Here is a 72,089-nt window from a genome sequence, read left to right as displayed (position 1 = left end):
ACGGGTATTTCGTTGTCTTCTTCAAGCGCTTCTAAGGCAACGATCGCTCCCGACTGAATTTGAATCAACCATTCGTCTTGTAATAAGTCTAAACGTTTAATCATGTTTGACGCGTTTTCCGCGCATACGCACATTATCTGTAAAAAACCTCGTTAAATCTCACGCGCGTGATATATTTCATAATAAATATACCTGTCCTATTTGAACATTTGTTCGTTTTAAGACCTCTTTCACTTTCGATAGAATACGTTCTCCAGTATGCCGTCCTGAAAATCATTCGAAGACCAGTAAAATATTCCTGTATGCCCAATCTCTGTTTATAAAGCGGCCACGAATGCACAAAACAGCTTCACGATTACGGCTACTCCACAAATCTAAAGTTATGTGCATGGTTTTAGCGGGAATAGCTTTCATAAGAACGTGAATGCGGCTATTGATTTCACAAACGTCTTTCTTGAGGTCTCTGACCACGGTTCTTCGAGACTGAACATTGATATTGGGTGCGTAGTAATCTAGCAGCCTACGCATAGCCCACCCTCAGTAACGCTAAAAGGAAGCCCATCGACCGTGACCAGATCTAGTAACAACTCCTTATAGCGGAGCTGTTCGATGGATGTAGTACCTTCTTTTGCCACTTTCTTCTTTTTAGCCAAGCTTACAGGCTCGTTCAAAAACTCGTCTACTGGTCGTTTTAGAAATTTAGTTTTCAAGGTTGCGGAGGTATGCTTTCTCTACGAACATAATTCAGTTATAAGTATGTATAAATATAGTATTTTAGTGGCGTCGCTGAACTTAATCGGATAAATATTAGTGGGAAATAACGTAAGTTCGAGAGATATACGAGCGGGTAACTCAATCCCGTTTTTTTTTCGGAAATAATATTGGCGGGTAGAAATGGGCTTTATAAAACCAGTTAAGCGACGCCACCGACACTTTTTTCGAAATACTAACGATAATACTAAATTGCTTGAGCTATTCCCAAATAATTTTGCGTCTTCCCAAATATGCATAATGTTCGTGTAAAATATTACTACCAAATGATCCAGTCATGAACTTTGTATAAAACTGTTCATCACGTATGCTATGTGAAAACCTATCGTTTAACGGCACAGTCAAACCATTATTTCCCGTTGTGAACGAGTTATTATGATTGACTATAGATGGTCCTGCACTTTCATCGACGATTTCTTTCGATATCACGGAAGTTTTCGATGAAGCTGCCATTCTGGTAAATCACATAAAAACCAGACCGAGTGAGTAAAAAATTACAAACTATGCTAAGAGCTCTATAGATCGAGGAACTAGTCACTCGTGAAATATGAACGGTGTTGAAAATTGAAAATAAATAAATCAAAGCTAGTGTATCGTATAGAAAATCACTAATTTTGGAATTCGGTAATTAAATTGGAGATATTCCGGAATCCGTATTGACGTCGTGTACATTTTTCATAAGTAGCTAGCCCCGCGTCCTGAGCGGAGAAAATCATGTTGTAACGTGGAATTCGGTAAAAATTAAATCCTAGCTATTGCACAAGGCCTATTTTAATCCTTTCTAGATGCGGGACAGTGGACAGGTTATTTTACTATTTTCGCTTACTACCCCCTCGCAAATTTTAAGATTTTTTTTAAATGAAGGTTATCAAACCGTTTCTGTACTTTTATTGTAGGTATGTATATAGTGTCACGTTACTGTGTGTAAAGAGAAAGTGGTTTTGCCGGAGTTCGAGTACGCGAGAAACACACCTATATGGTGTTGCAATTGACTGAAATCTCATGTCCAACGGGAAAGGCCGTGACGTAGAGCCCCTTCTAGGATGGTTCATACAAAACGGAAATTGGGACAATAAAGTAAACCGAGACTTGATCGGTGGTTTTTATGAGTGCTAAGGGCAGAAGTGTCATGCCCTAGTTCAGATTAAGAGCTCTCCCAGGAAAGGGTAAAAATTCCTGGACCTCGTTTTCCCATTTAATAAAAATAAAATATTTTTGGATTTATTATTTTTCAATTTATTTTGCATTCAGATATCACCTGTGTTTAAATTGGAAATACGTTTTATCATAAGTAACATAATACCGATAAGTATGACACTTCATATCGCTTTAATCTTAATTTTCTAACCACAACGTTTTTAACATTGATTTTCTCTTCAAGCTTCGACTTGCACTAGCAACTAACCGCCCTTGGAAAAAAAAATATTCTTTAAGAATGTAGGCCTAATATCGGAGAGCACGTCTTGGAGTCGCGAGTTACTTGGCTTCGTTTTGAAGCCGGTTTGCGAATAACGCGTGCTTAAAAAAATGAACTAGTAACTTCGAGAACATTTTCTTTTAAATTTTATAATTTAAGCCTATTATTCCGTGGATCTATCGGAAACCAGACTAAGCTAGGTTTCCACTAACGTATTTATCGGCCGTTACCTAACATTGACCGTGCATTTGTTTTTTTCTGTCGTAAAAAAAGTGCATTAAAACCAACGCTAGTGAAAACCGAGCATTAGGCTGCGTTTCCACCAACGCACGTAAGAGCGCTACATAATTTTGTGTCGTGCGTAAAAACTTTTGCATGCTCAAAGTTGGTTGTCGCTTTTCGACACGCGCTGTAGGAAACCTAGCTTTAGGCGGAAATATGGGGTATTTTGGACACCAGGGGCGTCACTGCTGATAAAACAACTTGATGTCGCAATAGCTATGAAAATCAGTTCCGTTGTTAATCTCGTGAAATGTCATACTTATCGTTATTATGTATAAAACCATATGTAACATAATGTCTTTTGCAACCAGAAACGCCCCGGTGTTAAGAGCTTAAACGACAGATAACACGGAGGCGCAACGTTTCTAAATTTCACATTTCTTATGTAGTTATCTACCGACAATTAAAAACGTTTGAACGAAGAAATCGTCAAAGACGATGACATATTTGCGGTCACACATAATCGTAACGGGATAAAGTGACCTCAAATTACCTACAATGCCCCTCAAAACATGACGATATTTTGATTGTCTACGTTCAGCATGCTGATTATGCATTTTCCACAGATGAATTAAAAAGCGTAAGTCTGAGTTTAACCGTTTTACGGAGACACACCGCTTTGGTAAGCATTGCTGCGAACTGCTGTAGTGTTGGAATTCAGCGCTAAATGATAGCAGGTGTGGCAACTTTTCCGGCTCTCCTAGTATGTCTCGGACGGAAAGTTAAAAGTGGCATTACAGGAATTAGCTGGGAAGAAAAATAAAAAAAAATAAACACTTTTAGTTGGAAGCGGTGCGAGCTAATTCTTTCTCCGAAACAGGAAAATCACGTTAAAATAGAAACAATAGTAGAAAACGTTAACGAGAAACAATTACAAAACACACATGCAATTTGATTGTCGGAAATCAAAATTTGAAAAGCTTGAGGGCGGGCCGCAATATGAAATTTTTCATTGGCGTTACTATCTTCAAGCGCCCTGGAACAACTTAACACACAATGCCGAATGTTTTTCAGAACAGGTGCGACGGCGGGTGCTGCTAATAATCGTTAAATTATGTTTTTCAATTGTGGGCTCTCTGTTCCTATGTATTGACTTACAAATTAAATTTTCTTAAATATTACGTATAAACGGAAAATAGTCTTGCATTTATTTTATGCCCTAAAAATTGTCTTAATGAGCCCTCTTCGGGGCCCCTGTCAAGCGCATTTGTGACCCCACAGTGAAAACAAACGTAGGCTATAGGCTAAAACCTGTCTCGCCTATCCTTAACGCCGCCACTGTTTCAGAATTTTTTTTTTAAATTCAGTCTCGAAATGGCACTTCTTCAGTGGGCGCCCTTTTGGGACAACTTGGCCCAATTTTCCGACGTAATTACGCGACTGAATGTTTCGTTATGTTCGGGGGCCACGTGCTGGCCATTCCTTTGTGGTAATATCGAAATTTACCTCTGGTTGTCCAAAATGAGAGCCCAAACAGTATCCTTTGGGAAAATGACCTCATGATATGGGCATATGGCTGTGCGGTCACCCGATTTCGGGTTGTTATTGTTCCACATGAGTTTGGATTAGTTTAATTTATACGGGAACGGGAAGGCACTTTTGTTTACCAATTAATTTCGGAAGTTGTTCGAGTGAAGTGAAAGATTGACTTTATAATTAAAATGTTCCACTTTGAAAATTAGCATTTCGCAAATTTCAACAAGTTTTTCAAAAGGGCATAGCGTCTCAACCATTGGTCGTAAAGTGAAGCTAATTGCACTTTCTAAATATGAATCGACCAGGCTGAATCCAAAAAGGGCACTTTCAGCGTCGTTACCACATTATTTCAATAAGTCCCAAAAGTGGTAGTTTCCGTTTTTAACGAAGGTGCCGCTTTGATCCGAGAACAAGATATGTCACCCGATAGGTCTTTGAAAAATATTCACGAAGCACTTTGATTCATCCATATATCTTGTTCCGTTCAAGAGAAAACATAAATTTAGTGAAAAAACACAACGGCCGAAGACTTATTTAACAGGGTGTACACTCTGTCTAAAGTCTTCGACAGGTAAACTTTTTGCACTCGTCTTAATTTTGCCAAAAAACTGTAAGAGATAAGTCCAAAAACCAATTGCAACTATTATTTATTCACAAATATCGTTCGTAATTCATCGGTGTCGTCAGTCAAAAATTAATAGTTGGGCGGGAAACTAAAAACTCATTTTTGACAACTTTTACAATATCGGCACTGACTCTTGCATTTCTTAATTCGCCAAGGTTGGTTCATATTTAAAAAGTGTCGCTTTTATCTCTCTACGACCAACGGTTGAAAAGTTATTAAGCTTCCAAACTTTCGATGAAATTATGTCACACCCAAAATGCATCAAGCGTTTATTAATAATAATAACGCAACTTCGACAGCAATTCAACAAGATTGTGAATAAATTTATCTAAGGAAAACGGTTACAAATTGTGGTAACAATTATAATAAAAATATATTAAGCATATAGCTTTTTAAATGCTATAGCGTAAAAAAAGTATATTCTTAAAAGCACTTGTAGGAATGGATTGTTTTAAATTAGATCCGTCGATATTGTTGTAGTCTAATTGGGCTAGTGTTTTTGCTCCAAAACCACTTCTAAGCGTTATATTTTTTTAATAATTGTTACCACAATTTGTAACCGTTTTACTTACAAGGAGAGTACCCGAGGTGTTTATTGCCGATTTTGTTCAAAGTCGGGTGTTATGTAGACCTATATGAGGTATGCAATTTCCCAAAAGGAGACGTAGCACTACCCATTCAATTTGCTATGGCAACCGAAAATGTTTTTGATCACTTAAAACAAAAAAATCTCCATTTAAAAAAGCATGGGATTTTCTCTGTTTCGCAGGGTCCCTAGCTACGAAAGTTTTAAAAAAATTGAAAATAACGAAATGGGTAATTTGGACCACATTTAGGTAAATTTCATCAAGTTTGGGTAAATTGGAACATTTTTGGGGTAAAATTGTAACAATGTTTGCGTAAAATAAGGAAAAAGTTATAAGTTGTCGAAAACATTTTCGTATGCCATGGCAAATAGAATGAGTAGTGCATCGTCTCCTTTTGGGAAATTTCATATCTCTTACGGGTCTACATTACGCCCGACTTTGAACAAAATCGGTAATAAACACCTCGAGTGCTATCCTTGTAAGTTAAATTTATTTTTAATGTTGTTGAATAGTTGTCGAAGTTGCGTTATTATTATTGACATAAAAGGCATAATTACCCAAAGTGTGCCAATAAGAGCCTTTCCCATAGAAAATCTTCAATGACAGCTTGTTCTACGCAGATCAAAGAAACGTAGGACTCGCGAATTCCGTTCTAGTACGCTATATGGTCTTTGTAATGTTCCCGCCGCAGATGCCGCTTCGCGAACACAGCCATGACGTAAATTTTGTCGCTGGAAAAAATGATGTCATTTACGTCATTTCCGTTAAACGAGATATCATTGTAAAATTTATCTTATTGACACACTTAGGGTAATTATGCCACTTATGTTATTAATAATCGCTTGATGCATTTTAGGTTTGTCCTAATTTCGACGAAAGTTTGGAAACGCGATAACGTTTCAAGCGTTGGTCGTAGAGATAACTAGTCGACCCAGGCCGTAATATTAGTGTATCGGTGTATTCCTATTGTTTTATGTATAATTTACCATCCTATGTTAAAGAGTGGCCACCGCCCACCCTCAGGATACGCGGGTTGGCAAACATATTCAGAAGTTGTTGAGCCCATGTGATTTTCTATAGTAAGATATACAATTTACCATCCTATGTTAAAGAGTGGCCACCGCCCACCTTCAGGATACCCGGGTGAGGAAACCAATACAAAAGCTGTTGAGGCCATTTGATTTACTATTGTTAGATAGACGGAAAGTATCAAAGGTGAAATAGGTAAGCAAAACACGACAAAGCTAATGTTTTTAAATTATTGAAATTAGTGGAAAAATGATTTAAAGAAATTCTTAAACTGGGATTTAAATGTGTTTATTTTAGGAAATTTATATCAAACATTTGGGTATGGTTCAAACACCAAAATTCCTATTATTGCACAAATTCAAAAAGATACCCTTGAATGTAATTAAGCTTAAGTCCAACTGCTTTGGATTTTTTGGTCTCCCATATTCTTAGTTCATAAATACATTCTTGATTAATGCATATTGGTTTTGACTTTACTTGCAAGGTAATTTGACAAAAAGTTTTATTTTAAATTTCGATCTATTTGTGGCAGAGCTATAAACGGGTAGTTTTTACGTGAACTTGTAAGTTAATATACCTAAGTTTTGCAAATGGTATACGGCAAAGATTATCGTAATAAAAATTTACCTTCATAGATATAAAACTACATATGCCCGAATGCCCCTAGTTTTTGAATGAGTATGGGAGTCCAATAATTAATAATGGCGGTACGTAAGTGTGTGAAGGGAAATAGAGTCTTCAATGCTTTATTTTTTTAAGCGTACGCATGTTCTTAATAATATAATACCTTCTCCCGATAGTGACTTCAATTTATAATTGTTTCTTTATGGTTCTATTGCTTTTATTACCCAAAAGGGAGTTCGTCAGGTGTGGATTGAACTCGTAGTTTGTCTTGAACCTTTTGTTTGGTGTAACGAGTGATGAAGTTTTTTCATGTCTCTTGTTGATTTAATTAAATAAGAAAATAAGCATCTCAGTGTGGGGCTTTTGGAGCATTTATAAGTACATATGGGGAAGAGGGCATTTAAAATTTTCGAGCTCGTTTATTCGAGTACTCACTTTCAAGCGAGGCATCTTAAGCGAGTGTGCCCACCTACCACTGCTCACCACCCAAACATTTAAAATTTTTGAGCTCGTTTATTCGAGTACTCACTTTCGATCGAGGCATCTTAAGCGAGTGTGCCCACCTACCACTGCTCACCACCCAAACATTTAAAATTTTCGAGCTCGTTTATTCGAGTACTCACTTTCGAGCCAGGCATCTTAAGCGAGTAAGCCCACCACCCACCACCCACCACCCGACGCGAAGTTTGAGGTTCACTTGACCTTAAACTCCGAAAATATACGTAAAATAAGGCGGAAAAAGGGACGAGAATTTCGACAACTTAACTAGCCAACTCTCCCCGCGTCGCTAAAACTGACGAGAATAGAGTAGAAGTTTCGAACAAATTATGGTAAGCTTTCAGTGGCCGAGAGCGTAAAGGCATCGTTATTTGGAGTTTTTGACTGGCCGTTTGTGAGTTCGAATCCCGGTTTCGCCAAAACGACAAATTATTTTCGCAGCGCCATCTGCCATGTCGTTGGTTTCCACACCAAACAAACAAACAAACATACAACACTTAACGACAATCCGTCCATAGCAAAAGTCCCACTTCGATATATAAAAACGACACTTTCTAAATGTGAACATAGCATTGCGAATTGAAAAATGGAAGAGTCAGTGCCGTAGCGCCAATATTCCAACAGTTGTAAAAAATGAGTTTTGAGTTTCCCGCCAAAGTATTGAATTACGAAAGATATCGGAATACAAATAAAGTTGCAATTGGTTTCATGGATCTATCCCTTATAGGTTTTTGGCAAAATTAAAAATAGTGAAAAAAATTCAGCTGTCGAAGACTTTTTAGACAGAGTGTCATTCGAGGACTAACTAGGAGACAGCGCTATCAACTTATGTTCTTCATACAACCCAAGTTACAAACAAACATTTTTATAAACTTTGATCATATTAGCGTAATTCTAAACTGCGTACCTCAATTCCACTAATATGATAATACGCAAGAATTAAGAAATCCATTAATTTTAAAATGTTTTTAATATTAGTTAAATTTACTTATTGTCAGTATTGCTATTTCGTTGTCGCGAAATGTTAGTAGTTTGAAGTTAGGTTAATTAGAGAAATGTTTAATTTTTGGGTGCACCATAGAAGTAGGATTTATGTCTATAAATGTTCATTAACATTTTAATTAAAACGTAATTTGGCAGCCTTCATATGAGTGGTATATATTATCTCCTAAACTTACACCTAGACATTATTTTATATTTTGTCGCAAGCCCAAATAGTGAAAGCCTGGCGAATACCCGGATTTCATTACCTTTTGTGGCAGAGATCGACTCACCTAATCTAGATGAAGCGTAAATGCAGTTAGAAGTTAGACCTACATTACGCATATTTTTCGAAAATTTTATTGGTTGTTATCATTACAGGGTAAACGGAATTGCTCTGACATAGCTTTGTATTCGGAAACTACAGTAGGTGAATTAGCGAAATGATTAGAGTATTATTTTTACTATGAGAACGCTTAATTTCCAAATGTCGAAAATGTACCCAAATAGTATTTTCAATGAAGAAGCCTAATGTTTCACTTTAAGGGAGTATTATCCCAAAGCGTTCTTAAGGTAAGATCCCTATAAAAAACGGCGCGCCGGTCAGATCTGTGGCGGCAACGCAAATTATACAAATGCACCAACCAGAAACAAAATTTCGCGCGCCGACGATTCGACTAATCTTTGAGTATCTAACAATATTTGTTCAGGCGAAATGATTTATAAAATATTAATAATATAAAATTCGGACTCCAGCCTTTTCCTCTACAGGGTGCTGCGAGGCTCTTTTGCGCCAGCCTGTGCTTTACCGCAATGCTCTTACTACCCACTCGCGTTGGCATGATGCCAGCTTAGTCGCTCGCTTTACACTCAGTAGACTCGATAGCTGGTCCAAGGGCCGCGCAACATCCGGTATAATTTGAAAGTTTTTAACCTTTTTCTTCGAGGGATACCGGATTAGTAGAAATTTAAATAAGCAAAAAGAGACCTACAAAGAAAACCGTAACGGGTTGTGGAGTTGTAAGTCCTTCCACTAGTTTTTATTTGCTAAAAAAATGGTTGTACTAAAAAAAGCATAGCAAAGGCTAGAAGTGCCATACTTAATATAAATTGAGTCACATTTGGTAACACGTTGTGAAAGGGAATTTAGTTCGTTCATTGCCTGAAAATTGGTTTCAATTCTGCACCGCAGCTATCACTACCGTCTGCATATGAAAATAGAAGTAGCAAAAACAATGTTTTTCCTTTTTTTAAGCAACGCGCCCAAAACACCGATGACGGCCAAAGCTTTGAAGTTCTATTACTACACCAAAGTAAAGCGAAGCAAGGGATACTGAACAGAATGTAATATTCTAACATAAATAAAATTACATACAAATAAAATTATCTGAAAATTTCACAATATAGTTACCTTTAAGCACCTATAAAATAGAAGAACTCCACGTTCGTCGTTCCGAAGTTCTGACACGAATGAATGATATATTAGGTCGGAAAAAGTAAATTTTGTGTTTTTTTATTATTTGTGACAATTGTTCTTTCTTCATAAATATACGTCATTAACGTAGCCTTTTTACCTCTCCCCCTAGGAAGGGTTATACAATCACCGTGTCTGTCCCTCTGTCTGTGTGTCTGTCCGTATGTGTGTAGTCCTGCGAACGCGTTCGTGCAAAGGTTAATCATTGCGTACGCAATTTCTCGAAATTTCTGCGTTCGCAGTTTCTCGAAGGGTTGGCAAAACCACCGTGTGACGGTGAGCGTTAACGGATTGATTTGCGGGCGGGTTTTATTCGGTGGGTTTTTTTCGCCAACGCTCACCGTCGTGACTGTTTTAACTCAGTTTGATTGAATATTTCGTTATTGTAATGTTGAGTTCGTGTTATGACGGTTGTGGGTGTTGAGTTTGTGGTGTTTGTGTTAGATTGGTTGTGGATGTTGAGTATGTTGTGTTTGTATGGGCGTTTTCTCTCCAATTTCTTCTTAAGGACTTTGGGACGAACCGAGTGCTGAGTGTTATGCAACCTCTCAACGTCCAATGGCAGGGTTTCCACCAATTGTACACGGTATTCGTCCTAGTATCGATTTGCGATTTATTAGCGCCGGCCGGGATTCAAACCCGGGTCTGCCTTGTACAAGAGATTCACTCTAACCACTCAGCCACCAACGCTTTTTAATTTACGGTGTTTTTCTAAAAAAACAGCTTTGGCGAATGTTAGGTAATATAATTTATTCTACATCATTTTAAATATTAATAAATTATATTAATCTTATATTTAATGAAATATTTATAAATTATATTAATTTTATATTTAATTAAATATTTATAGATTATATTAATCTTATATTTAATTAAATATTTTAGTATTTTAATGTAAAATTTGGTCGTGATCAGGAATTGAACTCGGGTCGCATTGTAACAATGCGGATAGTTCATCGCCGAGCCATTGACTTCCTTAGGGAAAATAATAAAACCTGTATAATAAGGCGGGTTTTTTTACTAAACGGATTAATGCAATATCTGTTTATATTGTTTATTGAACTTTGTTTGTTTGTTCTTTGGTATGGTTTTTGTTTTGTTAAATTCTTAACAAAATTTCGTTAAAACACAAAAAGTAGTTCATTGTTACCTTTTAATAACGCTTAGAAAAATGATAATTATTCAAAACTCCCGCGGAAATTTAATCAAAGTAATAATATAGTGCCACCGTGTGGAGAACTATCAATCAAACCGGGTAAAAAATATAATATCTTCAATTTTTCGAACTTTAGTCAAATCTCGACCGGTAAAAAACAAACACAAAATAAAAGTATATAAGGCCGTTGCCGTCAATATAGAAGACTTATTTTTTTCTTAGTTCTTGGCTGTCAGACGAACTAATACAGGAGGGGTCCTGGTGTCGGTCAAAAATTATGACGAACTTTGCGGTTGTAATTAGTATGTTCGGTCTTCGGTCAAGAAAAGAGTTAAATTGTGTTTCTCGTTTGGAACGTGAGTAAATGGACTTAAGTGTATGAACAGTGCGTGTTTAAGACTGAAAGTGTTAAAGTAATTGTGAACTAACTCAAGTCAGATGCAAGATAAAATTGATTGTTATTATTTTTTGAATTGGAATAACCTAATTATACCTTTGAAATTATCAACTCAACCTGTGAGGCTTATTAAGTAGGTTGGAAGTAATTAGTAGCACACAGCTGTCAGCTGTAATTAAGACAGAGTTTAAAATTACTCAGCTTAATTTCTGATAATTACTTTTAGTAAGTGTGTTTTGGTTTATGTTTTAATCACGATGAACTAAGACCAATCTAATCTAGTCTTAGACACTTGAGTACCAGTTATGTATAATTACGTAGAAGGGATATATATTGATGGATTATTGATGAAAGTTAAATCAAGAACGTTCCATAGACTGTTCTGAATAAAAATAAACATTTATAATTTTACATAATTCAGGTTGCCATTTTATTTTCTAATCACTCGCCCACGACATAACAGTTCTGGCAATCCCGAACCAAATAAATTTTCGATATAACGGCGACGGGAAATTAATCTCGTAAATTTATCGCGCGGCCCTAGGGAACATTATTTTAACAAATAAGCTATCCTTTAATTAAAATCGACCCAGTTCCGTTAAAATTATAAACCAAAAAGCGAACGGTCGTTATAATACCCTCTGTAGATATTTCTTTCATTAAAATTTGCTTCGAATTATATTCAACTGATAAACTTGTACTGCAAAAAGGGTGTAATTCAATTGTGCATTGTTATAGTACGTCTAACTCACTACTGTAACTACTTAACTTATGATATTCTGAAGAAATTAAAATTGGTCGTTTCGTCTCAATTATTTTAATTATAATTAAAATTTTATACCGGGCGGGATAGAACTGGGATAGCATTTTTAACAAATAACTCTAACTTGCGGAGATATATCTTTAAGGGTTACCTCGAGAAATTAATACCACTAGGGACAATTCTTCCGAGGAGAGGGAGAGGTATATTTTGGCTTGCCAACTTGTTTAAATCTGAATTGTATTTTAACTGTAATTGATATTTTTTCGCCTATTCAAATCCGTATCATTTTATCAAGCGTTACTGAACTAATACGCCTCTATCATGCGCTATAGTGTTGGTAACGATAATAACTTGCTTCACTTTTTTGAATAATATTTGTGAACGTAATTAAATGTGGTTATGAAGTGTTTTAAATGCCGTACATGGTGATCGAGTAGATATCAGACACGGATGGAGGTCCCCTAACGTTTTTTATTTGAGCAACCCAAATTGTTTTAGCGGAAGAACAAATCTTGCCTGTAACCGAGATGTGTTTTATTTAACGAAGCAGTTCTCCATTTCTGAACAGTATCTGGTGACCACCAGAGCACTTTCCGTACTGTTGCTTCGCGAAGTCAAGAACTTAAAATGCTTCGCGTACGCTTCGTTGTGAAGCATTGTGAAAAATGCCCACCACTGACGTCAACGACGACGCCCAAGACCCAAATCCCCTAACTACAGGACATTTCCTAATTGGCGGATGTCTAACATACTTGCCGGATCAAAATTTCCAAAACCTTCCACACGAACCGACTCGAAACGACATCAGAATGAGATGGAGACATTGTCAAAGTCTCATAACACAATTCTGGAGAAGGTGGCGAAAAGAGTACCTTTTGGACCTAAGAACAGCGCACCGAATAAAAAACACAAATGATCCAGAATTTAAACCAGGAGATGTCGTTATTCTATCAGAAGCTAACCAACCGAAACATCTATGGCAGCTGGCCGTAATTCGCGAGACATTTCCAGGACGAGATGGACACGTACGGTCTTGCAATATGCGTGTAGCGGGTGGAGCAGTCGTCAAAAGAGCAATCAATTTGTTATGCCCAATCGAACAAAAGTGAAATGTTACAAGTTCACCGCGGGGGAATGTAAAAATATAAACTTCCAGAATTAAGTAAAATGGAGTTGGCGGTTTGTCGCTTAAGTGGAGAAACTGCTTTGTACGGAATCAAAGGAATTGTCGATAGCGCACAAATAAGGGACCAGGTTCGTTGTTCTCACAAAGCTACTATTTTTATTTGAAACCACTACAGGCTTATTAATTTTTGTTTCCCATATAAGTCAAAAAATGATCCGCAAGTGTTAGATGTTCCACACCCCCCCCCCCCCTTCCATCAGTGTCGCGATAATTATTGCCCCCCAAATTCAGGCCAATTTCATGTCACCGAAATTAATACTCCACCTAGTAATGGTGACTTGGTTTGCTTTTAGGGTACGTTTGGTCCATTTTGGTTACAATAAAAACCATGGTTTAGCACATAATATAACTATGTTTTCACATGGTGCTGCTAGTATCTGACACTTGATTCCGAAAATGATGGATAGTTTAATCACGAAATAAACTGAAGTGTCAATGCTGACTAATGAAACGGTGAAATACATTTTATTTTAATAAATGGATAAAATTTGTCATAAAATTCCCTTTCTAATCTGGGCCGCGGAAGTCTACAGACATCTGGTCAGAGCGCAATATAACCCTTGTCGTTTGCGCAGTTTACTAAAATACGGTGCGACGTTTAAGTCAGATGGGCATTTTTGGTCCTCAATGCCACCACAAATATTGCGTGACCAGTCCTTACAAGCACACGGGAGAAATGGCCACAATATATAAAGAATTTATCTTTTGTGATAGTAGATGGATAGTTTGCGCGTAGCGAATTGTTTGGGAAACAATGCCAGATTTCATTTGGGGTTCTTTTCCAGTTCATAACCTTTGACTCTCAAATCTACCAGTACGCTCTAGCCAAGACTGTTAGTGACGAAATAAAATTCAAAGCACGATATGAAGAATCGCACATAGAGCCACGTAGTGGTAAATGCAAGCAGCTCATTTTCGTCTGCTAAGCAGCTCTTTATTGAAAATCCAGCATTTCATGAGCTTCTCGCATTTGCCACTACGTTGTTCTATATACACTAAAAGGAAAATTACGTTTCTTTCTCCACTACTGAAATAATATCATTTTAGTTAGCTATGGAAATTTTACTTCCTTAATAGACAACATAAGTAAGGACTAGTAGATGTGTAGGGTGAATAAATATACTAGTTATAGTCTTACAAGTTTACTCATTTTCTCCCAAGTTAATTTTTCTACGCTTAACCATAGTGTGCGTATAGATAATGTCAACAGTAGCAGACGAAGTTACACGTAGAAAGGAGTTCTTCATAGTCCTCTACAGAAAACAGCTGTCGGCTGCACACAGCAAAGCTATACGTATACACTCCTAAAAGTTGCCGCTGGTAATTATTGTTATATTATTTTTTGCTTATTATCAAAACTGTAGCTACAGGACAATTATTAAACTACTCCGATAAGAGTCACACTTATTTGTTACTTCGGGTCATACGTTGTAAGCATCGCGTATTACTCCAATAACTGTCACACTTATTTGTTACTTCGGGTCATACGTTGTAAGCATCGCGTATTACTCCAATAACTGTCACACTTATTTGTTACTTCGGGTCATACGTTGTAAGCATCGCGTATTACTCCGATAACTGTCACACTTATTTGTTACTTCGTGTCATACGGTGTAAGCATCGCGTATTACCCCGATAACTGTCACACTTATTTGTTACTTCGGGTCATACGTTGTAAGCATCGCGTATTACTCCGATAAGTGTCACACTTATTTGTTACTTCGGGTCATACATTGTAAGCATCGCGTTTTACTCCGATAAGTGTCACACTTATTTGTTACTTCGGGTCATACGTTGTAAGCATCGCGTATTACTCCGATAAGTGTCACACTTATTTGTTACTTCGGGTCATACGTTGTAAGCATCGCGTATTACTCCAATAACTGTCACACTTAATTGTTACTTCGGGTCATACGTTGTAAGCATCGCGTATTACTCCGATAACTGTCACACTTATTTGTTACTTCGTGTCATACGGTGTAAGCATCGCGTATTACTCCGATAACTGTCACACTTATTTGTTACTTCGGGTCATACGTTGTAAGCATCGCGTATTACTCCGATAAGTGTCACACTTATTTGTTACTTCGGGTCATACATTGTAAGCATCGCGTATTACTCCGATAAGTGTCACACTTATTTGTTACTTCGGGTCATACGTTGTAAGTATCGCGTATTACTCCGATAAGTGTCACACTTATTTGTTACTTCAGGTCATATTAGAACGGCCTCGCGTATTACTCCGATAAGTGTCACACTTATTTGTTACTTCAGGTCATACGTTGTAAGCATCGAGTATTACTCCGATAAGTGTCACACTTATTTGTTACTCTCGGTCTTAAATTTTCGCAGTCAGGATGGTATTTCACAAGACGAAAAATATTACATGGTATTTAAATTTTCGCGTTCAAGATCATATCGGCTGTCCCAAGATAAAACGGACTAAGGGCATTTTTTGCGATTTTCTGAAAATTACAATTTATTAACCTTTATTTGGAGTCTGATATATATGCTTAATTAAAATCGTCTATTCCTTTTAGTTTTTAAGATATTGTAACACATTTTTTATGCAAATTAGCCTATTTCCAATTTTACCAAGGTAAAAAAGGCCATAAAATGTATTTAGATCGTTCTTCCTTGGTAATTTTATATTACGATGGTAAAACGTACTAAATTTAAATAAAGTTCGATTTTCAAAAATAAAGATTTAGTGTTTCACTGAGCAAAACGAACTAAATAAATATTTGGGCCGTTTTACTATAAACAAAGGAAATAAGCTTTGCTGATATCTATAGCCATCAATGGAAAATATTTTATTTATTTTAATAGTTTCAAGTGTTATTAAAATTTTATTTGCTATATTATATTTATGGTATGTACTTGAGCCGATATTGGTATTTAAAATAGCTTAATATAGAAGTAATCACATTACTTTACGCATTGAAAGCGTAATTATTTATATAGTTTATTAATAAGGTTATTTTTGTTTACTTTATAAAAATTAATTATACATTATTTACTGAGAGTTCTTAGTTAAAAAGATACGAATTGGTTTAAAGCATACAAATACTTAATGTAAAATAAATGTTACATTTATATGCATAATATATTTATATATATATTAATTATAAATACACACCCAAATACAAAAACCAATATAACGCTGATTTAAAATTTTGAAAAAATTATTAAACCAGTAATAATTTCAGTTATTAAATTGGTACATTACATTCTTATGCATTAGTTTTTAAATTAGTTTAGAATCATTAATTTTAGTTGGTCTATTATTATTATGTAATGATAAAATATATATATTTATTTTTCAAATAATTAAAGAATAACGAGAAAATGTCTTAAGGTATTATGAGAAATAAAACTAGCAATTAATTAAATAATAGTAATAAATTATTCTCAAGCTCACATAAAATTTAACTTTTTTTTTTCAAATTCATCAAACATTATTATTTCTAGAAGCATACAATTTTTAAATTAATATATATAAGAAAAACCATTAAAAATGTAAAGTATCATAAATTAAAGGTTAATTATGCTTAAAAGGTTGCAGGAATGACACGTAGAAAAATTATTATACTAACATTTGAAGAAACTCGGTACAAAAAAGTATTATTTCAGGGGACATATGGTCCAATCAAGATGGATTTTTCTCAGTGCCATTAGGGTCTTGTAAAGTGCCGGAGAGCACTCAAAGACCCAATTTTTAGTACCATTGCGACCTTGTAGGCAAATTTGACCTCAAGGTCCTCGTCAGCATACGATAAATCGTTTTGGTCGAGGATAAGGGAACTGACGTTCTGCTTTTTAATTATCTCATAAACCCCAAAGATTATTATCTTGGGGCCTGCCAAAGTCGGGTTACTAGTGCTGACCGTTTTGACTTAGAAATGACAGTTTGCAGTTTGGTAGCGTCCTCTGCCGTGGGGCAGCAGACCACCAAACCATTACGTCCAGGACGAATGGACTGGACAGGAATGCGATGTTTCCATGAAAACATTATCGGTACAAAGTGACTGTTTACGGTCAGTAGTCGAAAATTTGGCGTCCGTGGCTTTCACAAAGAGCACATGGCCATTGGGAAGTAAGCGAGTTTCGGACCAGAGATAATAAATTGCTTGAACAGTCTATAACAATTATTTTCGCATTCTATGACGTAAATAACCTAGTAATACACTCGACAGTGTTTATGACGCATATCAAAACCGTTATCAATACTTTTATTTTTCGGTTTTATTATAGTTAAAACCCAAAAGTGCTAACAAAGTTGTTTGTATATAATTAAATGAATTTCTAATATTTTTAAGAAAACTATAAGTTTATCATTACGGACCTTTAAACAACTTTCGGTCATATAGTCAAGGAAATGTTCAAATATATGTGTATTTGGTCATTTTGATGGTCAAATAGCCCATCATGGAGATGCCGGATGATAAAGACACACGTTAAGACGGGAGTGGCGCCCGGGGTGAAGCGATATAAAAAACCCCAAAATAAAAGTATTGATAACGGTTTTGATATGCGTCACAAACACTGTCGAGTGTATTTTTGTTTGCAAGATACAAAAAGTGAACCCAAAAATGGAATCAACTGTAGATAGGGTATAACAGGAAGTGAACTTGGGGGTCTTAAGCTCGTACTGTTTATTAGTCTTTGTCGTGAAAGGTATTTTCTCTCTCTCTCGGTGCTCCCTTCTTGAAGTTTACGTCTGGGTAGAACTCTTCATATTATTCTCAGGTTAGTACCATAATTTTTCTACGTGTCATTACTGCAACCTTATAAGCATAATTAACCTTTCATTTATGATACTTTACATTTTTAATGGTTTTTCTTATATATATTAATTTAAAAATTGTATGCTTCTAGAAATAATAATGTTTGATGAATTTGCAAAAAAAAGTAAAAATTTATGTGAACTTGATAATAATTTATTACTATTATTTAATTAATTGCTAGTTTTATTTCTCATTATACCTTAAGAAATTTTCTCGTTATTCTTTAATAATTTGAAAAATAAATATATATATTTTATCATTACATAATAATAATAGACCAACTAAAATTAATGATTCTAAACTAATTTAAAAACTAATACATAAGAATGTAATGTACCAATTTAATAACTGAAATTATTACTGGTTTAATAATTATTTCATAATTTTAAATCAGCGTTATATTGGTTTTTGTATTTGGGTGTGTATTTATAATTAATATATATATAAATATATTATGCATATAAATGTAACATTTATTTTACATTAAGTATTTGTATGCTTTAAACAAATTCGTATCTTTTTAACTAAGAACTCTCAGTAACTAATTTATAATTAATTTTCATAAAGTAAAAAAATAAACTTATTAATAAACTATATAAATAATTACGCTTTCAATGCGTAAAGTAATGTGATTACTTCTATATTAAGCTATTTTAAATACCAATATCGGCTCAAGTACAAACCATAAATATAATATAGCAAATAAAATTTTATTAACACTTGAAACTATTAAAATAAATAAAATATTTTCCATTGATGGCTATAGATATCAGCAAAGCATCTATTAATATAGATTTATAGCTAGTTAAAAAAATTAAATCGTTGTAGAATTGAGGTTTGCTTTTAAAACATCACTGCAATTAAGTGGAAAATATAAACACAACACATCTAATTTAATTATTTTTAACTAATTTGAAAACCTTGATATAATTTTATTTTTATACATTTGTGTTATGTTATATAAATTCAAATGCGTGTATTCTTTAAAGTACAAAAGCATAATTTAATGTAGCAATTCTAATTTTAATACTTATATTTAATTTAATAGGAAAAATTTATTTATAAAACGAGATTTTGTAACTTAAAAGGAATTTAAAGAAACTGAAAGATTTCACATGGAATTGAGACTAGTGTGTAACAAAAAAATAACTAGTGTTTAACAAAAACATTGCCCATTTTTTGTTGAAAAATAGAATGTTTCTTAAATGTTTTTATTATTAGGAAAACATTTTACGTAAGATTTACAGGTTTAGCATTTAACGATTAGAATTTTATTATCAATTAACGTTATCTAGTTATATTATCTCATTATATGCCATTTCTTATCTTGATAAACTTACGTTTCACTGGTATATACAATATCCACATGTCAAGACCAGTATAATATTTTTGGCACGTAGAATTTCTTAGTGCTAAAAATTCTCGATAGGGGTAGCCATTATCACGTTACAACGTTGTTATGGTTACAATGACAATAAGCTATAAACTTGACTTATCTTTGATAAAAAACGTCTCTTATTCCAAAAGAACTTGTTTATGAATCGAGAATGTACTACCGCTATTAGATATTTTGGAGGAAAGGCGAACTAAAATTTATGCTTTACGAAATTATTTCATTTAACTTCATTTCCGATATGGACACTTTAGTACAAACATCGACCATAATCGATATCCTTAAACAATCATCAAATTGATAATAATTTATTTCTAATGTTTAATTAATTGCTTGTTTTATTTTTCTATTACCTTAAGATATTTTCTCGTTAATTAATAAATTAATTGTGCATAAGTAATCGTTATTTAGTTTCTCATTTAGCAAAGTTGTTAGTCTATGATGAAATATATCCTTAATAATTTGATAGATTTTAGTCCTTTTTAAATTGTGCGATTTTATTTTAAAAGTAATAATTTATGAAAATTTTAATATTGAAATATTTAAAGTAATAAAAGGTATCTAATGTAGAAAATAAAAGGGATTTTAATTAAAACATCTCTTAATTTCTTTATTGTCTTAAAATATTTACAATATTTACAAATTGTTATTTTGTTTAGCGTCTTTATTTGTATATGAGTTAGTGTACAATTTCTCGCCGGTAAAATATACTGACTATAGCCATTTATAGTTAAAGAAAGTTTACGTTTATTTAAAGAAAATAGTTGAAGTTTGAAACTAGTTGCTCTATTTAATATGACGTCGCTCTCCTCCGTGAAGCCTCTATACTAACCGTTTATTTATAATGGGGGAAAATAGCCTACTTAAACTTTGTTTTAAATTTTTTGTTTGAAAAAGTTTACTTATAAGGTTTCAAATTATACGATGATAATATTAGTAGGTTTCTAATAATTCGATAATATGAGTAGGTTTCTAATAATTCGATAATATGTGTAGGTTTGTAATAATTCTATAATATGAGTAGGTTTCTAATAATTTAATAATATTAATAAGTTTATAATTTGTGTGGATTTTTAGATATAATTGGATTACTTGTACGGTAGTCTTTAGAACTGGCAACGTAAACGCACTTTGGGGAATAATATCCACACAATAAAGTTTATTTCCATGATCGTTATCTCCTTGTTGTAGAGTCTTAGTTTCTACCTTCTCTCACTCTCTTATCGAGCATTATAAGCCTACTTTTCACGGTATTTTAAATTTCCATACGCCTTTTTGCCTTAAATATGCAAATACAATTTTTAAAAATTATCAGTTTCGAAATCAGGATTATTCACGGACAACTTTTGAACTACGGATAAATTTTGTATTTTAACTAACCATTTAATTCCGAAAATAATAATTAGCTAAGGTTTAGTTAAAAAACATTTCATCCGTTAGTAATTAAAAAAATGATTTTTAAGATTGTTTATAATAGAAGTTCAAAAATGTAAATCTTAATTAAATGTATATCAAATTGAGATATTGTTTCGATGAAATTTAGAATTCCTTGTCAACATAGTTAACACAAGAGACAAATACTGATGCTATACGAACGATTTGTCCTTGCCTTATTATGATTTACTCATTATTAGAGTTCGAAATTTAGTCTTAGCAATTTACACTTTGCCTGTTTCTTAGGCCTGAGGTTTGCTTTTAAGACATCAATGCAATTAAGTTAAAAATATAAACACAATGCATCTAATTTAATTATTTTTAACTGAATTGAAAACCTTGATATATTTTTATTTTTAAAATGTGTTTTTATGTTATACAATTTCAAATGCATAATTTAATGAAGCAATTCTAATTTTAATACTTATATTTAATGAAATAGGAAAAATGTAATTATAAAACCCTATTTTGTAACTCAAAAGGAACTTAAAGAAACTGAACGAGTTTCACATGGAATTGGGACTAGTGGGTAGCCATTATCACGTTACAATATGGTTTTTGTTATGGAAGCAATGACAATAAACTATAAACTTGGCTTTTTGGCGTTTCTCCAATTCCAACCGTTGAGATCTTTTAATATCACTGCATTGAGAACCATGGCGCCATCTAAACTTTGAAATAATCCTTTATTAAATATATTGATAAAAGAGCTCTAGTAGTGACACTTCCCCCAATTTTCCCGTGACGTACCGATTCTCACGTGAATCGTTCGTTCATATTTCCGTGCGCACGCGTACGAATGATAAGATAACTGAACTTTGACTTAGCGAGATCTTTGATTTATTTGACGCTACAATCGTAAAGGTTGGAGTAGAAATTTTGTCTTGTTTCATGTTACATTTACAGCCTTTTGGAGCGTTCATTGTACATACAAAGTAAGTATTTTTCATTAATGTTTATTGTATTAGACAGTATTTGAACTTTAAGGCAGAGTGGTTAGCACTTTCGCCTCGCAGCAAGAGGAGCCGGGTTCGATCCCAGCTTGTGGCACTGGGTGAAAACTCGGAACAACTCCTTCTGCGTTGAGTTTGCAAGTTCTCTCCCCACTGGTTTAAGGGGTTTTCCCCCGAGTTCTTCGGTTTCCCCTTCCCTAAAAACTTGTCTAGGTTAACGGTAATAGTTAGTGTAGGGAGCTGTTGGCTCGATCTCGTGGCATGCAGGGCTTGCCACCACCCTCCTACGCATTGTAATCCGGCCACCTGAATTAAGGGCTTCAAAAGTCGCATGATGACTTAGGCCTAAGGTGGTGCCTTGGGTATTAGCCTAGCTGATGATTATTATTATTATTATTATTATTATTATACTTAGTATATTAAATTTAGGCTTACCAGGTAGGAATCTGAATTAGAGTAGAGCTAAGATTAGCGTAGAAAGTAATTTACTATTTGGTTTTTGTAGTAGACTATATATTTTAGACACTTAGCTTATTGAAAAAAGCGTTTAAAATGAGAATGGTATTTTGAAAACGTTTCTACCGTAAAATTGTTACTTTTTCACTGTAGGTCGCAAAATGGTATTAAAAGTATACTAATTTAATGTAAATTTCTATTAATTGTACTTTTTCTACGATATGATTGCATCAAAAGCTCTCGAGAGGAATCTACATTGGGGTTTTTTTCAAGTGGGTTAATTATGTGACGTCAACATTGCGTTCCATTTTAGATATTAAACTGGGTAAATTATGTGACGTCAAACAATGGGTTTTTTTCCAGTGGGTAAAATTATGTGAGGTAATCAATGGGAATCATTATTTGCAGATTTGAATATCAATAAATTTTAATCTCAAGTGCCTTATCTACAAGTCATTGCGTTATTTCAGCCTAGGAACTAGTCACAGAAGGTCACGCAGTTTTTGCTCCGCTTTCGCCCGTTCGTAAGCTCTATTTTACGGCATAGACTTAGGTTTTTCCGACCGTCGAAAAGGAAAAAGTAAGTTTCTATTTTCTTACATTATTTTACTATATTTAAAATGAAATTTTTAGGCGTTCTTTTCTATATTAGACAGAAAATTGGGGTTAAATTAGGTCGTGTAGGGGTAAGATTAGCGTAGAAAGTAATTTACTATTTGTATTTTGTAGTAAACTATATATATATATATATTTTAGACATATTTAAAACAATTTGCATATTGAAAAAGCGTTTATATTGAGAATGTTAATGTAGACATTTATCAATATTGAGAAAATTTGGTTTAGTAGGCTTAGTGATAAATTTAGGTTTAGCATGTAGGCTTAGTGAATGTATCATTTGAAACTATAGAAAATATTTTATCTACAGCCACTATGGAAATCGAAGCGTATCGACTTGAAACGTTTCGTCACTGGAACAATCCACATGTTGCCAAAGAAAAACTAGCGGAGGCCGGATTCTACTATATTCAACTGGGCGATGAAGTACGATGTTACAAATGCAATGGAATCTTAGAACACTGGAAATCAGGAGACGTACCAGCACTTGAACACGCCACATGCTTTCCAAACTGTCCGTCGAGGCATAATTCACCATCGGAAAAACTACTGTCGCTGACGAATGCATCTCACCTCTACCTGAAGAAGACGACGTTTGTGACTGACCCTCGTATGTCAGACGATACTGCTGCTAAACACTACAAATACGTAAGTTAGAACTTTTAATTAAATTAAGTTGCAGGAGGTCATTTCACCCCTTTAATTGAAATTGTTTATATCCCTTTCGAATTAATTACCATAGATTAATTACGATTTAAACGGATTATATATAATATCGGATTAGTCATAAACCAATTTTACGTAATCATGTAAACAAAGTTCTAAAGTTTGGGAATGGGTGGAAAAAATTACGGCTCTTCGTTTTTCCAACTACATTTTTGATGTACCCAAAAATGGACCAAGATGGACCAAATGTACCCTAAAAACGACCAAAGTCACCATTTTCGGCCCTATGTACCCCATTTCGGACCAAATGTACCCCAAACTAGGGCTCGGCAAACCGTTAAAATTAACAGTAAAATGAGAGGTTAATTGTGATTAACCGAAAAAAAAAGGTTAATTTTCATCGGTTATTTTTGCTTTTAATATACAAAAGATAATGTTTTGGAGGTTATTTTTTTGAAATATATATTTTAAGACCAATAACTTTACACCTTATAGCAAAGGTTTTTTAACTTTATCAATAGGTATTAGAACGTTTAAATTTATGAACATTTAATTGTTTTACCCATTTATAACAACAATATTTCTTATAGATTTTTTTAAAATATTATGAAAATTATATTACACTGCCGTTAATAAATATTATGATTTTTTGTTAATCGTTTTTTTGTGAAAATATAAGGACTATGCGATCGGTTAACGGCTAGATAAGAATAATAAGTCTTTACATAGGTACATAATTTTATTTTTTTTATATAAAGCGTTAGGCCGATAGAACGGTAATTTAAATTGAGGTAGCACCATAATAAGTAATTTCTTAATATATCAATGTTACATCAATGTTCCATCAATGTGTCTTTCCACCACAGTTTTAGAGACATCATAGCAGATATTGTTTCTGCGTTTAGGCTTCCTCTTGTTGGTGTAATTAGGGTTGCTCCCGCAGAAAACACACGTTCTGATGGAACTGAAGTCGCGGGTATTGCTAAATAATCACGAGCCATTTTGGCCACTGATGGGTAATGCTTTTCATTATCCTGTAATATAGAATTTAATTGTACGACATACGTAATATCACTTTACGTGTTTGTAATTTGAAGATAAAACACTATGAAATTACGCGGGAGCCCTCGCGAAATTACGCGGGGGTAAAAAAAAGACTAACAAAGTACGCCGTTTAAAATAAATGAAAAGGTCATATTTGTTTATGTTTTTGTCCCTAGTGTGTGTTTAAAATTTCATTAGAATCGGCAAACCCATGGTTGCATGACTTGTCGATTTGACGTGGAATGACCCATTAAACTTTAGTTTATATATAACGTGACAACACGTCACCCATGCTTTTTCTTATAAAAGAATTTCCGCCCACAATGGCGGCCACGAAGTAATAAGTCTGCAACTAAAATGGGGTTGGCGCTTTGTGTGTAGGTGTGACACTAACAATCTCATTTTCGGATCTTTTCTACATTAGACCCGTTTCTAAGTTATTTTTCGGTGCCCTGGTCAGATTTAGTACTTAGTTTCTATACTGACCTTCCACCATTGTAAAACGTTAGTTGTGGGTGGTTGAATGTCATCTTTTAAAAATCTTAAAAGCTCCGATCCACGGACTATCCGAGCCGGCCGCTTAGGGAAAAATGCATAGATGTCGAGACTGTCGCCAACGACTACAGGTTGGGTATTGGAATTTTGAGCTGTTGACGTTTCAGCTGTCGAAGTTTGAGCACTTGAAGCTTTAGCGGATTTGCCTTCATAAAAGGTATTGAAAATGTTCAAAATCTTGGCCTTGAAAGATTTGACCGTAGCTTTTGAATAATTATTTTGTAGAAAGTCTACCTTCAATGTAGGGTCCACGGCTATAGAATTTCAATTAATATTGTATTATTAGTTCTCAAACACTACTTTCCCAACGCCATGTTCCAAAAATAGATTACCAAAAACCCATTTAGTCAAAATCATTCTAAATCAGCATATTTTCGAAAAAGATAACAATACATAACGCCGTAATTTCAAAATCAAAGTACTCTGAAACCTGGTCTAATCTCTATTGACAAAAATAAAACAAATTGCAACCTTCTATCTTTGGCTGATTTCTCACAAGGTTGTCCGTGATATAAAAATCTGTTTACTGTGAAACCTCAGGCCCCGTTCAAATTGTTTCAGAAACTTAACTACTTTACAGTTTACAGTCACTAAAATGCGTATAAAATGGATCACAAAATGGCAAAAACATTTGTTTTGGCGGGTGGTTTGTAAAGGGTTCTTTATAAACGACCCCGTTGTCCTTCACTTTATGAAATTTCCCCGCGACAAATGGTACATCGGATTAAAAGTCAACCAGCTAAACAAGCCTACGAGGCATTAAGTTTCGAACAAAAAGGTATGACTACCGCTGTCATTCTATTATGGCGTTTCAAAACAAGCAAAGGCAGGAAACTTGCGCTTGGAATGTATAAAGGCTAATGCACACAGCCTTCGCGAGCTACGTTGAGGTTTTTAAAATTAGGTTTCTGATAATCCATCTTTGCATAGTAAGATCACCTATTTGTTACCATGGCGACACATTCTTTTCGCGACCAACCTCGAGCCAATGATTTTGAAATTCGTGTTACGTCGTACCCTTACGTAATGTAAGCCCCGCCTTTTGCTCGACGCGCTTTCGTAATAACTAATAGTTGCCTAGTGTAGGTAAAACCTAAAAACTTCTTGGTAAAAAGAACGAATAATTAAAGGGGAAGCGCCAAGTCTTAAGCTTTAATCAGAAATATGAGGGAATGGGCGATGAAAAAGTAATTTATATGGCGAAAAACTTCGTAAATATTGAGCGGCTGTTCTGTTTATTAATTATAATGCAAAGTTTTGTTCATTTCACTTCTGAACAACTGCGAAGCACTTATGATTTTAAGACTAATGATTTCGCTTTGCGTTACCATGCAGGGGCGGCTCGGGGGGGGGGCTGTGAGGGCTGGCGCGTGGTTTTAAATCCGGCTTATCGGCGGTCGCGTAGTATTACAGTTTTAGCAAATCCATTTCTAGGCGTGTGCCAATCTCCAGAACATTGCAGACATTCGCATTAACCACTAGAAATGGGTTTTCTGGAACTGTCTATTGACGTAAGGTATTGAAATTGACACCGAAATGGAAATAACTATTATGGAGCTTTTAGACCCTTTCATAGCTTTATGTACCTCTTTTAAAAATAGATTAAGGACTTGGAAAACCTTTAAACCACAAATAAGCCGATATTTTGGAACGCTTGGCCCTTTCCCTGAAAAGGTTAAATGTTCCTACCAATTGCTATGAAAAATGCTTCGATATTTGACGCATCTTGATATTGTTTCAACTTATTCCTCGCAATACAGCAGGCATCTTCTAAGGCCGAATCATACGGCCCTTTTTCTAACCTGTCCAGGAGCCACAGGTAAGCTGGCATTACCTTGGAAATGGTAGGGTACACTCTGTTTGAAAAGTCTTCGACAGCTGAAATTTTTCCTCTCTTTTTAATTCTGCTAGAAAACTATAATAGATAGTTCGATGAAACCTATTGCAACTTTTATTTATTTTCCAATATCTTTCGTTATTTATCGGTTTCGTCCGCCAAAAATTAATAGTTTGGCCGGAACCGTCAAAACTCATTTTTGACAACTGTTTAAATATTGGTTCTACGGCACTGACTCACGCGTTTTTGAATTCACAATGGTCGATTCATATTTAGAAAGTGGAAAAATTATCCCTCTACAACCAACGGTTGAGAAGTTATAGCGTTTCCAAACTCTCCTCGAAACTAGGAAACACCTAAAATGCATCAAGCGATTATAAATAACGCAACTTCGACGACAATTTGGAAACGCGATAACTTCTCAACCGTTGGTTGTAGAGGGATAATTTTTCCACTTTCTAAATATGAACCGACCATTGTGAATTCAAAAACGCGTGAGTCAGTGCCGTAGAACCAATATTTAAACAGTTGTCAAAAATGAGTTTCGACGGTTCCCGCCAAACTATTAATTTTTGGCGGACGAAACCGATAAATAACGAAAGATATTGGAAAATAAATAAAAGTTGCAATTGGTTTCATCGAGCTATCTATTATAGTTTTCTAGCAGAATTAAAAAGAGGGCAAAAATTTCAGCTGTCGAAGACTTTTCAAACAGAGTGTACCTAGTTGACGAAAACAGTTTTGTGGCGACGTAAAATTCCTAAAAATATTAAAGTTTCAGGAGAGTGACGTTTTCATATTCAAGGAGCTAAAATGGCTTAAACAACCTTCAAAAGATTTAAGAGCCCACTCAAGGTGTCCCATTCCACTTCGTATAAGACAATCTTTCTGAAATCTTTTTCCGTCTCCATCATTGATTCTAAAGACTAAATACTTCAACTATTAGCGTCACACTATATATAGCCTCTGCTGCACGTCTCAAATCCCAACACAAATTATGTAACGCGAATGGGGGGGGAGATAATTTTAAATAAAATGTTACGTAACAAATACTTTATTGAAAAATCGATCAAATTGTCTATTATTTTAAGGAAATTGTAGCTTATATATGGGCAACAAGTAAATGAAATATTCCCATAAAAAACAATATATTATATTACATATGTCTATTTTCAACAAATATTAATAAGTATACCTTTTATATGAAATTTATTATTTACTTAAAAATATTTAAGGGGTCATACGATCTGTACGTAATTAAGAGGGCAGAGGGTTGACGAAAATAATCAGTATTTATATTCGTAACATAACTTGTTTGGAGGCGATTACGAATGGACAACCTTTTTCAAATATATAGCTCTGTCCAGCATGGCATAAGTCGAATTCCAACGTGTTTTCACGTCGAGAATCACTTTCAGGTCGATCAAACCGAATGAAATATTTAGTTCAGAAAGCTGTTTTTCGCGTTGAACGGATAATCGAATTTTTGTGACTACTTGTCTGATCTGAAATAATTAAGGTATTCGTTATATTTTAACATAAAATATCAGTATGCGTTGATGATAATTGTGTTGAGGTTTTATTTTAACAGTATAGGATTCCCCTTAAGCTGCTCTGACATCTTTTTCTCATCTATCGCACGCGAGTGGCAGGCTTCTCGAGAAAGTATAACGTAGAGAGTAGGCCGATTTGCGGGAAAGCGAACGTTACGCAACATCTTATTAAACGTATTATATTTTCGGGCTCAGCGCGTAAAACTATCTAACGATAAACAATAAATTAAAACAAATGTGTTCCTAGTTGATACTTTCTCTTTAATTTTGATAACCATAATTTAAATTAATAAAATATTTTCAGTTAACACTACGAAAACATTATGCAGGGTTTTATTTTTGATCATGTTTTTTGAAGATGTAATTGTTCACCGCTAGGTGTCCAATGAAAATAGTCAATGAGAAACTTTTAGAGCGTCATTGAAAGCTTAGAAATATCGTTGCTACGGAACACGACTTGAAGAAATGACAAGTTGGGCAATCTATAAGATGATTTCTCATTTCCAGAAGTAAAGTTGGTTACCTTAATGAAAGTCACGAGGTGGCAAACATTTCTTCATTTCAATAAAAAGCACAGTAATATCGATGAGACAAGGGCGAAAGAAGGTATTAAGCAAATTACGTATGTTGGAAAAATATTACATTTTTTAGGACAACCACAAATTATTCGAAACCAATTACTAACATAATTTAAAAGGCGCGAACAATCATGTCTCCTCGATATTACTGCGCTGTTTATTGAAATGAACCAAAGTTTGCCACCTTGTGACTTTCATAAAGTTATCCAACTTTACTTCTGGAAATTGAGAAAACACCTTTTAGCTAGCCCAACTTGTCACTTTTTCAACTCGTGTTTTTTCGGTGAAAAATTTGTTTTGTTTTCGTGGCAACGATATTTCTACATTTTCGATGACGCTCTCAAAGTATCTCATTGACTATTTTCACGTAACACCTAGCGGTAAAAAATTACATTTTCAAAAAACCTGAAAATGTTTTACGATTTCGATGAAATTTGGTTACCGATTGTCCCCCGGTACACTGAAATTTCCTACTTTCAAATCATAGTTTTTGACAACAATCGCTTTTCCGAGCAAAAAACAAGACCCTGTATTTATAACCCAAGTATGGTTTTTGTTAGTAGTTTTCCCGTAGATTTTGAGCTTTAGCTCTTATTACATTACGCTCATAAGTGTACAGTTTCGTATTAAATTAAGTTTAGCATATCCGCTTTATTTTACATACCTTAGCAACTGTATTGCCAACGTTGCTATCACTGTTATTATAGTTATCATCGTTAGTTTCTACGTAATCGTCTTCCCTTTCGTGCTTTGGGCGAGCCTTTAGGTGCGCCAGTAAGTCTTGTACAGCCAAATTTAATATGTGGGCAAAGCAACGTACGCGATTTTGCGAACAATAACGAAAACCCTTATCGCCACTTCTCATTTCGAGGTCTTGACTGAAAGTGTCATTATTTGACGCATTGTCCATAGTAATCGCCAGAACCTAAAAGTTACAGATATACCAATAGGACAACTATTCTATCTTTAAAAACGTGAACCACTAACTTTGCAATCAAACTTCCGTACAAGAGAAGTAAATGAGTCGCAAATATTTATTCCGGTGTGCCTCGCGGGAAAGTGAGTAAACCCTATTAATTTGTTTTGTAGATTCCAATCATCATCAATCCAGTGCCCCGTAACGGCCAAAAATGGAATACGGTTTGTAGATGTCCACCCGTCAATAGTGAAGGAAACTTCACCCGGAAGAGACTAAAATATACTCCATTTTAAATTCATTGTCATTATTTATCATAGAAAAGCCACTCCAGAACTTCGCCGAAATTGTTGTATTTCGTCTGATAATATCCTGCTCATGTAATTTCTCAAAACAAATGTTCATTTATAATTTAAATTGAACATGCTCTGGCTCTCTAGTTACCGTTAGGAAAATTAGGACTGTCTATCCAGGCGGAAGTTAACGGAAATAAAACCCGTTCACAAATTTTAAATTCGACCTAAGTATCAGACCTCAAGGAAACCGTTTGTTTTATTTGCGTAACTTGGCGAACCTATGACGACTGAGAAGTTTTAAATTGCTAAACCTCTTTCATAATCGATACACACCTTACACATGTTTAAAAGCTTTTCGGTTTCATTTTCGTAACAATCCAGAAGACTTGATTTTAGTTTTTTAGCAGATTGTGGTAAGCTTTCAGCGATGGTCGTGTTCGTTGGATTTAGAGACTTCATAAGCTCTCTAAATTGTGGATGCTCGACAACTGTGAATGGTTGATCGGTTTCGGCGACCCAGCGCTTTAGACAGTTATTTGCCCGTGCAATGGCAGATATTTTATTCTGTGTAAAGTATAAAATGGTTATTTATATGTTCGCTATATATATTATTACGGCAATCAGTGGCGTAGGAACGGGGGGGTACAGGGTGCCATAAGCCGGTCGATAAGGGGGCGCCAAATTCAATATCCAAGTTGTACCCCCTTAATTCAAAACGTTCCTACGCGCCTTAAGGTAATTAGGTTCTGGTTTTAAATTTACCTCCAAATTTCCCAATTGAGTTAAAAGTTCTGTGTGTTTTTTTTTCAAGGTGGTATTTTAACTGAGTAGTACCCTGCTGTTTTTTATTTTCATGCATCTTGTATTTACCCCTAGATACGGGAATATAGCAAATATGATTTATCGCAAGAATAAATTAACGTTAACTGTGAATATTCGAAACTTATATTTATCGCTTACAGAGAGTGAAATAATTTAAGCCTCAGAAACGTTTCGCACCGCTTCGACCTTATGCTTGTTTTCCACTAGCGCGCGCAACGACGCGTTTCTCAGTTTTGAGACGTACAAAGCTTATTACGCGCGTAAAGAAAATTACATTATGACGCGCGATAGTGGGAAAGAAGCTTTACATGGATATGCACCAATTGAAAATCGCGTGGCTCACTCGTTCGGTTTTGAATGTGATTTGATGGTCACGTGGTACTCTTAAGCCAGTCAGGCCACGATGTCAACCCGCTCTGTTCAAACGGTCACGGTCACCGCTCCAAATGTTGAAGGAGCGCTCGTAATATCCCCGAAGGTACGGGTGGATGCGGCTTTAGGGCCCGTGGCTAAAGTGTGCTCTGCTAGAATCAAACATGCTAAATTCAATGGGCTAGCCCTTTGGCTAGGGCTTTTGCAACAGGCCCACAGTGTGTTACGGCCAGGGATCTTATTCTGTAACTTAAAAATCTATCAAAGGTAGAAAATATATAAAATTTTACTGCTTATATCGAAAACTATACACATTCGCTTAAACAAAAGCAATATTTCCAAACTATGTTTCACCTTTTTTTTTGGTCTACTTGTTTATCAAAAAGGATGAAAGCACACTGAGGTCTCGAGGATATTCGTAATTGGTATAAAAGCAAGCTTGCATATAGACATAAACCCAAATATACACGTCAAGTAAAAAGCGAAATTTATTCGCTAAGCGAATGCCACTGAGCGGCGAGTTGGTAAAGGCCGAAAACAGAACGTAGGCTAGCATGGACAGCGACGCGACGTAACGCGGAGAAATGTCTATAGGTAATATCGACCCTATATGGTTCAATTAAGTCTGTTGTAATGACTATAATAATGGAATTGGGTTTACCTACTTTTCACAATAATTACAAATAGCCATCCCTCCTTCAATCTTGAAATGATCCCACACAAAGCTGCGGGTTTTTTTCGCAACGAGTCCTGGAGCTGGACCTTGCGCCATCATATTACTCTTTCAATTTATTAACTATCAACGCTAGCTTGTAAATGAAAACCTCTTCGACAGCCGACTAACTGACTAATGTACGCGATAGATTCGGTTAACATAAACTAGTTCAAAATTTTCGTAAATAATCGATGTAATATACCATTACTCAAAGTCTAAATTTGTATATCCCAAAAAAATAAAAATAACCGATAAATAAACTTTTTAGCTACCTATACATCTGTACATTTTAACGATTGTTAAGAAACTGGGATGTTTTTTATCTAAAATATATTTGGTAGTTTTTTTCTGATGATATTTTGCTTCCCTTAAATTATTGAATTATGATAACAAAATAATTGGTTATTTTTATTTCATTTTTTAAGGTAGAGTTCAAAATTTTAACGTTAATCCATTGTTGTATTATAGATTTATTTAAACAAAGGTCGTAGGTTCGATTCCTACCCGAGGTGATATGATTTTTCTCAGTCACTCTGGTATGGAACAATACGCAGAAGTATTCCTTGATTTAAAATGAAAAACTTCGAATTATATTAATTCCTGCGTAATAATAAAATTAAAATTATCTCTATGTTATGACTACAGGCTATCAAGGTCCTGTTATAAATTAGTTGACGTTAAATGCTACGGCACCGTCAACAACGGGTTAAATATATCCCGTCAATAATGTGAACCAGATCGAGTCATTCTTAAATTGGATGTCCGAGGCCTGATTATTCATGGCCTCGGTAGTCCAATGGTAGTGGCGTTGGGACGGTAACCCAAAGGTCGTAGGTTCGATTCCTACCCGAGGTGATATGATTTTTCTCAGTCACTCTGGTATGGAACAATACGCAGAAGTATTCCTTGATTTAAAATGAAAAACTTCGAATTATATTAATTCCTGCGTAATAATAAAATTAAAATTATCTCTATGTTATGACTACAGGCTATCAAGGTCCTGTTATAAATTAGTTGACGTTAAATGCTACGGCACCGTCAACAACGGGTTAAATATATCCCGTCAATAATGTGAACCAGATCGAGTCATTCTTAAATTGGATGTCCGAGGCCTGATTTTTCATGGCCTCGGTAGTCCAATGGTAGTGGCGTTGGGACGGTAACCCAAAGGTCGTAGGTTCGATTCCTACCCGAGGTGATATGATTTTTCTCAGTCACTCTGGTATGGAACAATACGCAGAAGTATTCCTTGATTTAAAATGAAAAACTTCGAATTATATTAATTCCTGCGTAATAATAAAATTAAAATTATCTCTATGTTATGACTACAGGCTATCAAGGTCCTGTTATAAATTAGTTGACGTTAAATGCTACGGCACCGTCAACAACGGGTTAAATATATCCCGTCAATAATGTGAACCAGATCGAGTCATTCTTAAATTGGATGTCCGAGGCCTGATTATTCATGGCCTCGGTAGTCCAATGGTAGTGGCGTTGGGACGGTAACCCAAAGTTCGTAGGTTCGATTCCTACCCGAGGTGATATGATTTTTCTCAGTCACTCTGGTATGGAACAATACGCAGAAGTATTCCTTGATTTAAAATGAAAAACTTCGAATTATATTAATTCCTGCGTAATAATAAAATTAAAATTATCTCTATGTTATGACTACAGGCTATCAAGGTCCTGTTATAAATTAGTTGACATTAAATGCTACGGCACCGTCAACAACGGGTTAAATATATCCCGTCAATAATGTGAACCAGATCGAGTCATTCTTAAATTGGATGTCCGAGGCCTGATTATTCATGGCCTCGGTAGTCCAATGGTAGTGGCGTTGGGACGGTAACCCAAAGGTCGTAGGTTCGATTCCTACCCGAGGTGATATGATTTTTCTCAGTCACTCTGGTATGGAACAATACGCAGAAGTATTCCTTGATTTAAAATGAAAAACTTCGAATTATATTAATTCCTGCGTAATAATAAAATTAAAATTATCTCTATGTTATGACTACAGGCTATCAAGGTCCTGTTATAAATTAGTTGACGTTAAATGCTACGGCACCGTCAACAACGGGTTAAATATATTCCGTCAATAATGTGAACCAGATCGAGTCATTCTTAAATTGGATGTCCGAGGCCTGATTATTCATGGCCTCGGTAGTCCAATGGTAGTGGCGTTGGGACGGTAACCCAAAGGTCGTAGGTTCGATTCCTACCCGAGGTGATATGATTTTTCTCAGTCACTCTGGTATGGAACAATACGCAGAAGTATTCCTTGATTTAAAATGAAAAACTTCGAATTATATTAATTCCTGCGTAATAATAAAATTAAAATTATCTCTACGTTAAATAACTCTTACCCGTTTGCCGAACCCTACCCCAAACTCGACCTTTTAGCTTTATTGTAATGTTAAACTCCCATAGAGATTCCCCTAAAAAGAATAAACTGGCGGTCCAATTTTGGTTACATTAATTATTTCGGAGTGATCTAATTCTGGCAAACTGCTGTGATTTATAGCGAATAGGGGAAAAGCCGAGAGGGGGAAAGGAGCTGGTGAATGAGAGAGAGATAATCTGGTTAACAAAGATAGTAGCGCTGGGTAGTACAGATTCTGGAGAATGAAAAATTTTGGCGATTGGGGATAAGCGGAGGGGTAAAATCTGTCCTCCAGAAATCTGCACGAGGAAAACTAATTCTGGAGAACGGGAAGGGGGAAGGAAGCACAGAGAAAATCTTGGCGATTATATTCCGACGACTGGGGAGGGGGAAAAAGGCAGAAAAATCTTGGCGATTATATTTCGGCGAATGGGGAGAGGAAAAAGGGGGAGCAGAGAAAATCTTGGCGATTACCGTTCAGCGAATGGGGAAAGGGAAAAGGGGGAGGGGAGCAGAGAGAATCTTGGCGATTACCGTTCAGCGAATGGGGAGAGGGAAAAGGGGGAGGGGGAGTAGAGAGAATCTTGGCGATTACCGTTCAGCGAATGATATAAGATATCAGATTTATTATCTCATTTGCGGAACGATAATCCCTTTCTCTGCGGGGGATGGCAGGAACGATTCCCCTGGCCACTGTTCGATGTATCATACGTACATACTGGGGAATTGTTCAAACTCAAAAATCCTAGCACAAGATAACAGAGATGTAAGGCACGCTAAAGGAAAAAGAACGAATATGGAAATTCTGGCGTTCAGAAGAACGGCCCATGAAATTGTTACGTTTGGCGAAATTTATAATTTCAAAGTTTCGGAAATCGTAACTGACGCTCATATTCAAGTGTCAGCTGAAATGATTAAGTACTAGATTATAATTTAAAAAATGTACCGAATACAAAAATTTGGTTTTCGGAATAGAAAAATCTGGACTACAAAATTGAGTTTTACCTTACATTCCTATGATATCTGGCATGGGGGCAAAAATATTAAAAAAATTCTAGATGTAAGAAGTTTCTACCAATAGTTGAAAGAATAAAATTTAATTTTGTCACCAGCTCTCACTTTCTTATATTCTTGTAGCTCTCTAAACTAAAACTGGGCCTCCCAAATTCGAAACCATTTTAGGTATTCTGCCTAATTATGCGGAGGTAGCGTCTAGTATTTGAGGGAGCTCTGGAGCACCTGCTTGTTTCATGTTACAAACACCTAGCATTAGATGGTATCAAAGGCGGGCTGAATGAAATGCGACCACGAGCCTCTTATGAAATTCGTGAAAGACCTTGGCTGGAACATGGCAGTAAACCCTTAGACGCTTTGAGGTCTAATGTTTTGAAGCCGTATTTGATGAAAAAATGGAATATTATGTCAATTTTCGCCACACGGGTTTTTTAGAAAATTATAACCGCCTTGTATTGATGTATGCTCCATAGAGAATTGCTTTTTGGTGAATAAGTTTGCAGATATTTATAACAAACTTTATTTACAAATAATCAAATGTTTGGTCCCCGTTATAGCTTTGACGTATACAGTATGAGAATAATTTTAGCTGCCATTGATCATAATTTCCACTGTAATAGGCGTGTGGCTCAAACAATAGATGGAACCCCTCGGTTGGTATTCATTGGACACGATTTCCCAATATATCGATACAAAGAACAATTTTAATCAAAAATTGTGATTTTTTTCCTTTTATATATTTAGAGTTGCGCGGTGTTTTAGCAAGAGGATGAAAGCTTAGTACATAGACCCAGTTTACAAACCGAAGTCCTATTTGTACGTAAAAGACCTTTTGATAGAGATGTTGAAAACAAGAGAAAGGTTTCAGGTACTATAGATTCAAGGATTGTGTTTCATTAGAAACCCATAATGAGCGAAAAAAACGACACGTAAAAACCTCAGGAAATATATTCCCCCCCCCCCCTCATATTGTGGGTTACGTCTTTTACAGGTGAGAATAAGGGCCCGAACTTGTAGATTCCGTCCTATTGCTTATTGGAAACAATTTAAAACTTAATAAATATTGGGTTAAAGAAAACGTGGTTGTTTCAAATAACTCAGAAATGCCTGTCTAAATCTGCAGCCGAAGTTAGAGCCTTGTTTTCCAGTTTTACCACGCGTACAAAATGATAGACTGTAATATTTCATATCTTAAAAAACGAGACTTAGACTAATACAGCGTTACAGCCGGAATCTAAATAAAGTAAATACGGGGTCCTGTTAATAGCACTGTGTCTCAAGAGCCTATTAACACGAAGTGCCTTAACGATAACAAACTACATATATTGTATTCCATATTAAATGCTTTTAATTTGATTAAAACGAAAGCAATACAATCTGGAGAAAATATTAACGTTTTCCTACAATTTCTCATTATGAAAATATACTATGAGTAATAACTTAAATAACACCGAACAATGTCATACGATTAATTGAACAAGATAACGCATTTGTACCGAAGAAAATATTCGCTTTTTTTTATAAATATGTCAATATGTATTAATGTTTCAGATTTCCACACAATCATTTCTTACTTTTGTTTATATAAGTGCTATATTTTGTCTTAATATTTATAATTTTTGCTTAGCTTTGAGTTAAATGATTATTTCAATGTGATATATTACGGATACATCCATTATTTAATCTATTTGTTCCTCCTTTACGAAAATGGTTGATCAAATCGTAAATTCCAAAACTATTGTTGTTTGGCACATCTTAATTAGATTTTGATCGAAATGTGTTTCCAAAATGTTTCATGTTTGATTCAATTACTAAATATGAAAACCTATTTTATCCAAACAATATTGGATACGAATAAGACCTTATTTTGGACATTATATCTTGTAATTTTTGTAAGGGTTATATTGTTAGTTGTACCCAATATCAGTTTTTAATATATGGACTTAATGATTTTCTTTCGAATTTTATTCACCTTTGTCGTTGTGTCTTTAAAATAACCCCAGATAAAAATAAACACGGGTTAAAATCCTCTACTTTGTAAATTACAATATTGTATTGTTAACAAACTCCTTTTTGCCTGCATTCAGTATGCGACGTTCCCCTCGAGGTGGATAGGACGAGGTGAACTAAATGAGTGACAGGCCTGAACTCCCCACTTAAACCCGTGCAATTGTTGTATACATAAACAGGGTGTTTCGGAGAAGTCTGACACAAATTTACAGGTGTTTTCTTTGGGTAACAAGGAGTGAAAAATGTCCTCAGAAACGTTTTCCTAAATTGAACTGTATCCGAGTACTTGGCCGTCAAAAATCGACTCCAAAACGTTGAAAAACGCGCAAATGTGCAGTTTCTATTATTCCTTAGTATTGCTCCGACCTCGGAGCTGGAGCCGGATCCAAAACTCGGTTCCCTTAAAAGGCGGAGCCGGATGCAAAATCCAAGAGCCGGAGACGGCTCCGATTGCACTAATTATTTTTTAAGCGCATGTATATATTAAGATAACACTAATTTTTCTGTGAAAGAATACATTATTGTGTTTCAAAAGCTAATCAAAGCGTTAAATAAACATCACAACATCATCATTCATCAATAGTAATAATAATATTTTATTTTACAACAAAGTTACCAGAGGAGTGTACCACTGCTACGACTTAAATAAGTAGTATTTACCAAATTATAAGTGGAGTCTGCTACTGCATATTCCAGGACTCGTAAATTCATAGCAAAAAAGGGAGCGTCCATTAATTAAGTGAGGCGATTTTGGTGATTTTTCGACCAGCTTCGAACCCCCCCTCCCCCCTAATATCACGTGAGCTTTTTCAAAATGCGCATTTTTAGTGTAAATACGTAAATCAGTGTTTGATTGCTTTGGATTTATTTAAAAAAAATTTGATTAATTATTTATATTTAAAGGGAATATAACCTCCGGTATTTGGTGTGGAACATCAACTTTTGCAGCTCTGGCTTCTCTTGACTTTGGCTTTAAAAATGTTCGGCACCACTGTACAGAGAAAATTAAAAAAATTAAGGGTTCTTTCATAAATATTGCTTTGTCGGTTATATTCCCTTTAGGACTAATTAAGACCAGTATTTTAGACAGAACTTAGTCTAGAATCACAGTGAGAAAATCGAACAATAATATACTTTAAACCGTTGTTGCTTGCACTCAGAAGCTCAGTAACTCGGCGTGTGACAATCCGTGAAGGTCACACTTTGCGTGCTGGTGCAGGTGGTGCTCTGTGGACGGCACGCCGGTGCTCCGACGATCTTGTGATGAATGAAAAGTAGATACCGAATGTACTGCAGCATCTCTGATTCAGATTACCACGTACACTTGGGCAATAGAGGTCTTGGGGCTTGCTGATGAAGGTGTGCAAGGGTTGAAATACTTAATTTAATACAGTTTTATTGCAATTTTACACTGTTTCTTTGCAGAAAAAATTACGTGATATTTGCGAAACCCCCTCTCCTCCACGTGAGATTGGGAGAGATTCAGCTCGATCCACTCCCTCCCCTAAACGCCTCACGTAATTTATGGACGCTACCAAAGCTTAAACATAAGAAATTACCATTAAGGTATTGTGACCTACCCATTTAATTCGAGCCGGCTCCTGGAGCCGGTTTAAAACACCTGGAACTGGAGCCGGAGCCGGAGCCGACTGGAGCCGATAGGGGGTTAAGTCGGAGCTGGATCCGTAGCCGGATCGAAAACTCGGCTCCCCTAAAAATCCGGAGCCGGAGCATTTGCTTTCTTATCTTTTTCGATAAAAAAACAAGCATCAAAAGTGCGTTATTGAAATGAAAGAAGTATTCTACGTGTAGAAATTAACAATAACAAGGAGTGGTGTTTCTAAGTGACCATTTCATTTGAAAGAAAGTTACTTATGGCATTTGAAGAAAGAAAATGAAAATCAATAAGTACCAAATTAACTGAATTACGAAAAATGTACAAAACGATCACCTGGGGCACCAGCGAATCATTTTTCAACCCGTTCAAAGATTCGAGGCGTGTTACGAATCCACGATCAATAATTCGTTGTCGTAGGTCGTAAATGTTGCGGATCTCAGTCTTGTGTACCCATTTTTCACTATGTCCGCAGATATAAAAGTATGGGTAGAAATTCATGTTCTCCGAGTAGCAAGGAGCAAACACGTGTTATGAAATGAGTGAGTAAAATATTATGTTAGAAAAAGCTTATTAAGAGTTTGCACAAAGAATTCGATCGTTATGATTTGAAATTATGATGATTTTAAATACCAAGAGACACAGAAAAAAATGAAAAAAAATCTTATATTTTCTCAAAGGGTACAAGAACTGTTACCTAACATTACATTGATTATTGTATTTACAAAAGAAGTTTTAAATGGCCCACATTGGCGTGTAAACAAGCTTGGATGCCTCTTCGGAAAGATAATTGAACACAAAGTAAGATTTCTGGCGTTTTTCGGATTGTTTCGCCGGCGTCAATTATGCGTTGACGTAGGACTTCAACGTCTCGAGCTTCAGTGTTGTATAAGAATTCCATGATATGGCCTCAAAGATAGAGATCACCTGGGTTCCGATCAGGAGATCTGGCTGGCCATGCAAAAGTTCCGCCTCGACCTATCCACTTCTGAGGAGACTCGGCATCAAGATGAGCTCTAGTGCGAAAGCTAAGGTGAGGGGCTGCTTCGTCCCACACACACCACACTCGTGGTCTTACTGCTAGCGGTACGTCTTAAAGCAGCTCTGGCAAAGTGTCTTATACTCACCACTTAGTCTTGGGGGTAGAAAATAAGTTACAATTAAATGGTCACCAACAAATCCACTGCAGAAGTTACGACTAAACTGCATTTGATGCCACCTAACGGTAGCCGCGTGCGGATTTTCTTTCTGCGACTCATGACGATTATGTAAATTAAAGATTCTGTCACAAGAACGTTCTTAACCAATTGAGGTCGTCAGTCTGCTCCTGAATCCAGTGACAAATTCGAATCACCTTAGATAATCAGCCTCATTTAAAGATTTAACCTTTTGTAAATGGAATGGGTGGTACAGGTCTCCTCGAAGAATACGCCAGAAATATATATGGTCGAATCGCAATTGACTTCAAATTAAATCTTGGATAAAAATTTTATGTGCACCGATAATTATACATGTATTATCAATTTATGATCAATTTTTGATTAAATATTTATATATTTTAAATATAAGAAATTTTCCGCATACTTCCACATAGAGTTGCATGGATACTGGATTCTTGTTTTTTTTAAATGTGCATTTTATTGAAAATTAATAATTAAATCTATTCCACGCCGCATGAAACTAGAAATTTTTGTTAAGTTTTGCAAAATTATAAGGGAATAAAAATAAATTATTTAAAAAATGTTATTTGTGCAGACGCAATTGGTCAATAAAAACTTAAATTGATTCCTCGCTTAGATTTTAATCAAGTCTTAATCAAATTATTTGATCGAATCATTGTTAATTCTTTTCTGGATATTATTTGCGATAACTCTTGTAAATAGATTAGCTAAAATGTATAAAATTTAGGGCTACACCTTAAAAAGTTTGTTCTGACAGAAGATTCAGATAGCACCGAAAACTTTTAAATAAAATACATCACAAAAGAATTAATTAACGACTTTGATTTATAAAAACAATAAACGTGGTAATAATTTTGCCTATTTTAATCGAACAATACCGTTTCTTAAATTCCGCTAGAAGGCATTGTCACATTTTATCATTTCATTGTCTACAATATTGGCTTAGAAATAGAAAAGGTTTTCATTAACCAATAAAGAGTTATTATAACAATTAAAAAAATAAAAACCATTCTTAAAAATTATCTAATCACCTAATCTTTTAAAAAAATGGTATCTCTTTACTTGACGAATATGTTTAATTTTATTAAAATATTAACACCAAGGATTATATGTTTAGATTTATATTGAGAAAGAATACGATCTGCAGCAAATCAAAAAATTCACTTACTCCGAAGAAGATTTTATAACGTTTTCAGAAAATTACATTTATTTTTAAATAAAGTGTGTCTGTCGGTCTGTTGGTCTGGGCTGCGAACTCGTACGCATTTTCGGGGCAAAGTGTTATCGCTGCGTACGCAGTTTCTTGGAATTAGAGAAAAGCTTTTTCCAAAAGGGCCCTCTTTTGGTCATTGGGTGTAGTATAATTTTTTTTTACATGCGTCAGTTTCTGTTTGAATCTCCTGTTATTTTGTATATTTTAAGCGTATTTCTCTGGCATAAATAAATACTAAAACTTTAGGAAATGTGTTATTTTATATATCTTAGCGTTTGCTGCGTAAACATTTTCTCCGCTGCATATTATTTTCTGTACCAATCTATACTTCAGGCTCTACTTTTAGAAGTAAATTTATTTGGAAACTCAGAACAAGTTCCGAGCATTTACAGTTCTTTTGCATTAAAATAATTGGGTCTATGGCGTCCCTGAAACAAAGAAGTAAATGAATTCTACTTTTTTCTTAAAAAAAATTAATTTAATTGAAGTGGTTTGGGGAAATATTTGGCTACTCTCATTTCAGGAGAGTAATTAAATAAAGTGTTCGTTTCAAAGGAAAAGCTAAACAAATCATTTTACAGATTTTTCCGGGAAAGACAGTTGCTTGATCTCTAAACAGCAGCCGCCAATATATTTTAAAGGTGGTTATAGAACAGAAATATTTGAGCCATCGGGTTATATATCTAAATACTAAGTAAATATGTGCGTGATGATTTTTGAAATTTTGGTTACGACATCACGGAACACAGAATTCTATCCTCTGCGGCATTCATTTTTCTAATTGATTCAGAAAAAAACAACCTTTTTTTGAATCTTTTTGAGCAATTTGCAGTCACTAAGCAACAAAAGAGTTTGGAGAGGTAAAAAAAGCTTTGACTTTTTCGAAAGCTTTCATATATTTTTAATATTTTAAAAGAAATGACGTTGCCATAATTTGGATTATTTACTATTTATATCTTTGATTATAGATAAAGTGAATAAATAAAACACATTTGAAATAAATAAATCTTTTCACAAACAACCACTGGCAATGAACTATAATTGTACAAGTTCGAGACTAGTTAGACTTGGCGTTGTTAAAGTGAGTTTGTATTATATGAAGTTGTTTCGAACCCTTTTGTTTTGGGTAGAGGACGGCGTTTGGATAACAATTAACCGTTTGTTTGGATAATATCCATTAACAAAAATTATCCAAAAATAATCAGTTATTTTTGGATTTTCCCATATTAAATCGTTTTTGTCCATGTATAATATCCATGGATAAACGGTTAACCGCAATTTTTATGATTAATTGAAATTTTGCCAGTTAATTTATCTGCTCCGCCGATCTCTAGTTCGGGGACTCGTGTCGATCTCTACCTCCAGATCTTTGTAAGTTTTCCAAAATCAAGAAAAAGACTCTGAAGTAGCATAAGTAGCCTGGTTTCGCCATTTGGGAATTTTTAGTGCCATATAAATGTCTGGCAGACCTAGGATATAAGGAAAACACTCCTAGACCAAAATAACTGAACCCTCACACCTTCATTTGTTAACTGTTTTCGAAGCTTATGTTTAGCGAGTTAACTGGTACTAAAAGCTTATATTAAGATTTTCAATCTACATTACATTTCAAAAACGAGAGCTTCTTTCTTGCAGGAATTATTATACATTGAGGAAATGAAAAAGGCCATTAACCTGGTCGGTGCTGATTTAGCAAACGTGTTTAACACATGGTAAGCAGATTTTTATGATCGGAATATTATGATGTTAGTATTATCAAGCGAAGGCTAAGATCGAATCCTCGTTTTAAGATGAGGCAACTATTCGCAGCGAAAACGTTAACAGCTTCAACCTTTTATTAGGAATCATTGAATGGGTTAATTTTATTCATAAATAAAAAACCGCATTTATTCGAAATTAATTTCTTTTATTTCAATGTTTTTCATAAACAGTCAAAAGAAATGTGTTCATCGACAGAAACCAAGCAGACGCGCTACGTCATACAAATTGAAGCCAAATATGTTGCAAGCAGTGACGGATTAAGGACTAGGCCTATAGCAACAGAAAGCTTCAGGACATGCGAGTTTTGCGTTTTAATACTTTCCCTACATAGTCCCCCACTAATATCTACATAGGGCCCCACCTTAAATAATCCGTTACTGGTTACGGGTCCTCTAAAACTAAATAAAATTAAAATTCCGCTAGCCATAGTGAAAAGTGAAATGTGTAATAAAATGGGATGTTATTTTGATCTTTTGACTGTACATCATCAGTTAAAGTTGATACACTTTCTTATATACGGATAAATATTTGCAAAGCCGCAAATTAATTCATTTATTTTTGACGAGGCCATTAGCTTGTGGATACTGTTAACGTGGCTTCGTTTTTTAAAACGCGGGAACTTTGTAACTTGTAAGGGTACGTCTACCGTATTGATCTCCTCTTGGTACTGGTTCTACACGTATAAAAAATGTTTTCTTATTTTTATAACTGAGGATATTTAACCGACATACAAATACTAAATAAGTATGAAAATTAGGTCCCCAAAAGTAACGGGAACCCATCCTTGTCCTCAACCCTAAACGGTAATATGCCGTAATTGAGGGGTCGGACACTTGCCATTATTTTGTACGGGATTTCGGGATTTCGTAGAGATTTTGGCGATTTTATCAGTACTTTTTGAAGTAATTTTGGGATTTCAATGTTAATTTACCATAGAGAGAGTTAAAAGATTTTGCGATTTTAGACAAAGTGTACGGGATTTTGGTAAATGTCCGACCCCTCGGAAAAAATTAACTCCGTTAGCCCTCCACGGCATAATTGTCCCACTCCGCTATTTTCCCTCCAATGTCCGACCCCTCGGCCGTAACCTTAACAAAAACCATTACCATTCCGAGTTAGTGTAAAGGTCATAGTTAAAACCTTAAGCTACTTTAGTAACTTTATTTTAAAATGTTTTGAGAAAAACTATTTATCTGGCTAGTTAATTTTATATTGATCTGACTCTTTATGAAAACTGGACGTTTTTTGGAATCCATTTAGCCAAGTATATTGATGCAATTTAAATATTTAATTAAATTTGACCTTCACAGAATGTGCACTAGATTTGGCTCCCAACGTCGCAATTGATTTGATACAGCGTCTGCGTGAGTAGTCCTCCAACGAATTATCCGTTGATAGGTCCAGTTTTCATACGTGACCCATAAAATCTTATTTGTTATATTTTAACTATTATTCCTTATCACCTTGCTCACGAACACATATTGACCAGCTCTATTCGCTAAGCTATCTAGATTAAATTTACATACATATAGTGTTTTATTAGTTTATACTAAGCAAGAATAACGACGTCAAGACGATATCAGATTTTTCGTTACAAAAGTGCGTCGAAAAAACTCAGTATTAGGGAACCAATGAAATCTTGGGCTGATTTATATGTTTGAAAGGAAATAGCGATCAACTAAAAATCCTCTTTACATAGCTACTCTTGCTTAGTATAAAAATTACATTTTTGATTAAGTACATATTTTTTTAGTATTTCCTATGTTCCAATATGGTTTGACGACATTCAAAAGTATGGAGTAGACAAAGAGTTACCATGGGTAAGTTAATATTATTACCCAGTTTAATAGTCTGTTCAAATAGCGGTTTGCTCAGTTTTGTAAAGTTGTTTTGGGTGTTTCAGGAGGTTGACGTTTTGATCTTATCACTCGAATTATCTACATTCGATCCAGAACGAACAGAAAATCATTCCGTAATTTCGACAGTTTTTAAAAGTTCGGATATCGTTTTGGTTTCCTCCGCACCAAAAGCCACTTCAACGAGGTCAATGAATATCGTTAATATCAGCGCGGATGTAAGTTATCTTTCGTCAATTTTCTATTTAGTATACTCGCTGGCTGTGTGCTACTCCACTGTCAGAAAAAGTCAAAATGCGTCTGCCAATTGACTTGTAGACTAGGCGTCCCTCCTTTTCGAAAGTCAAAAAAATCAACGAATATCATTTCATTATGTTTATAATGACACATTTTGCTTTCAAAATAAACTTTAGCTCATTCTATAAACGGGAACCCGTACCAACTTGCATCAAAGCACGTGCATACATTTTAGTTGTGCGGAGTAAGTTAGAAGTGTGCAAATTTAAGAAAAAAAACATTTTGTGATATTTTTATAAGAGCACTGTGATCTAACCGAGGATCTAACTGATCATTTCGCCTACAGTCATTAGATACTTTTGTTTGCCGTTTATTTGACGAAATTTTTAATAGATAAAAATCATGTTAATAAAAGGAAATTACTACAAAAAATGGACCTTAAAAATTGGAATTCTTTGAATATTTACTTAAACTCCACCTTCACGTTTGAGCTTGAAGTTCCAATTTCTTCCGTTTAAACATTTTTGATATTACAGCTAATTTTTTCGTCATAAGTGTTCACATAATGAGCTTTTTTGAATAAAATCCTAGATTTAGGCCCTTACAGTTTTTTTTAACATGGCAGAGTTTTATGTGTATTAAATTTGCACGAACTGCTATAACCTTATCTCAACATCAAGGAAAGCCTGCGAGCCTTAGGCTTAGAGTGCCTTGGTCAAAAAGCTGATACTATTGAGTGAGTATAGCTTGCAGACCTCGCTACAAATTTATGTCCGATTATGTTTTGTCAGAAGCATCTAAATATGGATTATTTCAGCTCAGATTTTCTTTTATTTCAAACAATGATAGCTTATGATGAAAAAGAATTCCTTGAAATGCAAGGTTTCCTTCAAATAATTTTATATTTGTTTTGCAGTTTCTTTCTATATTCGTAATAAGCGTCATTCTGCTTTCATTTTTAATGGCAATTTCTTTTCGTGGTTTTTGCCGGCGTACTTCTTTTGAACAAAAGATCAAATTACTTTGCAAAGAAACAATTGAGGTAGTTTGGGAATCTCTGCTCATCTTGTTTTACGAACGTGAGTACACTTTGAGCCTTAAACAGAACTATTTAAGGTATCATGGCGAGACCCAATTGGGCTGCCCGTCTCTCGGCTTGAGCTTACTGAGAATTTTTAAATTATATCCTTCTTTGTTGAAAATTACGTCAAGCCATTATTTATCGGCGCCATTACATAAATAACTTTGAAACTTCGCGTAAGAAACCATATTACATTAGCGTGCTTGAGCTTTTATAATTCATTCGACAGCTTACCCGGTGACACATGGCTCTTTAGTCTGGAGAATTTCAGCCATGACCTGGCTTCTATCTGCGACAGTGTTTTACATTGACTTGACTTCTCGAATGAGATCCGAATTTTCCATGGAAACATTTTCCTTCATTGAAGGCCCGGAAGATATAATTAAATCAAATTCCAAAAATGTCATTATTTTGAAAAACTTCTCCGAGGAGAGATTCTTGAAAATGAAAGTAATGTAAACTTTTCTTAAGTTATAATAAATAGATGAAGTTGGGTTTTCCCTTTTCTCGTTGACTTTGGTCATTTGGTTTTTCTTTGGTCATTTCCGTGGTGGCCGGGAATGTGTTTTTGCGAAATAAATATTATTATTTTTGTAACGATTTTAAGGTTCATAGTTCTATTACAACTAAAACGATGGTATTTAAACGTACATTCCACAATTGTTAAAAACCGTTTCAAATATACAGAAATACCTGCCGGTCCAAAATTGGTTGGGAAGTTGTAGGAAAAATGGTCTTGGTCGGCAGCTCACCAAAATTTGACCTTTTTAAAACAATATCTTATTGTCGGAATATAGTAAGATTTTTGTTAATCTGTGACAGTCAGTACATAAGCAGTTCTAACCCGTTATGCCAACATCGAAGGTAAGAGCTCGCTCAACTACTAAGCAAATTGTCCAACCGATTGGTCAGATGTCACTTTTGCCGACTCTCCAGAAAATGGTTGGTTTGACATTCTGCCAACAGTTAAGTTGGTCCAACCTTATAGTGCCCCTTGATATAATAGCTCAACCGACTTAATACCCCCGTCCGTACGTACCCGTCTGTCTTAGATGTTGAACCATGTAACGCTTACTTGTGAAATAATTGTAGCTCCGAGAATATTCCACCGTTGGAGCCTACGAAACCCCGCCCCCCACTACCTAGTTCACCCTTCCAATTGAATGATTTTTTAAATAGTCAGCCATCAATCGAAGAATAGCCTATTTTCTGTATGTATATGCTATTTTCAAATAGAACACATTCTGTTTTTCGATTCATGGTTGACTTTTTACCCTACAGAATTTTTAATAATCTAACGCAGAAAAATGTCTGAGAATTCGCTAGAATTTATTTGTTTTGATATCTTGTAGATGGCAACAAGTAGCTTATGACCTCGAGATAAAACGTTATACCAAGGTCCTTAATTTCCGAGTCTCGTTAAAGAGAATTGGAATTTACTGAATAATCATAATATATTTTGTTGATTTTATTCGTATAGGTGATCACAACTGTTTAACTATCATAAATGGGTATGTTATTTACATTACACCAATCATTTTGCGATTCTAGATCGTTTTGTAAGGCAAGACAATCCTTCTAAGATGTTATTGACTTGGTTATTTTATGATCGTCGGCCACTTGATAAAGCTTAGAATGTTTTATCAGGGTAGGTATGTCCAAAGTTTAGATGTTTAAAAGTAAGAGCCCCAGATAAGACCCCTGTGGAACCCCACGTATGACGTCATGTGTAACAATAGTTCGGTGATAGGGGGTACCTACCGACAGAATTTTCTGTTAAATATGCGGGTGTTTTCTATCGTTAGGGATTGCCAGATAAATTCTATAATTTTTTCTTAACTTTTTTCTCTCAGTTCTTAATTCAAAATTAATTAACAACCGCAATTATTTCTAATAAAAAACGTTTCAAATAAAATTGTGTTTTAACCACTCTGGAGTTTTCCTTAATTTTTTATTTGAAAGGTGGGTTTTTTAAGTCCAAAAAGTGCCGTTAATGTGTAAACGACCCGACATCTTTAAATTTTATTACGCCCATTAAATGTGTTAATATACTTTTTCGTATTATATTTCATGATTGAAGAATGACTTTCAATTTTAGGCAAAAGAAGATAAAATGTATCGCGAACTTTTGAATATTATTCAATCCAACCAGAAGCTTCGAGTTACCATAGCGGAGTGCTTACTGGGCACGATCATTGAGGATTTCTTCAGTGACGGCGGAATGTACGGCGTTATCACAGACTCGAACCTCATGGCGGTACTCCGGTTTAAATGGGATGAACAGGAAGAATTCAAAGAAATTTCGAGAGGAAATATGTACATCTCTATGCCCTTGGAATCGACCTACCTCGCATATCCACTCGCGAGGAGAAGCGAACAGTGGATCAAAGAGGGCACCACATTTATGTTAGCGGAATTTTTAATAACCAACTCTTCACAACATTCGATTTGGTATTCACTTAAACTACAATACTTTTCTTGAAGGATGATGATGGAGATGGAACAACGGATTTATCAGAAATTGATTTTGAGCTACCAGTTCCAGATGAATCATATTCTTTGGACCAAGCCGAAAGAAGGCGAAAAGAAACTGAGGATGAAAGACTTGGAAATCTTGTTAATAATGTATGCCATTGGTAATTGCATTGCAGTTGGTGTGCTGTTGCTTGAAATTTTTCAACAATTTTAAATGCTAGGTATTTGTTTAATAAAACTATATCATATGAAAATAATACATATAATAAGAATAATAAATGTATGTAAAATAATCACTTAGGTGTCCTAAGTCATACGAAACTCTTGGATAGTGTTGTTAAATTTTCCGCAAATCGGAAAATAAAATAATAAACATCAATTACTTTTTAAAGGTTTTAAATGTTTTTAACTTTTAACCATACATGGGCGAAATTCGGGAGGGAAACTCCAATTTCGGAGGGAACAGGAGGAACACATTTTTCCCTCTACACTCCATTCTCACATCTCCGGAGTGAAAAAATCGAGGGGTCTTACACTTGCCATTATTTTGTACGGGATTTCGGGATTTCGTAGAGATTTTGGCGATTTTATCAGTACTTTTTGAAGTGATTTTGGGATTTCAATGTTAATTTACCATAGAGAGAGTTAAAAGATTTTGCGATTTTAGACAAAGTGTACGGGATTTTGGTAAATGTCCGACCCCTCGGAAAAAATTAACTCCGTTAGCCCTCCACGGCATAATTGTCCCACTCCGCTATTTTCCCTCCAATTTCCGAAACATAACTGCCTCCTCCACGCTTTATCCCTCCACACTCCGGAGTGAAAATATCTTTCTGCTTACGTCCCTTCAGAGGTATGCAAAACTCCGGAACGAAACTCCAAGATCCGGAGAGAATTGGATAGGGTGTTTGTGAAAATGATTTCCCTCCACCCTCAACCCTCTAATCTCTGGAGTGAAACAATTTACTCCGTTGGCCCTCCAAGGCATAAATGTATCCCTTCTCTCTTTACACTCCCATCTCTGAAACAAGTTGTACTAGGAGGCAATAGCCATTAACGTAAGCAATCGTAAATAATCACAACATACATGTACATTTTTTGTAGGGGAATTTGAATATTCAGATCTGCCAAAAGTAATTGTTAAAAAAATTATTACGTCCAACACCTAATTAGACAAAGTAGACAATTAAAATGCGTCTTCCATTTCAACGTGGTTACGAGTAAGAAGATCTTAAAACGAAGATTTGCTACTTAAATTTACGCTTATTTTTTGTTGTTTTCTAACGTTAATTATTCATTTTCCGTTTAGTATTTAAAGCGTTCTCATTTCAAAGTTAATACAATATCTTAGCTTGGCCGATTGTTGTCAGTTTTATCTCTTTACACTCGAGATCATAAGCTCATATGCTATAGAAGGCTGTCGTAACGCTACTCTAGCAAGTAGGTTATTTAGACGTCAATTTCCCAATTGCAGGCAAAGTTATAAAATGGTTCTAAGTGTGGTCCGCGACTTCTACAACTAGGGTAATATCAATCCGAGTTTTCGTGGACATCGCCATTGAAAACACCATCCTTGCCTACTACGTCGCCTATACACGAGAGAGCGTCACGACTGCCAGCTTCGACTTAGGGTTGGTCCTAGTATCTGTGGTTCTGTGGTAGAACGCCCGCCTTTCAGGCAGGAGGGCTCGAGCTCAAACTCCGCCCGATGCGGCTTATATCGTGAACATTTGTTAGAAACCCATCCATTTGGATGTTAATAGGTTTAACGTAAACCTCAGCACTCGTTCCATCTTAATCATCAAAAATGCGTCACGTAAAATCGCAAAAGGAAATTAAACCGAGTATATAGGCATCTTTGGGTAGAATGGTGTACACATCGGATATGTCAAATGTTAAAAAATTTTGATAGTGGGGCATGACGTAGTCAGCAGTCAATTAAATTGGGAAGAGTCGCTTCGTTTAGTCGCTTTTCGTATCTTGCCCGCGGGCGTGTCCTGCTCCCATTGCGAAGGTCAGAAGTAGAAGTCCGACGTGATAAGAATGCGCCCATGGTGGTCACGTGATTATATGCGTCGCGGGATCGTGTGGTGTTCTGCCTCTGGATCTGCGAGGTTCAATAATGTCATGGGGACCATTACGAGGCGGGGCTTAGCTATGACGTATGACTATGACGCTATAATTATCATGATTTCAAAAATGGCAGTTTGTCGGTTACATTAAATTACTTATTGAGATTATTTCAAACAATTAGTCTACCTTATATATTTAATTATTAAATTCAATTTAAACTATTGTGTTAGAATAAAACCGGTTGAAATATGAAATTTAAAATAATTTTTGAACTGGATATTAATATTAAAAATAACAAAATGGCAAGCTTTCCAAAAAAACCTGTCCCCGGAAGAATTTGCCCTTGGGTGTATTAACTACTGACCACGGTACCCAATGATATTTCGCCATCAAAAGCGGCCCCCAAAATATTATGCCGGTGCTATCCCAACCAACAGTTTATTTTTTATTTCAATTATAAATATTACAAATGTTATTGTATTAAACAAATTTCCAATTACAATAGAACAAAAAACCTACTTTTGACACAAAACTTTCTTAAATTACCAAAGGAACAAAATGAGAAATATAAAATACAAATTTAAAATTAGAAGAAGGCTCACGAAAGGTAAAATATACGTGCAAGAAACTATTTCACAGATAAAAACCAATTCATGGCATTAAAGGTCTTAAACAATCAAATTTATATGCAAAAACCCAAGTTAAAACGAAAACCAAAGCTATAAGTGAAAGCACTAATACAAAATGCGAGGGCTCATGCCGACAACACAACGAAGCCGATAAATAAAAATTCAATTAAAAAATCGTAGACATGCATTATCCCCGAAATTATCAAAAAACAAGAAAAAAATATTATAATAACCCAACTAAGTAACAAGTTAATTAAAATTCTTAGGAGTCAAGAAAAAGTCAATCTAAATACCCACAGTAATAAACATTGTATTAACAGAAATATGCAATTAAAATTATAATAATAACCCAATCAAACAACAAGGTAATTCAAATTTTTGGAAATCCAGAAATGAAAATTGTAATAGCAAAAACCGAAAACACCTTACCATTATCAATTCGCGGCTTAAAACGTACACCAAAAAACCTGAACTAAATAGTGAAGGCTAAACAACAGCGCATATCTCAAAATAAAAAAACCAGCGTAACCATATTAATGAAAACGTATCACACATTTAATACCGATAAGAAAACACGTAAATAAGTTCGCTAATATTATTCAGGTAGCAGAAAATCATGAATTGGTAATAAACTTTAAATTTGAGTGAAATTTTAGTTCTGGCCATACACGGCTTCAATAAAAAAAATGACACACTTATTTGTTACTTCTGACCATACACGGCTTCGATAAGGAAGTGCCACACTTATTTATTACTTCTGGCCATACAAGGCTTCGATAAGAAAGTTCCACACCAGGCCTTTAATCACGCCATACTATCGCAGTCTGTGTTGTGTGAACGTTTTACGGGAAGGGGGAAGATGATTTTCGAATTTTCCTCTTCCGACGGCAGCAGGCGCTACAGTTCTCTCTTCTCTCTCGTTCCGTGCTGTCAAATTCAAGTTAACCGAAACTGCTCTGCGTGATTTGAACCTGGAAGTGTGACTTTATCTGTTTGTCCCCGCTACTAGGCAACTGTTTCCCTTTTTATTTCGGGCGGGTACCGAAATATTGGAATAGACCTTGGGATAGTGTTGCGAGGTTCAAATTTAATGAACCGCCCAAGAACTTTGAGAAAACTGCCCATGGTAACCGCCCAATTTCTAATAAACGTTGGTGTGATATTATACACTCTTTGGTGGAGTATTTCTACCAAATTCCCTGTAAAGTGATCTTTGGGCAAACTTCCGTAAATTGCTGATATATTATATACAAATTCGCCAAAATTCCATCGCGAACCGCCCGCACTGAAGGGAAACCGAGCAATTAGCAACCCTGAATTCATCCCCCCCCCCCTTCTTCGCCGAGGAAGGAATTCTACTTTTAGAATAGGGAAATAAACGTGTCTCTGCCTCTCTCTCTCTCTCGGAAAATTCCGCCGGCCCACGTTAGTAAGGAAGACGAAGGCGGACCGACGAAGTGAAAGCGACCCGCGGAACAGTGGGAAACCGAGACTGCCTTTCGCTGAGGTGGCAGTGCGTTTTCCCCGATCTCTTCGGTTTCCCCTTCCATAAAAACTTGTCGAGGTTAACGGTAATAGTTAGTGTAGGGACCTGTTGGCTCGATCTCGTGGCATGCAGGGCTTGCCATCACCCTCCTACGCATTGTAACCCGGCCACCTGAATTAAGGGCTTCAAAAGTCGCTTGATGAATTAGGCCTAAGGTGGTTCCTTGGGTATTATTAGCCTAGCTGATTATTATTACCCTCTTCGAAATCAGATGGCCCCGAGTTCAAAGCCGGCTTTCGACGCTTCACATTTTTACATTGAATTTCTTTTAATTTTTTAGAAAATTGAATTTTATACTTGAAAAACTATATAATGTCCTTATATTAAATTAAATCGTGTTTAAAAGAATTAATTTTGGTTTTTACGTAATATGAAAATACTCATGGTAAAATATCTGAAGCGTCGAGACCCGGGTTTGAACTCGGGGCCATCTGATTCCGAAGAGAGTACGCTTTGCCTGCGAGCTCTGCTGGAAAGATTTTCGCTCATTGGCAGCCGAACTTTTTCTTTTAAATGAGGGATTCTAGGTGCCCGAATTTAATACGTACGCTTAAGCCTACTTTTAGGAAAAGGTTAAATTTATTAAAAATTGAGTTTAATCTAGTCAAACGCGAGAGTATACTTTTCGGACTTATTTCCCTTTTATAAATCGATAGAAAATGGGGTGTTTTTCGAATGCATTATCCTTTTCCTAAATTTTTTCGATTGATGAAGTCATTCAATGAGTGTGGCTTTGACGATGCCTGCATGGAGGATCATCCCACTTTCGATGATTTGCCACTTTTAGGGTGTTTTATTTTTAGATAGTACTTTTAAGTATTATCTCTGATCGTGGTAAGAAACGTTTAAATAATACATTTTACTTCTACATTTATCACACGCCTAAACTCATACTTTTACCTGGAACCTAAACTCGTACATTGTAACATTTATCATACGTCTAACCAAAGTTTTAAAATACGTAGAGATAAACTAAATACTCCACTATCCGTTTTCAATGGTACCAGAAACTAATTTAGTAAACCTCCTTCGGGGCAAAGTATGCAACTCCCTATTCCACCTATATTAAAAAAAAATTAAATATCCCTTTAAGAAATTCTTCACGAGAACGGATAGAGTAAAACCACTGCGATGTTGGTCGAGATTTACCTTCTAGATAAAAAAATGAGCCCATAATGGCAGCCATGCCCAAAGGTACTAATTGAAATTATTGCATTACTAACGCGCAGGCCTTAGTCTTCGCTAGTCTCGTAAACGTTGGTCGCTCTATAGCTTCCTAGTCTGTAGAAATTTAATACTGATCGACGCGCTATATTTAAACATTTGTTTCGGTAGTTAAAAGATGTTGCGAGGAAAACGTGAAGTTAGATATTTCCCACGGAGGAGTTTATTATAATCTTTAGTTAATGATTTTTGCTTAGTTTCGTTGTAGGTACAATTTTTCGCTCCCTTATTTCCAAAATCACGTAACTCTTGTGGTTTTGAAAAAAAGAAAGGTAGCTTTTAAGGAAGCGCGCGCAAAATAGACAATTTGTTAAAATACTACTTAGACTTAGGAGGTTTGCGAGTTCAATATGCGTAGTTGATGATTAAGGAAATTAAAAACGACTTCGTTATATTTGCATATTTAATAAAATATTTATGATATTTACAATGAAAGTCCGACTAGTTTCGTCGTGCCTAGCATGACATCTTCAGGGACTGAACCTTCCTAGTGAGTCCTGCGTCATCTTTATACAAAATTAACTCACGGTATAACCGATCGTTTGACAAAAAATAATTATTTTTCCCCTTTTTTTGTTGTTACCCTTAGGTGCCATCTGGAGGTCTTTTAAGTTATACAATTAAAAATAAAGGGGGGTTTAATTATTATTTCTAACAAAATTAAATTGAGGGGATAATGTTTAAATTTAGGAGTTATAATAATTTGTTAAATTTTAATTTTACACAGTGCTACGTGATCACATCAAAAAGGGTATACCAGATGGCGCTAAGACCTTGGCCGGGTTTGTCATTAAGATGCTAAATTTTTTTTTACATTTTTATCAATTTCAATACTTTCACGGGCATTACGTTTAAATAGATTCGAGGGTTGTGCAATTAATTCTATTTCGTTCCAGTTAATTGGGTGTTGTGAAAAATAAACATGTTTAGCTATCGCAGAATTTTCGCAGGTAGTTCTATTTTTAGTGTAACCAATATGGTTGCTAAGCCGTTCTTTAAGGTTAACTTTGGTTTGGCCGACCTAATTTTTTCCGCATGTACAATTAATTTTATAAATCCCTTTTTTTAAAAGCAAGAGCATGGTTTAGCCATAGGTAGTCCCCTTTCACCATTACTCTGCGCAGCGCCGTAACCAGCCTTAAAATTTGAGTAGGGCACTAGTAGGGCACTGTTTTTACTGGCGTAGTATGAACGAACGAGGCGCTCCACAATGTATATTTTTAAATAGACCTTTCCATAAAATGTTCGTTACGGGGAAGGAAAACTGCTTTAGATCAACGTTATATATATTACTCCTTGTTTTTACCCTCGCTCGATTCTTGAGCTTGGTATGTCGTCTGCTGCCGAGTGTAAGTATTTACAAAACACGGCGGATTAAAATTAATCCCAGTCATTTTAATAAATTTGTTATATCAAATGTTTAAAGAAGAAAAGTATTTCGTTTACTTCACTAGTCATAATATAAGGGGATTTAAATATTTAAAATATCAAAAAAATTTGCACGGTTTCGATGATGTTTAACAGTTATGTTTATAGTCTTGTGAACTAAGGCTTAACATTTCATTGACAGCCACAGTAGTGAATCGGGTAAAGATTTTTGTTTATCATAAAATATTAGCTAATAAATATATCAACAATACTTTCACAGAGTTGATATAAATATTGCAATAATAATTCACTCAATTAGTATCAAAAATAAATTAAAATCAGTTTGAATTCCGAAGTCACTGAGCCTAACCCGAATTGCCATGGCAACCGAAAATGTTTTTTTTTTTATTTTTTTTTATTAATTAATTTATTGATGCGAAGAATTTAGATACAAAATTAAGGTTAGGAAAATAATACATCGCCCCTATACGCCACATAAGCCCATTGGCTTGTGCGTGGCAGGGGTCTATCATTAATTCATAAAATTTCCTTTGAGGGAGATCTTACTAAATACAAATTTTGGAAGAGAGCAAATATTATTTTGAATAATAAAAAAAAGAATATATATATATATATATATACATATACATACATATATATACACATATATATATATACATATATACACATACATATATACACACACATACATACACATATATATATATAACATGGATAGGCTTTACATTACATAAACGATAAAAAGTTATACAAATTTATATATCCATAAATTGAAAGCCAGTGGCATATTTGTTTCTTAAATATAAAAATATTTATGGAGTTTTTGATGTGTAAGTCCAAGTTATTATATAATAAAGGACCTAAGTAATTAAAGTGTTTTTGACCAATATCCTTATGAATTCTAGAAACCATAACATTTCTATTAGTCATGGCTCGCGTTATATAAGAATTTACAAGAATTAATTTGTCCCTATTTTTATATGTATACAATAAAATACGATTGGCATATAATTGTCTAACTGAAAATACATTCATGTTACGGTACAAATCCACCCGATGCTCAAGGTAGTTACACCTTAGACAGAGTCTTATTATTTTCCTCTGAATAATTTCCAATGGTTCTACGTGTACCCTATTTGTTCCGCCCCAGGCGATAATTCCATAATCAAGGATAGATTGGACTAGCGCGTGGTAAGTTACTTTAAGCCAATGTAAAGAGAGAAAATTGCGAATCGTAAAGAATTTGTATATACATGAACGCAACTTCTTTAACATAATATCAATATGATAATTCCATTTTAGCTTACTATCGATAATAATACCAAGGTATTTAATTTTGTCAACTCTCTCGATTTCCATACACTTATAATCACAAGTAATTTCATCCTCTAAGTGCTTATGTATTTTAATTTTAAAGTTATTCTGATTATCGAAAATCCTACTTGAAAAGCATATATATTTTGTTTTATCAACATTAAGAGTCAGTAGGTGATTATCTAAAACTTTGTGGATTTGGTTCATTGACTTTTGAGCCAAACTAAAAAAATCTCCATTTAAAAAAGCATGGGATTTTCTCGGTTTCACAGGGTCCTAGCCACGAAATTTTTTTAAATATGAAAATCACGAAATGGGTAATTTGGACCACATTTAGGAAAATTTCATAAAGTTTCGGTAAATTGGAACATTTTTGGGGTAAAAGTGTAACAATTTTTGGGTAAAATAAGTAAATAAGTATGAGCCCGATACAAAGCACCGATGTTTATGGAGAGGAATGAGTTCGAGACGAGCTCTTGTGTTTGGAAGAAAAATAATATGAAACCGAGACGATCTCTCGTGTTTAAAAAAATTATGAGTTCGAGACGAGCTCTCGTGTTTAAAAAAATTAATGAGCTCGAGACGAGCTCTCGTAGTTAAGAAAAAACTATGATCCCGAGACGAGCTCTCGTAGTTAGGAAAAAATTATGATCCCGAGACGAGCTCTCGTAGTTAAGAAAAAACTATGATCCCGAGAGGAGCTCTCGTAGTTAAGAAAAAACTATGATCCCGAGACGAGCTCTCGTAGTTAAGAAAAAACTATGATCCCGAGACGAGCTCTCGTAGTTAAGAAAAAACTATGATCCCGAGACGAGCTATCGTAGTTAAGAAAAAATTATGATCCCGAGACGAGCTATCGTAGTTAGGAAAAACTATGATCCCGAGACGAGCTCTCGTTGTTAGGAAAAACTATGATCCCGAGACGAGCTCTCGTAGTTAGGAAAAAACTATGATCCCGAGACGAGCTCTCGTAGTTAGGAAAAAACTATGATCCCGAGACGAGCTCTCGTAGTTAGGAAAAAACTATGATCCCGAGACGAGCTCTCGTAGTTAGAAAAAAAAACTATGAGCCCGAGACGAACTTTTGTGTTTTTGGGGAAATTATTGTGAGACCGAGACGAGACTAAGGCCAAACAAAACGTTTGGTGACACTGAGCGCGAAACCAAGTCTTGGTGTGCAGCTATGTCTGTGACGAGTGACGGGTGCCCCGTTTGTATTTGATTTACTGCAAGTTCATAATCTTAACTTTTCGAGTGGGGTAGGTACACACCGTTTAACTCACACGATAGAAATATCTTTTTATATCAGTTGTAATGACGAAAAGAGATATATAGACTATGGTTGCGATGGTTCGTCAAATATTGAAAATTTTAGTTTATCTTTTTTTTATAATTTTATTTGTTTATATTAATAATTGCAAATTTTTTAACGAAAAAATAAAAATAAAAATTCGTACAACTGAAAAACTTTAATGACCACCAAAATATCTGGGTAGGGCACTTTCCTCAGATTTCAATTTCATCTAAAAATTCTATGTAGGGCACTTCAAATTCCAGATAGGGCACGGCCCGTGTGACACCCCCCCCCCCTGGTTACGGCCCTGACTCTGCGACCTCTATCTTAACGAGTTCACGGAGAAAGTCTTTGGACCAAATCAAGTGGCTCTACCCAAATTTTGGGTACGCTATGTAGATGACGTTTTTTTAATTTGGAACTCCGGTATACCAAAATTTAACAATTTTTTTAAATTTTTAAACTCTATTGATAAGAATATCCAATTCACGTTTGAAGAGGAGAAAAATAACTGTTTACCTTTCCTAGATATTGTAATTTATAGGAAACATAATTGTGTGGAAACGGGAGTGTTTCATAAAGAATGTAGTGTAGCCAGTATCCCCCACTCTAAATCATGTCACCCCTTATCTCAAAAAACAGGTGTGTTTCAAACTTCAGTATACAGGCCCTTCGCATTTGTTCAAATAATAATTTATTAAACCAAGAACTTAATTATATCAAATCAATAGCCCTCGAACGTGGGTACAATCTAAACATAGTAAAAAAAGCAATCTCCAAACAGAAAAATCGTTTAGCTATTAAAAGTAAATTAGAAAAAATTAAAAAACAAGATGACAAACCAGAAAAATTTAAATATGTAGGTATTACCTTTATACCAGGAATTTAAGAAAAAAATAATAATGTGTTTCAAAAATACGGTTTAAAAATTGGTTGGCAACCTAGAAACAAAACTAAAAAAAAATTAAAAAAGGTAAAGACAAAATCGAAAAAATGCAAAAAAAGGGATTTATAAAATTAATTGTACATGCGGAAAAAATTATGTCGGCCAAACCAAAGTTAACCTTAAAGAACGGCTAAGCAACCATATTGGTTACACTAAAAATAGAACTACCTGCGAAAATTCTGCGATAGCTAAACATGTTTATTTTTCACAACACCCAATTAACTGGAACGAAATAGAATTAATCGCACAACCCTCGAATCTATTTAAACGTAATGCCCGTGAAAGTATTGAAATTTATAAAAATGTAAACAAATATTTAGCTCTTAATGACAAACCCGGCCAAGGTCTTAGCGCCATCTGGTATACCCTTTTTGATGTGATCACATAGCACTGTATAAAATTAAAATTTAACAAATTATTATAACTCTTAAATTTAAACATTATCCCCTCAATTTAATTTTGTTAGAAATAATAATTACCCCCCCTTTATTTTTAATTGTATAACTTAAAAGACCTCCAGATGGCACCTAAGGGTAACAACAAAAAAGGGGAAAAAAATAGTTATTTTTTGTCAAACGATCGGTTATACCGTGACAAAGGTCGAGTTAATTTTGTATAAAGATGACGCAGGACTCACCAGGAAGGTTCAGTCCCTGAAGATGTCATGCTAGGCACGACGAAACTAGTCGGACTTTCATTGTAAATATCATAAATATTTTATTAAATATGCAAATATAACGAAGTCGTTTTTAATTTCATTAATTATCAAAATACTACTTATGTGCTTATTTACTTTTGTGTATAGAGCCAGAAGGTTTGGCCCAACTATACATGAACCAGGGCGCCTCAGAAAAGGATTATTCGACATAATGAATGAGTTATAATTTCTCCATATTAGTTTATGTATTTATATACTTTACAGTGCGTTTCGTCTCTTTTGGAAATTTGAAGAGGCGGCAAATTCGTGATCCGCCACGGGCGTCAAAGGACCTAGGCACGCCACTGGGTGTAGGGAGGGTTTGGGGCGCCCTTGACAGATTTCTTGATTAGTGCCCTTTTTGCGTTATAAAATATCTAAAATAAAATGGTTGGTATTTCCTAATAAGACTGATCGTAGGTCACCCAGAAAAAGACTGAGCGTATGTCACCCATAATAAGATTGAGCGTAAACATAATTTTTAAAACCAAGAATAAATAAGATAAAGTCCTACGGAAGTGCACTATATTGCCTTTGTGAAAGTGTTTTCCCGGTTTAGCTAGGGATTTATACAAAGGACTGTTCGCTCCTAATTTATTAGTATTTTTTGTGGTGGAAGTAGATTGTATTAATAAAAAATAGCAATGCTATATAGCTGTCATACTTATGGTTATGATGTTACTTATGGTTTGGGGTATAGTTTTATTTCCATTATAAAAATACAAACAGAAGAGTCATTTCGCGAAATCCGCGATATAGTCTAAATGTCTAGGCTCGCCTGGAAAGCTTTGTTGAAGCCAAACTATTAGTTTCGACACAAACTTCCGATTCCCCTTCGCCGTCTCTCTACTTCCTTTTGTTCTGTTGTTAATTTTTAGTCGGGTCCGGGTATATCCGTCCCGTAACTCTGATCTAGCAATGCTAGATCCCCTTGTTGGGCTCCATGGTGGGTAGAGAGCGGGGCGGATGAAATTTTTCACTTCTCAAACATGGATTCTGAAACTCTAAACCCATCAACCTCCGAGTTGATACCCACTGCGCCTGGCGCTGATGTACCTACCACTTCTTTGGATAAATCCAATCTTGAAAGGTTGACGGTCCTTCGGGAGACGTTCGACCTGCTTTTAGAACAACGAGATGGCCGCATCACGATCGACTTTCGTCGTGAGATGCGTGCACGTTTAACGCTATGTCTGACTTAATCGCCGAGCAGGAGTGCAGAATTGCAGCCCTGTCGGCTAAGAATGTAGAAAATGTGTCCTTCGTGGACAAATTGTTAACGACCCAACCACGTTTTTCCGAAGTTGCGAAACGTAAAGGGGCCCCTCCAACGGGCCCCTCTGGTACTACTCCTTCTCCAGATGTTCGGCCAAAGGCCCCTCAGCCTCGCTTACTTCCCAATGGCCATGTGCTCTTGGTGAAAGCCACGGACGCCAAATTTTCGACTACTGACCGTAAACAGTCACTTTGTACCGATAATTTTTTCATGGAAACATCGCATTCCTGTCCAGTCCATTCGTCCTGGACGTACTGGTTTGGTGGTCTGCTGCCCCACGGCAGAGGACGCTACCAAACTGCAAACTGCCATTTCTAAGTCAAAACGGTCAGCACTAGTAACCCGACTTTGGCAGGCCCCAAGATAATAATCTTTGGGGTTTATGAGATAATTAAAAAGGAGAACGTCAGTTCCCTTATCCTCGACCAAAACGATTTATCGTATGCTGACGAGGACCTTGAGGTCAAATTTTGCCTGCAAGGTCGCAATGGTACTAAAAATTGGGTCTTTGAGTGCTCTCCGGCACTTTACAAGACCCTAATGGCACTGAGATTGATTGGATGAAATTGTACTTTTTTGTACCAAGTTTCTTCAAATGTTGCCTCTTGGGGCATACCAAAAAAATTGTGACGCACCCGCTCAATTTTGTACTTCATGTGGTGATGAGCATGATTACCAACAGTGTAAGGCCGTGACTAGATGTTGTAGGGCATGCCATCTGAACAATACGACTCGTGCTACTTCTTTCAAAACTGGTCACAAATCCATCGACCCGAATTGTCCCCTCTATAAGAGGGAGTTGGAACTACGTAAGCAACGTACCGGTTATGTGGAGCTGTCTGTGTAACCCCTCCACTATCGGTACCCTCATTTCTGCTTTGTACTAACACATTCTTTACTCATTTAATCATTTACCCGATTTGTAGATGGGTCCTTCCGACCCTCCCTTTTCAGCCTTTTTGGCTCTCTTTCCTATTATTATTTTCTGTACTTCTTAATATGTTGTTTTATTGGCCTTTGTACTTCTCCTTACATAAATTTATACCTCCTGTAGTATGGATATTTTAAATACCGTGGAGCAGGAGTATAAAGCAGACACTCAATGTAGAATTACGTCGAAACGACTTACTTTTTAATATTTTTAGTGACTGAAAATGACCAAATAAAACCGTAAATATACCCATATAAATAGCTATATACATGTATGTAGTTTGTGAAGTCCCATGAACGGGAGTGAATCAATGAGTTAATTTTCCATTAATCGGAAAGCTCTTGAATCTAGAGTACAGAGTTCTGAAGTTTCTTGGGGCTTAATAAAAGTAACGAATAAACCTTAATTAATAATATCTTAGCCTAACATATTTAGCTATACGAATGTAACCTACTTGAGCTGAGAGATTTTTAAAAAGGAAACATTCTCAGATTGAATATATAATATTTTGGAAAAATATAATACAGAAAGAAAGTTATTTTAAAAAAATTTCAATTTGTTTTATTAAATCGCCAAAGTTTCACAGTTTTGAGCGATTAATCGGCAAATAAATGTTGGAAATAAGTCGGCCGTTGCTCGGGCTATAAATGTGTCATGTCTTTTGCAAGTCATGACAGATATTACAATTCAAGGTCGGCGTTTGGACTCTAAATATTTCCAATGATAAGACTCTTAGAGTCATCTAGTGGTTCAAAATGCTAGGTCGCTATACCAACTTTAAAGGCGACCGAAAACGTACTCACGGGGAATTCTCAAAAACGTTTAGGACTTTTAGAGTCTGTATTTGGACCAGGACCAAAAAGCGACTTTTCAACCAAAGCCCGACCTTAAATCGACTCTTTGTGCTACAGTGGTAATAATTAAATGTAAGGTCTATTTTTAGTCGGATAATGGTCGGCATACCGACCATAAATAGTCCCAAAAAAGGATTTACGGTTTTAGTGTCGAAAAAAGTTCGGACGTTTTTAGGTCGGCAGTTGGTCGTCGACTATAAAGCGACTTTTCGACCGTGCCCCGACCCTAAAACAACTTCATGTGCTACAGGGGGCAGAGGAGAGTTGCCAGACCCTAGCAGGCTCTTATCGCCGAAATAGGTAGTCCAGTACAAACTATTATGTAATTTTTCCATGATTATCTATTTATTTTATGGAAAATTATAACATAAATCAGTCAAATAATTGCTTTAACAGTCTATAACAATTATTTTTTAATTCTTCGACAAAAACAACCTTGAAAACGGCAAAAAACGGCATAGGGAGTGAAAATATCGTACTTGTAAGAAAACGTCCGCCATCTTGAATTCTGAGCTTCCGGTCCAAAATCGGGAGTGCCAACATCGAAATCCGTGTGCAGGAGGTCCGAATTAGTAAAAAAAAACTCATTTGGCCAAATGTTACCCAAAATGCCGCTAGACTTGTTAAAATGACCACTTTAGAGAAAAGTGAACCAGTCTAAAATAATTTCTTTAGGGTCCAGAAGAAGACACTGATAGTACTTCTATTTTACGTTGTCATTAGTGAAACTGACTTCATTTCAAACTTAGCACTGGATATATAGGTAGTGTCATACTAATATCATTATGTTACTTCAGTTACGTAGCCAGAAATTGGTCAAGGGGGGGGGCGCTTATCGATAGGTAAACAATAAGGCGTTTTTTTGGTAGGATCAACGGTACTTGGTCTTATGTATACAGTAGATTGTATATGGTGAACCATTGATTTAAAGGTGAAGGGTGAGGAGAGAATAGGGTTATATTGAGGGGGGAGAGGGAAGATAAACCTAACAGAAATTAAAATTATTTAAAATTCCAACGCGTTACTCGGATCGATAGCTCTTCGAGTCGAAAACAATATAATAATTTAACGAAAATGCCCGTATGGCACTTTTGTGATGGATTTTTCTTCTAACTTTTCGCCTTTTCAAATGTTCTTGGAATCCAGTCCATCGATGGTTCTTCTTAGCTTAGGTATTGTATCAATATATCAGCTGTAATAAGTAATTTCACGAAGATTAGAAAATTTAAGTTGTTTTTCAAAAGGCCATCAAGTACCCTTAAAGGTGTTATCCAAAGTGAATCAAAATATACGATTTATTTCCAAAACCAACGTGCAGTTAAGAATTGTGTCCTTAGTAAAAAATATGCCACAGCAGTAACAGTTACAGTACCAGCCATGTTTCATACTTGGCTTTTATGAAAATATTAAGTATGTAAGTGTAACTTATCGACGAACAAATTTAAAAAAGTTTTGGCTAAAATCCAGATATGTTGATCAATTTATCTATTTACACATAACGAAGAATATTCGCTTTAAGAACAACTTTTTCTCGAACATTTCGTCTGACAATTGATTACTCGAACAGTTAACCATGGTTGCGTATGAAAAAAGCCTTTCAACCTGTGCGGAGGACGGCAACGGAGTGTTGTACTTCAAGAAAACTGTCTTGATGTGGGCCATCCAAATATTGCAAAACCTTTCAAGATTAACGATGTTTAAGCCAATAAGATTATTTCTCATACTAAATACATTACTGATTACCTGTATTTCTGCTTTCGCGGTCTTCTTCATAACGACATGGTGGTAAGGTTGTTGGCGCATTAGGTGAACTTGTTGACATATTTTCATCCACCGGAGGTTTTTAAAAATCCTGAAATTCAACGCGTAATCTCGAAATTCAGGACAAAAGTTAAGAATAGAAAATCCAACAAGAAATCATGAATTTTAGCTTAACTTCAAAATCGCGTACAAATTTTTCTACTTGACTGTGCCCGCTTCTGCCATAGTCACAATTTCATTCGGAACCATAACCTGCCTGTAACAAACTAAGGCGCAGATTATTTGCACCTGTCAAAACAACTTTGCTCATTTCAGTTCGTTGGGTAGATTTATAAAAATGGTGTGTCATAAATAACATAATACAACATAAGTACGCCACGGAATAGTGCCCCAAAATAATAGTCACTATTGCAAATCTTACTGGAAATTTTCCTGATGTGTTGGGGTTAGAATAAACAGGCACAGCCTGCAATAATAGCTCAGCGTTAAAGAAATTAGTAGTCGAAATGCAAGGCGACCCAAGACATATTAGCGTACGTCATAATCGTAATTAACATCAAAGACATTTGGCCAAGCATACCAAAGATTGGAAGAACAACGTTTGATATATAACGGTGACGAAGGAATATACACAGAAAAATATTTTTGTAAATTTTACAGTAAGCTGCGGTCAGCATAGATGCCAACAGAATGCTGTTAATTTCACAACCAACTCTGTTTTCTTTTATTGCTTCCTGTTAAATTTATTGGACACTCTGCTGTTTAAAATTCAGCTGGATTAAGTTATATTTACAGAATATTGCTGTTTATTTAACCTTCATTCCAGCCGTATTTAAAACGGTAAATGCATGCAGTTTTTACAGTAAAATCCAATGTTTGTAAAATTTCAGTGTTTAGTTTAAGTTATAAAACGTATTTAGTACAGAACCTATTCGCAACCTAAAATTTAATAAAAAATTTCACGGATAAAACCATTATCATGTTGGTTTTATTAAAAATCTTTTAATATTTTATAATACAATTCATGATTGATAAATATAAAATTGTTTGTCAATTATTAAAATTATTATAACAAAAACTTTGACAAACTTTTTTTATTATTCAATTGAAACACTTTACGAAAATGTTTAAAATTAATACAATTCTAGTTGATCATATCTAGCTCGAGCCTTTGTACTTTAGAGATATAGGGAAAACCAAAGGAAAGTAAACTATTAACTTGATTTCAAATTATTAAGCACACGATGAACAAGGGTTGTAATTAATATAGCATTTTGCGTTGGGTATATTAAAATATTTTTATTCGATATTATTATATTTAAAACTAAAATTAAACTTTTGCAATTTTATAAAATGACAACTAAATAATATTATATAAAAAATTAAGGAAAACAACGACAGTTAAAAGTGCACAAGAAGGAATTTTATTATTAAAATTTTTTAAGTCCGACTAATTGCGCCGTCATCAGGGCGCAACAACTCAGCCGAAACTAGTCGGACTTAAAAAAAATTAATAATAAAATTCCTTCTTGTGCACTTTTAACTATCGTTGTTTTCCGTTATTTTTTTAATAATATTTCTGTGCAAGTTAGCTAATAGTGTTTAATTAACTAAATAATAATTAGTTGTTTGCCGTATAAAAAAATTTTACGCATTTTTGAAGTAAAACGTCAGCCACGGTTTCATATTGTTAATTTTAATATAACTGTCATTTTAAAAACAATATGAATATGAATTTTTACAGTCGCTACTGTGTTCTTCAACATACAGCAGAAATGTGTAAATTTTACGACAAAATGCTGTTAACCCACTTCAACTGCACCTTGCTGTAAATTAAAAACCGTATGTGCTGTTTTGTCAACAGTAAGTTTTGAGTGTGCACCACGAAACGTACCACTTAGGTGGCCAGTCCGATGGAGATGATGGCCATGTGTCCGATTTTTATCATGACGGCCCCCGCGAAAATTGCGTCCGGCAGTCCGCAGAATATCCCAATTTTGAAGGTCAAGCCCAGTAGAAATTTACTGGCTCCCAATTCTTCTAGAAACCAGAACAAGAATGTCTCCAAAAACCCGAACAAGATCCGAGGAAGGTGCAGTAAACTAACAAGACGCGCACTTCCGGATTCTTCACCAACTTAACCACGTTCTTAAAGACTTCTAGGTTCGGGGCCTTACCTGCCATGGGTATGAACAGCAAAAGAAAAGCCATGATGGCCTTCAGTTGAACCATTATGACGCCTGTAATTGATGGTACTACGCAAGCAGCTATGAAGCCCCACAAACGTTGAAAGCCAAGATTCAGATGGCCGCCTTGAACAGACTTATTTTGGTGGCGATTAGCAGAATTCGTATGGTCTTCTACCATGGTGGACTCCAAAGACTATCAGGAGACATGAGACTATATAAACGCTTCGCTTACAAGACAGGCGTGGTCAATGGCCCAACTTGCGTACAATAACAGACGAGGGTCCAAAATTTCCCCGCGCTTCAGCAGTACAACTAGTGGCGCCTTTAAAGGCTGGTCAAAAGTCTTTTCCCGTGTCTCGAAAGTGTAAACAGGTGTTTTGTTTATGGAGACGCCTGTCTAATACGCGAAGCGTATATTTAGACTTTAGTGGACTAGTTGAGAGATGTGAAATTACAAAAAAAAGTAAATTTTGTCTTCAACATGTAAATTTGGGATGGACTCAAAATTAGTTTTTTTTTAATCTTATACGCCTCTTGGTTCTTATTTGATCGTTAAATTAGCTATATTTGGTAAAAGCACGTTGAGACCAATCGAATGATACTAATATCAGGTCATATCAATTTTCAAGATCACCGAAAGTGAAGTCACGTGGTTCGTATTTCCGGTAAACCCCCACTTTGACCCGTAAGACAAACAGTTCTTTGTTACAAATCACTAACCTAATTTTTAAATATATTGATCCACTGTGTACTTTATCACATGCTTATTTTGTCGTGTGCTCTTGGACTATATAAGCTCCGCCTACTATGTTCCACTACAAAAGCGGGGAATCAAAGCCGTTATTCATTCCAAGTAGCGATATGTATTTCTGTATTATATTTTGCTGATATACGTGCTGTTGGTTGTTTATTGGTGCAAAAACCTGTAGGTGCCTCTATTTCAACCGCCGAATGCAAAATAAGGATTTGCCTGTGTCTTTCTAGCCAGCGTTCCTTTTTTCTCCATAGCCAAGATGATTCGTGTCATGTCGTTCCTCCTTAGCTACTCACGGCGTCACCTTGAGTAAATACCGTAGTGTGCTGGGAACTTGGAGCAACAAAAACAAGGAGAACGCAGCTAGCCTCTAAACGCAGTGTTTTGTACATATTTCATTGGAGGAGCCTTTACGCGGAACGTTTTACGGAAATGGAGAATACAATTTCCGAATTTTCCCTTTCCGACAGAAGCAGGCGCTAAAGCGTCTAACCAATGAAAACTGTACGCCAGAAAATGCATGACTACTGACGGGTTGCGTTATCCTTGTGTGGGGTGCTGTGTTTGTGGCTCCTAGTAGGAAGGCTTTCTTTAAAATTCAAAAATGACAAAAAAATCGAGATCCGTTAAAAATGGCAATGCGAATGTGGAGAAGGGGCGGATAACGAAATATCAAACTATCGATTGGGTAAGTTCAATTTTAAGCCGTGGCAAATAATCAACGAAATAACTAAGCGGAGGTTAAATACTTGTTTATTTTTGGTGCCCAAGACTTAAATTGGCACCATCGACCGCCTGTCGAAGCATTTCATTAAAATCACTTACGTCGCCATTACAAACCGCCACGATTTTGAATGTAACCAATAGCTATCAATAGCAAACACGCATTGTCAATTTTGACGGAGCATGATTTTTACAGAATGGCCGAAATGTGCAGATTATTTGAAATTAAATTACGCTCCTCGCCAATATCGAACTTTCGTTAATGGTTGCGACAGGTCAAAATATTTAATAAAAACGAGTTAGCGTCAACAATTTTTAATAAATTATATTTTCGATGTTATTTTAAATAAATTTGAGTTTTTTTTTTACTTTTTCGCGTAGTGTAAACGTTTGTAGTAAACGAGCTGTAGCTTAATTTTACCCAGCATTATCACACTCATATGTAATATATAAATTTAGGGTCTCCATTTTTACCTCTCCGAGGGAACAAAGTCCCCTAGGAGGGGTTATACAATCACCGTGTCTGTCTGTCTGTCTAAGTGTCTGCCCTGCGAACGCGTTCTCATTTTCCGTGCAAAGGTACGCAGTTTCTCGAAATCTCGGCGTTCGCAGTTTCTCGAATGGTTGGCAAAACCACCGTGTGACGGTGAGCGTTAACGGATTCATTTGCGGTTTCTTTTGGATGGTGTTTTTTCGCTCACCGTCGTGACGGTTTGGTGTATTACGTTTTTGTATTGTTTATGCGTAGGTTGTGAATGTGGAGTTCGTGTTATGACGGTTGTGAGTGTTGTGTTTGGGTTTTGATGGTTGTGTATGTTGAGTTCGTGTTATGTCGGTTGTGGGTGTAGAGATTGTGGTGTGTCTGTGTTATGATGGTTGGGGATGTTGAGTCTGTTGTGTTTGTACGGGCGTTTTATCTCCAACTTCCTCTTAATGTCTTTGGAACGGACCGAGTGCTGAGTGTAATGCTACCTCTCAACGTCCAATGGCAGGGTTTCCACCAATTATACACGGTTTTCGTCTTAGTATCAATTTGCGATTTATTAGCGCCGGCCGGGAATCGAACCCGGGATTGCCTTGTGCAAGAGATTTACTCTAACCACTCAGCCACCAACGCTTGTTAAGTTACGGTGTTTTTCTAAAAAACAACTTTGGCGAATGTCATTTACAAAGTTATAACGTTATTTACTATAATTTATTCTATATCATTTTACATATTTATAAATTATATTAATCTTATATTTATAAATTATATTAATCTTATATTTATAAATTATATTAATCTTATATTTATAAATTATATTAATCTTATATTTATAAATTATATTAATCTTATATTTATAAATTATATTAATCTTATATTTATTAATTATATTAATCTTATATTTATAAATTATATTAATCTTATATTTATAAATTATATTAATCTTATATTTATAAATTATATTAATCTTATATTTATAAATTATATTAATCTTATATTTATAAATTATATTAATCTTATATTTATAAATTATATTAATCTTATATTTATAAATTATATTAATCTTATATTTATAAATTATATTAATCTTATATTTATAAATTATATTAATCTTATATTTATAAATTATAATAATCTTATATTTATAAATTATATTAATCTTATATTTAATGAAATATTTATAAATTATATTAATCTTATATTTAATTAAATATTTATAAATTATATTAATATTTTATTTATTAATTATGTTAATATTATATTTAATTAAACATCTGAGTATTTTACTTTATTAGATCGTGTTCAGGAATTGAACTCGGGTCGCATCGTTACAATGCAGATAGTTTACCGCCGAGCCATTGACTTCCTTAAGGAATGTAAAAAGTAAAGAAACCATTATGATAAGGCGGGTTTTTTACCTTTTAATAACGCTTAGAAAAAGGATAATTATTCAAAACTCCCGCCGAAACTTTATAAAAGTAATAATATAGCGCCACCGTGTGGAGAACTATCAATCAAACCGGGTAAAAAATATAATCTCTTCAATTTTTCGAACTTTAGTCAAATCTTGACGGGACTAAAAAACATCAAATAAACGTATATAAAGCCGTTGCCGTCCATATGGAAGATTAGTCTTTCTTAGTTCTTGGCGGTCAGACCAACTACTACAGGACGGGGTCCTGGTGTCGGTCAAAAGTTATGAGGTAACTTTGCGGTTTTAATTAGTATGTTCGGTCTTCGGTCAAGTTAAATTATGTTTCGATTTTGGAACGTGAGCGAATGGACTTAAGTGTATGAACAGTGCGTGTTTAAGACTGAAAGTGTTAAAGTAATTGTGAACTAACTCAAGTCAGCTGTAAGATAAAATTGATTGTTTTTTTTAATTGGAATAACCTAATTATACCCTTGAAATTATCAACTCAACCTGTGAGGCTAATTAAGTAGATTGGAAGATATTAGTAGCGAACAGCTCTCAGCTGTTAATTAAGACAAGTGTTTATAGTAAGGTAGTTTGAATTTAGTTAAAATTACTCAGTATAATTTATGATATTTACGTAAGTGTAAGTGTGTTTTGGGTTATTTTTCAATCACGATGAACTAAGACAAATCTAGTCTTGGACACTTGAGTACCTGTTCTGCACAATTACGTAGGAGGGATATATATTGTTGGGTTATTGATGAAAGTTCAATCTAGAACGTTACATACGACTGTTCTGAATAAAAATAAACATTTATAATTTTGCATAATTCTGGTTGCCATTTTATTTCTAATCACTCGCCCACAACATTAAAGTTCTGGCAATCCCGAATCAACTAAATTTGCGATATAACGGCGACGGGAAATTATTCTCATAAATTTATCGCGCGGCCTTAGGGAATATTCTTTTAACAAAATTTCGATAAACTATCGTTTAATTAAAATCGGCCCGATTCCGTTAAAATTATAAACCAAAAAGCGAATGGTCGTTATAATACCCTCTATAGCTATTTCTTTCATTAAAATTTGCTTTGTATTATATTCAACTGACAAACTTGTACTGTAAAAAGGGTTAAATTCAATTGTGCATTGTTATAGTACGTCTAACTCACTGTTGTAAATACTTAACTTATGATATTCTGAATAAATTAAAATTGGTTGTTTCGTCTCAATTATTCTAATTATAATTAAATTTTATACCGGGCGGGATAGAACTGGGATAACATTTTTAACAAATAACTCTAAATTGCGGAGAAATATCTTTTAGGGTTATCTCGAGAAATTAATACCACTAGGGACAATTCTTCCGAGGAGAGGTATATTTTGGCTTGCCAACTTGTTTTTAATAATTTAAGACACAATAATAGACGAATAAAGTTATCTCTGGAAGACGTGTGGGAGTAATTTGTAGGAGTGTAGACCATCCACACTCTTACAAGTTCCC

The 72,089-nt window shown here is 35.2% G+C and overlaps 5 non-coding genes across 5 annotated transcripts; all 5 read left to right on the top strand.

The window, feature by feature from the left end:
- Positions 1–33,043: 33,043 nt before the first annotated feature.
- Positions 33,044–33,116, top strand: TRNAT-GGU (transfer RNA threonine (anticodon GGU)). Its single transcript has one exon. It is a non-coding gene; the product is annotated as a tRNA-Thr (tRNA).
- A 270-nt stretch (positions 33,117–33,386) lies between these two features.
- Positions 33,387–33,459, top strand: TRNAT-GGU (transfer RNA threonine (anticodon GGU)). Its single transcript has one exon. It is a non-coding gene; the product is annotated as a tRNA-Thr (tRNA).
- A 270-nt stretch (positions 33,460–33,729) lies between these two features.
- TRNAT-GGU (transfer RNA threonine (anticodon GGU)) lies at positions 33,730–33,802 on the top strand. The gene has a single exon. It is a non-coding gene; the product is annotated as a tRNA-Thr (tRNA).
- A 270-nt stretch (positions 33,803–34,072) lies between these two features.
- Positions 34,073–34,145, top strand: TRNAT-GGU (transfer RNA threonine (anticodon GGU)). The gene has a single exon. It is a non-coding gene; the product is annotated as a tRNA-Thr (tRNA).
- Positions 34,146–34,415: 270 nt separating this feature from the next.
- TRNAT-GGU (transfer RNA threonine (anticodon GGU)) lies at positions 34,416–34,488 on the top strand. The gene has a single exon. It is a non-coding gene; the product is annotated as a tRNA-Thr (tRNA).
- Positions 34,489–72,089: the final 37,601 nt, after the last annotated feature.

This window comes from Leiobunum rupestre, chromosome 1 (assembly GCF_980474605.1).
Source record: "Leiobunum rupestre chromosome 1, qqLeiRupe1.1.hap1, whole genome shotgun sequence".
NCBI classification, from domain to species: domain Eukaryota; kingdom Metazoa; phylum Arthropoda; class Arachnida; order Opiliones; family Sclerosomatidae; genus Leiobunum; species Leiobunum rupestre.
This window is presented reverse-complemented; position numbering and strand designations above follow the sequence as displayed.